The sequence below is a fragment of the Pimephales promelas genome, chromosome 10 (assembly GCF_988280905.1).
Source record: "Pimephales promelas chromosome 10, fPimPro1.hap1.1, whole genome shotgun sequence".
Taxonomy (NCBI): Eukaryota; Metazoa; Chordata; class Actinopteri; order Cypriniformes; family Leuciscidae; genus Pimephales; species Pimephales promelas.
In genome coordinates this window covers 20,542,744-20,614,832 of record NC_142778.1, presented here as the reverse complement: position 1 = coordinate 20,614,832, position 72,089 = coordinate 20,542,744, and the positions used below count along the sequence as shown (strand labels likewise).

The window sequence follows — 72,089 nt, the reverse complement described above, 5'->3', positions numbered from 1 at the left end:
GGGGATCGTTTTGACAATGATGTCGTCTGTAAATCATTGTAAATGAGTTATAAAAGAGCAACCCCTTGGATTAGTCGGTTGAATTTGACCTGAACTTTTAATCTAGATCTTTTTTTTTTTTTTTTTTTGTAAAGCTAATGACATGTCAGTATCTGGCTTATTCAATCTTTCACTGACTGATTTCATCTGCTGTGTCTCTCATTGCTCTTTCCCCCCTCTTTCTCTCGATCTCTTTTTTGTCATTCTTACACCCAGCCCTTCATCTTCTACAGATACTAGTCAACTGCTCATCTCGACACCTGTCTGTCAGGCCATCACTGAGGTTAATGAGAAGGGGAACCGAGCCGAAGCCTTACACACTCTTTTCCCCAGCTATCCGTCGTCTGCCCGGCACTTTCATCAACTTGACTTGAGGGAGAGGGCCATTAAGACAGTGACAGATGATTATGCCGACCAACCGCGATCTGAGATTGATAGATGTGTGTGTGTGCGTGTGTGCGTGCGCGCTCATGGGTTCATTCATAAGGAGCCACTGTTGCCGTCTTCAAGGTCATTGATTCATGGCTAACCGTCTTGTTATGTTCTTCATAAGTCAGATTCACACGTTTAACTATCAGCTGAGTTGAATTCACCCAACCAGATATTAATTAAATTATCTCTTCTTTTGTGTTCAATAGAAAAATATCAAGATATGAAGGTGAGTAAATGTCACAAATCTCATTTGCGTATGCACAAGTGTCATTTGTTAAAAATAATTATTTTATCTCAATAAAAGATTGAAAGACAGGTGCATTTACTGGTAAAGATAGTCTGATAGTGTGAAACCCATGTAATTTCAATGTACCTCTTCTGTGGTATGTTGTCCATTATCAGACCAAGAAAATAATTTTCGACTCATCACATCGAATGCACTTTAAAATATGCATTACACAGTGTTACCAAAATATAATGCAACAATTAAACACTACATGTGATAGAATGAGACTGGTAATCATAAAAGTGATATCAAAAATGGTTCTGCAAAGTTATGAGTAGTCCTATACAGAATCTGTACACTTTTCATCATACTCTCTGTGTTGATTGTAAGTGGGAAATTCAGTAGAATTTGAATATTAAAAAATGTGTTATGCAGAGCTGTGGGGAATTTATGCAAAACTCTTTGAAATGAAATTAAGCAAATAAAGGGGCTTGCTAGTTTTGGGGGATGTGTTGAATTGCGTGAATGAATATATCTTTCTACATACTTTGTAGTATTATCAGAAATGCTTTTCAACCATCGTGCCAACCTGTTCTGAGAAAAGTAGTTGCTTTTCCACTTGAGTATGACTCAGTGTGGAACATTCGCAAACTGTTCCCAGAAGGGCTAGCTAAAGGCAGAAAAGTCAAAGCCAGTCTGCAGTGTTTTGACAGTCAGGGTTGACAGATTTCGCCCAAATATCATGTGATTGATAGGCACAGGCTTGAGACTATTAATCCATGCAGTCAAAGAATATCAAACATGTTTGATAGAAAGCAAAAACCAATTTTAGAAAGCAATTTTTTTTCAACTTTTAAATCGTCTCCTCGCAATCAGTCTAAAGTTTCAGTTTGTTGGGTTCAGAATGACATGAAAGCCTAGTGTGTGTGATCCTCAGTCGTTTAGTGTATGATGCTTTAACCCTTTACAAAGTTGGCAAATGTATGATACTTACCCAGCAAACACAGAACGTTCCCCTAATGTTCCCGAATGGTCCCATGAGGTTATTTATTTTGGGAACCAAACAAAAACGTTATAGGAACGTTCCATGTAGGTTATTTTTAAGTTCCATTTTTATAACGTAAGGAGAACGTTCCGGGAACGTTCCAATAACCTTAAGAGAAAGTTCTAGGAACGTTCTGGGAACCAAAAACTAACGTTCCCAGAACCTGAATCTGTTCGCTGGGTAGTGTGTGTGTACACTGAATGAGTACACACATCTCCCTGAAACTGGCCTAGCCAAACAAGCAGAAGTTCCTCCAGGGTGTTACTTTGTACATGACAACCTTTTCACCTCACTAAGCCTCCTTCATGAAATGACAAAACAAGGTTATGGATGTCTTGGAACAGGTCTAATTGAAGAATTTGAATGAATTCTGACTATGGTGTTTCCACCCAGTCACTATTGTGACAGAGTATAAAATGTAATATTTCACTAATTTAACCAACATAAAATCAAAGAGGGTATAAAGTTTGTGTGTTAGGGTGGTTCAAGTGAAATGCATGTACTCAAATTGCAAGAAAAAAACTGGGGTTAAACGGGTTAAGGCAAACCTCTCGCCTTTTCTTTGCTTCCTGTTTTTCGTAACCGGCCATATAATTTTGGCTTTTTTATGTAGCTTCAGTCAAACAATCAGATCAAATTCATAAAAAAGTGAGTTGGCAAAAATCTTTTAGATTCATTTTTCTACATTGTAAAACAGCAAATATCTTTATAATTTAAATTAATAACAAACTTAAATAACAAATAATTTTAGAACGCAATGTAATGCATGAGTGCAGCATTCAAAAAAACATAAACATCCATATAGCGCAAATAGAAAATCAATGGCAAATCAGATTAGTTGAATATAAAAACTCATTGGGTCTCATTCATGAAACATTCGTAAATATACAAGTAAATATGAGAGTGATTTGCGCGTAAAGAGACCTTCCCGAAAACTCTTCTCCTGATTCACAAATACTTTGTAAACGTCAGATGTGATAGTGAAATGTGTGTGTGTGTTTTAATGAATTCCAATCAGTCGTAAATGGGATGCGCGTGCACGTTCATTCTCAATTACCATAAATCCCGCCCATTATATCCGACTGACGTCTATATACGCATATAATAACATGAATGCGAATGAAAAAGAAAGATTTCTCGGATGCAGAAATTGAAATTGAATTATCAGAAGTTCATTCAAAACGCCACATTTTATTGTCAAGCGTACTAGTGGCCTATAAGGTCCTAAAAAAGGAATCAGCATTACAGATGCAGTTAATGGAGTTTCATCTGTTATTCGAACAGTCCCAGAAGAAAATGGTTCGACATTAAGCTTGACAGCAAAAAACGAATTAGTTCACTTCGGAAAAATCGTATTCAAACTGGAGAAGGACCGCCATCGATCACCAGATCTGCTATTACTGGCTCTCATAATAAAAGTAAAAAGAAAAACCGTATGTAATTACTATATAAAATATTTTTTTCAAAATGCTGTTTAAATATGTACCAATTGGTGAATTAAAATGCAGCCTTATAAATGAGCAAAACGTTCGGATATTAAGCGCACCATTTACGGGTGGCTGGGAGCAGGTGTAGATTTCTTGCGTACCAACTAACATTTGGAATATACGAACAATTTAATGAATCCGAAAATTTACGCCAGAATCACTTTACACACGATTTACACACAAATTCGTTCTGCTCGTGTTTCATGAATGAGACCCATTATGTGAATAGCTATTCTGTTTTCACAGTGCCACAGTGACACAAAGAAACAGTAATCATGCAGGCTGGTCCAGCTCGACATGGAAAGCTTGCGACAAGTACCTTTCGCCACAATAGTGATTGGCTTGTGGGAGGATAGCTTACTATAAATTAGTCATCAGACTGACGGCAGAAGGTCTGAATGCCATTGCAGCTTTCATTGGCCAAGGACCACCCAAGAGGACAACTGACTGACATGTATAGCATCAAATCACAGTTTGTTTGTTCCGCGTCATGTTATGATAACAGGGCAGCGTTCATCTATAAATTATCCATTCAAGAAAGTTACACAAGTTTACTGCAACAATGGCACTGCAAACCACATTGTTCTGACATCGAAGTACAGTGAGACTGTAGATTTGAAAGCATACAGAGCTTTATTTACGTTAAATACCAGCAAATACTATATAGCGTGAACGCAACAATGTTTCCCATTTTGTGTGCCCATGCATCAGAAGTTGCCAACAGTCCGTGGGTGGGAACTCTGAGGCTCAGACTAAATATAAATGAATAAGAATGGGACATGATGAAACTCGCTGTAAAGAACCGTGAACATGAGTCACTTCATACATTTTAAAAACTAGTTTCATACCAAAAGGATGATGTAAACCACTTTACAGCTCAAATAACAAACAAAGATTTTATGTAAGTGCTATAACAGAAATACAAGCAGCACGTTTTGGCTTTTAAACCCTCCTTGCATTGTGCATTACTGTAAACATGCTTTCCATTAGTTTTTACAAACTGAGGGACAAGTCAAAATCATTTTTTATTTTATTTTTTTTGGGGGGGGGGGGTTGTAGATGCTGTCTGGTCACATTCAATTATAAACAATCCGAGACATTCCAATGAACTCTGCACTACAAGTTTTCTACGTTCAGAAGCAACATTAATGTATAATGCAGCCTGCTATGTATCTCTCACCAGTGGAGAGGATGTAGCAGACTACATTTTCCATTTAGACGACATGAGAGCGTTAAGGAGATGCATTAGCGCCTGGATATTACTCTCTGGGTGCTGTGTCATTTCAGTGCGTTAAATCATTCAGGAGAGCTATGGCTTTTACCTGCTCTGCCAGAAAAATACCCAGAATGCAGTGTGACAGTGCAGCCCCTCGGCCATGTCCACAGATATAACTTCAGCTCTAATATCACTCCTTGTCCAATTTCTGTGAGTACGGGGCAAAGGGGCACAGGAAGGGTTATGCATACAGAACATTTAAGTCTTTCTCCTCTGGTTCCCACCGTGATCGCAGTCCCTGGAGAGACACCCAGCCGCTCAGAGAGCTCCGAATAATAAACTCTCACGCAAATAGAATGCTGCCAGCAAGCACTCATTTTAAGTGAATGGTCTCGGGTGGGAATCAAAAACCGGATCCCAAAATACTGGAACCAAATTCATTTTAGAGCCTTCATTTCTACTGATATTTGCCATTAAAGGTGTAGTTCGCTTTAAAATGAAAATTAGGCCATTATTTACTCACCCTCAAGCCATCCTAGGTATATGACTTTCTTCTTTCAGACGAATACAATCAGAGTTATATTAATAAACACCCTGATGCTTCTGAACTTTTTAATGGATTACAACCTTTGCAATCATCAGTTTGAAACTCAATAAAGTGCATCCAACCATTATAAAAGAACTCCACATGGCCCCGGGGCCTTCTGAAGTGAAGCGATAAGTTTGTGTAAGAAAAATATTCATATTTAAACCTTTATGAAGTAAAAATAACTAACTTTATTAACTTTATTAACCCCCGTAGCCGTGGGGAGTTCTTATGCACTTTTTTTGTGCTTCAATCTGGTTGTAATCGAAAGCCATCATAAAGCTCAGACGTGTCAGGGTGTTTTATATATATATATATATATATATATATATATAACTCTGTATTTGTCTAAAAAAAGAAAGTAATCCACCTTGAATTACTTGAGACCATAATATCATTAGGACACTTTCCACTTGGGTTAGTAAGTAACCACTAAGCACACACTAGCAACACCTTAACAACCACTTAGACAACAAGTTAGAATGTCATTGGTGAAGGCATTTTGCAAACTCCTTCAACTCCCCCCAAATTCCAGGAAAAATCTTTGAAAGGAATCTGAATCAGAATCTGAATGGGACATTTGATTTCCCATCCTAGTCTTGTGTTCCATCTGTGCACATTGTAATTTTATTCAGCCTTTTATCTAACTTTCTTTTCTTCTTCTTCCTAATTTTTGATATAATAATGCTCCTTTATTGGTTAGATCAACACATATTTTGGTCTTTTAAACATTTACGCAGAGTTGTTGTTTATGGTAATTCACTTGATGATAAAGTTGACAGTTGAAAATACAGAGATGTTTTAAACTCAATGAGGCAAAAAAACAACTCAACACTTGGAAGGATATGGTTTTTAAACCAGAATGATAGAAAACTCCACAAGGCTCTGTGTGGAGCGGCGCTGTTGTTGAGCTGTCTAACGTGGCACTGTGGGTTTTGTTTATCTTATGGGGGGAGTTTAACTCGTGCCTACTCTGCTAATTAAATCTCATAACACATCAAAGCAGGGCTAAACTAATGTTTCCACAGGCTTACTCTTGAGGTAAGACTCTGCTCTAATTCATAATGAGGGAATTAAAAGATTATCCTAAGAAGATTACAATGATGCATTGTATCACCAAAGTTTTATTACATATTATAAATAATGCAAGCCATTTATTTGCCATAATAATCACTGCGCTTGGAGGCTAGAGGAAAGTATTCGTTGTGTCAGGTTTTTTCTTTGAGGGGCACTTCATCACTTTTCAAACCCTCCATTATGAAAAAAAAAATTACCTTATAGAAAAACAGCATCATTTAGAGGTCCATCAAAGGCTGTTGAGATGCAGGACACTGCAGGCCTGCGGCACTGATAGAGATGGTTGCATGCTTCCATTTCAAAACTTGCTAAACCAATTTTTTTTTTCTCTCGCTGAACATTTGATACTCATAATAACACTTTTTTTAATTAATGTGAGGTGCCAGGGGCAACTGAGACTTGCCTAAATAGTAATCGTGGCACACAATTGCTGCTCAACACTTGTAAATTCTGTATAGGTTGCAGTGCTGTACAAACAATATGATATTAAATCCATTCCAAAAGGTTTGCTAGAACATGCTACTTTGCTAGCAGGAAATTCACATGATGAAAATATACTATATAGATTTTGCATAGTAAAAATGTAATGTTACTATGAAGAAAACAACCATTGCTTGACAGTGAGTTAGTGCTGATATCATTTGAATGACAGTATATTTAGCTATCAATTATAGCTATTTATTTATTTAAATATTTAGAAATAGAATTTTTACAATTTTATTTAAATACATATTTCTGAGAATATTAGAAAGATCAATTTGTTTATTTCAAATAAAACATTCATATCAAATTATAGTATTTTATTTAAACGATAGTGTTTTGAGAATATCAGAAAGATTTTAGTTTTCTAGCAATGAAATTCATTCACTCACTCACCCACCCACCCATCCACCCACGACTCACTAATTCACCCACACACTCACTCTACCCACGACTCACTCACCCATGACTCACTCACAAACCCACCCACCCTCCAACTCACTCACTCAGTCAGCCACACAACCACTCACTCAGTCACCCAACCGCTCACTTACTCACCCATTCACCCACTGACTCACTAACTATCTCACTCACTCACCCACGAGTCACTCACTCACAAACCCACCTACCCAACCACCGAATCACTCACTCACAAACCCACCCACCTACCCACAGAATTACTCACTCACCGACCCACTCACTCACTCACTTGCTCAGGACTCACTCACAAATCCACCCACCCTCCTACTCCCTCACTCACTCACTCAGTCACTCACTCAGTCAGCCACACAACCACTACTCAGCCACCCACTCACTCACCAATTCACCCACCGATTCACCATCACTCACTCACCGAATGAACAACCAACTCATTCAATCACTCTCTCACTCACACACTCACCCACTCACTCACCCACCCACTCACTCACTCACCGACTCATTCACTCACTCAGCCACCCACCCACTCACTAACTCACTAACCCACTCACTAACACTCACTCACAAACCCACCCACCCACTGACTCACTTACTAACCCACTCACTCACCCATGACTGACTCACTCACCCCCTGACTCACTCACTGACTCACCCATGACTCACTCACAAACCCACCCACCCTCCAACTCACTCACTCACCCACCGACTCACCCACGACTGACTCACTCAGTAACCCACTCACTCACCCACGACTCACTCACTAACCCATTCACTCACCCATGATTCACTCACTCACTCACTCACAAAACACTCACGATTCACTCTCTACTCACTGACTTACTCACTCACTCACCCACCCACCCACCCACTCACTCACTCACTCACTTACCCACCCACCCACTCACTCACTCACTCACTCACCCATGACTGACTCACAAACCCAACCACCTTCCAACTCACTCACTCACTCAGCCACACAACCACTCACTCAGCCACCCACCAACTCACTCACCCACCAAGCCACCCTCTCACTCACTCACCGACTCACAAAACCACCCACCTACTCACTCAGTCTGCCTTTAAACCACTCACTCACTACCCCACCGACTTGCTCACCCACCGACTCACTCACTCAGCCACCCAACCACCCACTCACTAACTCACCAATTCACCCATGTCTCACTCACAAATCCACCCACCCACCCACTACTCATTCAGCCATTCAACCACTCACTCAGCCACCCACCCACTCACCCATTCACCCACAACCTAATCACAAACCCACCCAACCACTCACTCACTCACCCACCCACTCACTCACAAACTCACCCACCCACGACTCACTCGCACACCCACCGACTCACTCACCCACCCACTCACTCACTCACCCACCCACTGACTCACTAATTCACTCAGCCACCCACCCACTCACTAACTCACTCACTACTCACTCACTCACTCACTCACTAATTCACCCACAACCTACTCACAAATCCACCCACCCACGACTCACTCACTCACTTTTTTATTTGTTTGGTAAAATAAGGTCTGTGGCTAACATTACTTCCACAGTTGTTGAGCACAAATCTTCATCTGTGCACAAATATAGTCGCACCATTCTTAAAAGAAACCCAGCTTAGACTATCAGCATCTGGTGAATGGTATCACCTGTGTTGGATGCCCATGGCTGCTGGTCACATGTGGACATGTTTCTTATCTCCCTACAGCAGCCCTGACTGTGAAGAGGTCGTCACACTTATCTTCATGCTGTCTTTTTTTTTTTTTTTTTTTTACATGCTTAGATCAAACCTCAGTTGAGAAACCAGCCTGCTGGCCAAATGAATGAATAATAAAGGATCAAACACATGGTAATCTCCTTTGACGTATAAATGAAATGATGGGTTGATGTTTTTAATGAATTCTGGTTAGAAAAATGGCAAAATGGACATTAAAGATCCTTTGAAAAAGACATTCTGGTAAAATCTGGCCAAATTGTTCCAGTAGTGACCTCTAGATGGCAGTGTGGTTATTAAAACAGTTTAGCTGAGCAATTCAGTGACGTATGTTCAGTTGACTGTTTCCAAGTAATCGAATTGCTCTATATGTAACGCATTCAAAGCTCAGAAAACGTTCGTAAAGAGAAGGTTTTTTAAGGTCAAATCATGTTGTTTTCATTGATTATAATGAGCAGCATAAGAAAACATCCCAGAAGGAAAAAGCCATGCCGGAGTGCTTTTATGGAGGTCTGTGTGATGATTTACTTCCTCAGACACCGAGCAGCACCTGAAACTCGCCAGAGGTGAAGTAGAAACGTCATAAATTTTCATGAACATCATAACAAAGTCGTTTGGTCACGCCTTTAAAAGATTATGCGGGATGGAAATGGACGTTGTTGGGACTGCAGAAGTGTGTCCTCAAAGTCCTGGGTCTTCGGTGAAGAGATGTCTGACTGTTTGCCATACTGAAACACAGGATGAGACCTGACACATTTGGCAGGTCTCTGTGTCAGTGATTTATTTACAGACATGACACTTTCTTTACTCCAGTCCTCACTACCTAAAGAGAACTACTTTTTTGACCATTATTATTTTTCAGTTTGTTTCTGGACACATAAAACATATTATATTATATAATATAATATAACATAATATATTATATATTTTTCTTGACTCATCCACTGTCTTGATTTTTTGAATGACTTTCTAAAAAATGTAATTACAAAAAAAATAAAAACTTATTTTAAACAGTTTTTTAAATGTTTATTTTTTCTTGATTTTGTTTCTGTATCTAAACCTTTTCATAGTTTTTTTTGAATAACTCACTGACAAATCGCTCACAATATGACCAAGAATACGTATTCAGAAAGTAAATAGGATAAGTTTTGATTTCATAATGATTTTAATCATGCCCTTCTAACATGTCTTTTTCCAGATTTCAGGAGGACTGTCATGAAAGGACATTGTGTTAATGTTAGGAGTGAAAACACACCCCTCGATGTCAGTGGATATGAGCCGGTGACAGCATCATCAGAATGCTAGTCTGTCACAACCGGATGCTTTGGCTCAGGCCCGTAGCTTTGTGGACCCCAGCGGGCCACATGCTGCCAGGCCCTGATCAGAGGAACTTTCATGCCTGTCTGGTTTCCATCAGTTTCATATTTCTCAACATAATCTCTCACTCTGCCATAGTCAGTCTCTCATAGTATGCTTATCTCTTACCCTATACTATTCTATACTACTATTCTCTCTCTCTCTCTCTCTAACATTTTTATGTTTTGGAAATCCTGCTGTCAAAAAGAGTGTGCTTTGCAAGTGAAAAGGTCACTATTCCCCGCTTCTTCCCCAGAGCCACCAGCACTACATGCGCTTTTGCCCTTATATCACGTTAATCTCTTGCTACTCCAAGATTGACGCGTCTGACAATCTGACCCTCGGATTATTGCGACCTTGTGACCTCTCCTCACTGGCAGTATGCTGGAGGTCACTAATGGGCTGTTTACACATGGCCACTTCATGCGTTTTCTCAGATCTGATTTATCAAAACGATTCCATTTACACCTGGTCACATAAATGTGTTTTTGCAAAACGGATAAAAATCCCATCTTCAATTCACGTGCCATATGCAGATTTAATGGAGTGCACGCCATCACCGAAAGCAACAATTATGAGCTGCATTTTATTGATATCAGCTAATTTCAAAATTAAAGACGGCAATAAGAGAGAGTGGCAACAGCCCTTGTAAGATAATTTTGTTTCTTTAATTTTAATGAAGATGATTGTGTGTTAAGCGTCTGCGACTTGATGAATAGATGCTCCATCTGCGCTGATGCGTGTTGCAGTAGCGTCGTCATATCTGACTATAACAAGACATATAGCCTATAACACGCTCTCGCGCTTTTATTTTTTTAGCATTTTTGGGAGGAGTAAAGTTTACATATGTGGTTTCAACAACCAGATGCATTTACACTTGTCCGGTTTCGTCTGGAATGTGGCCCAGACCACCTCCCGATCTGGTTTGAGCGATCGGATTCAAATCCGTCTCGAATGCGTTTCGGAGGGCATTTACAACTAGTCTTTTCACGATCGGATAGCTATCTGTTCACAGAAAATGCATGAAGTGGCCAGGTGTAAAAAGCCCCTAAGTGGTGAGAAAAATCTGACCAAGATGAACTAGCTTGTCAGCTCATCTCTGTCTCGTGCCTCCATCCTCCATAGACATCTGTTTTCTAAGACAGCATACTAACTGAAATGGAACCTCAGAAGTAACTGATTTAGAAAGCTCTAGCCTACATAGGCAATTGACTGCACTTACAATGGATTCCCATATTAGCATGTTGCTTAGCTGATGATGAGACATTGTAATGTGATGTTTTGTCACTTTTTAATTGAATTATTTTAATTAGTTTTCAACATTCAATACATTTAATGAAACTTTTTTCAATTGACTAATGAAATAAATAGCATTCAAATACATTTAAATAATCGGTTAACCCCAACATCATCATAGCACACAGAAATATTGGTTAAAATAGGTAAAATTTCACTTTTTAATTAACTTTTTTTTTAAATATACAATTTTTTATGTTTTTTAGTTTACTATTTAGTTAACTATTTTGAATGATTTTTTTTTTCTAAATTAATAAATACAATGCAGAATATATATTTTTAAATAGTCATATTTTAGTGTTTTATCCCTACCATTTCTGTATTTTCTCACTTAACATTTTGGGTTATTTTTTCCCCAACAAGCTTCTAAATTTCTGAATAGTATATATATATATATATATATATATATATATATATTTGTAAATAAATAGTATGCTCAAATATTTGTTAGAAAAATATATTTTTATTTCATTTTATTGATAATTTTTCTGTCTTTTTAATATACTTTTCTGCATTTTTTTCTTGTATTGTCCACTATATTGAATGATTTTTTTTATTTCCTTTCAATGCATTCTGGGATTGCGTTCACTACAAAAGATACAAGTGACGCTGCCTTAGAATTTGGCAAAAAGACAATACCTTTATGACTGTTTTTAAAATATTTCATTTTTAATTTAATAACCCTTTATTTACCCAAATATAACTGTTTTTTTTTTTTTTGAAAACGTGTAACGTGTAGCACAATATGTGTGCAAACGCTGAGAAATGAAAAGTCTCATTAATAATAGTACATTTCCACCTAGTCAGACTAATGATTTTAAATTGTTAACCGCCCTCTGGTCATAGTTCAGCAGATTTCACAATATTTTAAAATCAGTCGTCCCGTATGAAAGCCAGAGTTAACAAATGACATTTGAATCAGCCGCTGTGATCGAGCACCATAATGGATTAAATAGCCCTGACATTTCAACACATGCACCACATTTTGCCTCTCATCTGTCACTGTTACACCACATGACCTCTGTGCTTTTAATCTCTCTCTCTCTCGGCTGTAATGTCCAGCTCATTTGTATGCTGTCCGAGTCTGAGTATCTTGCTGGTGGCTGGAGCCAAAGTTGTGGCATCAGATTGATTTGAATAGATATTAGAGTGAATCTCACAAAACTGTCCACATCTCTCGGTCGTATTGCATAAGAAATATTGCTCAGAGACATTATTACATCACAATTAATCATTACATCCACCCGTCCATTTAAAAAAAGGGTAAACATAGCCGTCATTTATTTTCTGCAAAACATTTATTTCATTCATTTTTGTCATACAATAAAACATTTTAAACCTCAGTCACGAAAATAATGGCACAATGCCAAAACTCTTAATCTCAGGCTATTACTTTATGCAAACTACATTCACCTAAAGGATTATTAGGAACATCTGTTCAATTTCTCATTAATGCAATTATCTAATAATCAACCAATCACATGGCAGTTGCTTCAATGCATTTAGGGGTGTGGTACTGGTCAAGACAATCTCCTGAACTCCAAATTGAATGTCAGAATGGGAAAGAAAGGTGATGTAAGCGATTGTTAGCGTGGCATTGTACCAGGCGGCTGGTATTGTAAGTATTTCACAATCTGCTCAGTTACTGGGATTTTCACGCACAAACATTTCTAGGGTTTACAAAGAATGGTGTGAAAAGGGAAAAACATCCAGTATGTGGCAGTCCTGTGGGCGAAAATGCCTTGTTGATGCTAGAGGTCAGAGGAGAATATGCTGACTGATTCAAGCTGATAGAAGAGCAACTTTGACTGAAATAACCACTCGTTACAACCGAGGTATGCAGCAAAGCATTTGTGAAGCCACAACACACACAACCTTGAGGCGAATGGGCTAAAACAGCAGAAGACTCCACCGGGTACCACTCATCTCCACTACAAATAGGAAAAAGAGGCTACAATTTGCAAGAGCTCACCAAAATTGGACAGTTGATGACTGAGATGAGTCACGATTTCTGTTGAGACATTCAGATGGTAGAGTCAGAAGTTGGCGTAAACAGAATGAGAACATGGATCCATTATACCTTGTTACCACTGTGCAGGCTGGTGATGGTGGTGTAATGGTGTGGGGGATGTTTTCTTGGCACACTTTAGGCCCCTTAGTGACAATTGTGCATCGTTTAAATGCCACAGCCTACCTGAGCATTGTTTCTGACCATGTCCATCCCTTTACGGCCACCATGTCCCCATCCTCTGATGGCTACTTCCAGCAGGATAAAGCACCATGTCACAAAGCTTGAATCATTTCAAACTGGTTTCTTGAACATGACAATGAGTTCACTGTACTAAAATTGCCCCCGCAGTCACCAGATCTCAACCCAATAGAGCATCTTTGGGATGTGGTGGAACGGGAGCTTTGTGCCCTGTATGTGCCTCCCCCAAATCTCCATCAACTGCAAGATGCTATCAATATGGGCCAACATTTCTAAAGAATGCTTTTAGCACCTTGTTGAATCAATGCCACATAGAATTAAGGCAGTTCTGAAGGCAAAAGGGGGTCATACAAACACAGTATGGTGTTCCTGATGATCCTTTAGGTATATATTGGGGTGCACACTGCAAAATGACTTGTTTTTGTGAGATTCATATTTCATACTGAATACTGTATATAGAATATATAGCTTTTTAAACTGTATAAGTATCACACTTAGTGCTGGATCTGTGGGTCACAAACTTTGGTGAGGGTCATGCAGATGGGGAAGGCAAAATCTACCATCAACCTTCATCTGTGTTGCCTTGATAAAAAGAGGGAGAGCAATGCCTGCCTTTCCCTCTCTCTCTCTCTCTCTCTCTCTTTCGTCTCAGTACAGAGAGAGGCACGGAAGCAGCAAGGAAAGAGGAATGGACAGGCAAGACCAGATCTGGAAGAATACCTTTGCAATAGCAGATCTGAAAGTTTGAACTCCAACTGAATACAAATGAGGATGGCCTGTGTTAAGGCAGGCACAGTTAGAGAAACTCTCACACACTTCACCCCAGGGTCCTGATCACCATGTTGGGGTTTAGTTTTCAATAACAAGTGATTATTACACAGCCGCAAATAAATAGACATGAAATATTGATTGGATTTTAAATGAGTTTATTAAGTGAGAAGAAAGAGTGTGCAGAGTGATACGAGAGACTTGAAACTAGAACCGCTGTGTTGGAAATAATTTTCCTGGACGATGCTCAATTATACTAGCCTGGTTAATGTCAGACCATGTATCATTGAGAATGAAACGCGGTCTGGATACCACATGTTCATTTTCTTGTATTTGAGGCGTGGTTTACGAATGCCCGGAGCCGTATTATTGGCTGCTATGAATGTCTATCAAATGCACCTGTACGTAGCTTATAGCCAATCGGGTCAATGATGGCAGATGACGTATGTAGAGTGACAGAAAATTAAACGAGGAAGAAGACGATGGGTCAGAGATTTAGGAGATTTAAAATAAAACTTAAAATAATAGCCGAGTCCCAAATAGACGCCTGTCTCTTTTACACTCCTGTGACTGCAGGTTTGGGTAAAGTTGCAGTTCGACGATTTGGGTAAATAAAAGCCTGGGCTATTATTTGAAGTTTTATGGTTTGTATACACAAAGGCTGTATCAAAAGGTAACTTCACGTCCACTGCCAAGATGGATCCATAGATATAAACAACTGCTTCGGTGTGACGCATAGACGTCGTCATCGTCTTGCCGCTCCCTCCCCATTCTGTGATTGGTTCCCTATCTCAGGGGAAAATTTGAATTATGATGTCCAGGCTGCCTAGCAGCGTGAATAAAATCGCGCTGCGGCAAGGCAGCATGAGGAAACCCAGGCTATACAATTATACAGTTTAACATGCAAAAATATTTTGGAAAGAAAATGATTTTTAATAAATATTCAGGTCCAAAATATCTGTATGTGGCTCTGAGCATCTTATTTGGTTTAATTACTGAGCATCTTATTTGGTTCAATTACTTTTATTTATGTCTTATACTGTACGTCTTACTTTTAACTGCGCTTACAGGTTTTGGTACGATTCTCTCTCAGCCAGACATGTTTAAAGTAAGAGCTACTTGCAAGTTCAAGCAGGCTATTTTGTGGTAGATTAAATATGATTTTTCAAAGATGAATACATTTTATTTGATGAATGAAAATAAATGTAGAACTGATAGCTTGCACAAAACTCTCGTGAAAACAAAACAGTACACTCATTTGTTTTTTGTAGACTAATTGAGACATACGGTGCTGACGCTTTAATGAGGGTTCTTATGACTGCAATCAAAACATCCACATGAAATTGGATTTTAGTGCTGAAATGATTTTAATTAGGGAAATCAAGCTGTCCATAATTACAGGATCAACAGAGGTCTCTCTCCTCTGTGTCAGAAAGCCACATGATGCATCAGGACTTCATTAGCAGAAATATTACAGTTGCTAAACACAAAGAAAACAGTAAAACTCTGCTATTTATGTTCCCTCCAAAAACTTTTTAATAACCCCTCACAAGCTCACATTCTTAGCCAACACCCGTCCTCAGCTCCAGCTATAGCCTAACTTTCACTGTCATTAGGGTTTTGAAGGTTATTTGCTTGCATGTATAATTATATTATTGTGCTGTGCAATAACAACTCAGCATTATACGAATGTAGGTTTTACTACATTTATTTTTAGGCTAATTACATTTTTCCAAGTAGCCTACTACATGTTGTTGTTTGCTATATTATTATTTTTGTCGTTGTTTCTAATGGTGTAATCATTAAATGGTTGTACTGTTGTAACAAAAAAGATTAAACTGTCTTCTCGTGCTATTTTAATTATCGTAAATAGTTTCCTTTGGACATGAACGCCCTCTCAAGTTGGATTTAACCTTCTGAACCTCTGGGGTACGAAACTTCAGGAGGACTTGACGCACAAAGTTTGATACACAAGTTCCCGAGTTGGGAGTGCCATACATTTGAAATTCTAGGATGGTAATTCAGCAAGCTATTTAGATTATTGACATTGAATTGGACGCTAAATATCATGTTGGCTTTAATAAAATTTTCCCCAAAATAGGCAAGAATAAACCTGGCGTCCTCCTGTTCTTTCCGACAACAAATTAATTGAATGCAACGAGCTCGTATCACGACTTCAGAAGTTGAAAGCAGAGCAAATGAAAGCTCTCCTGCTTTCTTAATGCGCATGCCCGGTTGGCCTGCCAACTCTCGCGAGACGCGTTTCTATAACGACAGATGTACACAGTTTCCACAAGAGGTATTTCGGGAGGACGATGTGTTTAGGTGAGTGCTTTAAAAACCTGCGAAATTTTGATTAAGTATCTTAAATGGCTAATAAGCAGGAGATTACAAAACGGGAAGGTACTGGTTATATGGGGTACATAGCTATCGTATTCTTTGACGTGTCTTTGAGTTCCATGATTGCAACACTATGTCAAAAGTTTACAAACTGGCTCTAACATGGTTATTTAGATAGATAACATAATATATGTGCATACAATACCTTTGAGTGGCAATTTATGTCAAACTTGGTTGTTTTAGCCTGTTATTCTTTTAAGTAATTACATTGGAGTTACGTACCATTTAAATACCTTTTTTAAATCAATCAATAAATAAATAAATAAATAAATAAATAAATAAATAAATAAATAAATCTTTCACCGCACAATGGTACCAAAGGTTTTTTAAAGGTTTGCTTCTGTTCATTTCATTGGCCTTTTGTGTAGGTTAATTCAGTGAAATTTGTCCTATACTGTGCTGTTTGTTTCTCACTCAAAACTCCTTTTTTCCTCAGAACACTTCAGTGGAAATTACAGCCTGTGTAAACCTTACAGTCTGATCAGAGAGCACCATGAATTTAAACAACTTTGTGGTACTTCCCAGCAAGCCCAAGTCAATGAAGTTAAATGTCAGGTTTGAACAGTCGGCTCCCTTGAGTTTCTTTTCACGCTTCAGATTTTTCACATTATTAGCACATAACACGTCGCTTTTGCAAATGGCGGCACTCCAAATATTTAGGGTAGTCAGTTCAAAATAACATGATTTTGTGTGTTCAGTTGAATGATTGTCTAAAGCAGCAGACTGACACAAATAAAACAATTCAGGGTCACATTGGTTTGTAAGTAAACATGTAAGTAAACAATATCCAATTGTATTTTTCTGTATGTGTATGTTTTTCCTAGGAATCTCCGGGAATTGCGTACGGAAACAGTGCAGCTGCATCAACATGCCAAGGAGATGGAGAGCAGACTGGAGGAGCTCAAACAGCGTATGAATCAGGAAAAAGAGGAGAGGGAGTGAGTAAAATAGGGAGGGGAGGGACAGCTTGTTGAATTAATGAATGAGTGAGTAGATGAATAAATTAACGAGCCAAACAATGGCTGTGACAGAGAGCGTTGAGATAAAAGAGAAAATGTAAACAATAAAACGGTGATGAATAAAATGAAAAACATAGGAAGAGATTGCAAGTGAAAGAGAGAATGAGAGATTGTGAGAGTAGGTGTGGAGACAAAGACAGAAACGAATAATTCACCCATAATTAATATTCTGTTCATGTTTTTTTCACCCTCTCAAAACTTGTATGCCGCTGTTTTTCTACCTTGAATTTTTTACCGTTTTTTTCCTCATTCAGTGACAGTTTACAGTGACCATGGCTGTCAAACTCCAAAGAATAAAAAAGAAAAAAAACAAAATCTCTATACAGTTGTCCATATGACATACTGTAAGTCTTTTGAAGCAATACATTTACATTTACTGTGTGCACTTGGCAGGCACTTTTATCCAAAAGCAACTTACCTTGCATAGACCTACATTTTTTTAAACAGTTGATGCTTTCCCTGGAAATTTTGAAAGCACCATGCTCTACTTTTCGAACTTTGTGTGATGAACAAATAGTTTTAAAGGTCCCGTTCTTCGTGATCCCATGTTTCAAACTTTAGTTAGTGTGTAATGTTGTTGTTAGAGTATAAATAATATCTGTAAAATTATAAAGCTTAAACTTCAATGCCAAGCGAGATATTTTATTTAACAGAAGTAGCCTACATCGAACGGCCGTTTGGACTACATCCCTATACTTCCTTCTTTAATGACCTCAGTAGAACAGTTTTTTGACTAACGTCCGCCCACAGGAATGCTCCCTCAACTCCCTCAATATAACTTACTGTGTTTACTCAGCTCTGATGCTTCATCTTTTGTGTGATGCACAATAAACTTTATTAAACTCATCAGTATATGTTTGATCATCATTCGGACCCGGTCCGAAACAGCAGTCTTGTCGGCTATTAATAAATAATGGATACATACAAGCAGATGACAAATACGTTATAATAACCGCAATTAAACTACTAAACTATACCTGTTCCATCTCTATACAGCACTCTGACTCTGTAGGCATTATTGTCCGACTCGAAATTAACACCGTTACTGAGAGTTTCTGATATTATAATCATTCCGTGAGATGAAATTGTCTTGAGAGACTGAGCGCAAGCTCATGAAGCTCCGCCTCCTGTGCCGGCAGCAGCAGCTCATTTGCATTTAAAGGGCACACACTAAAACAGCGCGTTTTTCTGAGCCCCAGTTTAAACATGCTGTAAAATATGATCTGTTGGGTATTTTGACCTGAAACTTCACAAACACATTCTGGAGACATCAGAGACTTATTTTACATCTTGTGAAAAGGGGCATAATACGGGACCTTTAAAAACATTTTACTATTAAAAATTTGAAATCCTCCTCAGTTACCAGTTACCATTACATATGACACATCAGAACCCAACATGATGTGCCAAATGCCACCATTTTTGAGTAGAAGAGAAATTAACATCTTAAATTTGGGTCTTTTACACAGCTATCATGTGACATCAGAAGACTTGAAATATAGGGCAGGAGTCGTATGGGCTATTATGTTTTTTTTTGTATGTTTAAGTTGACGTAGCTGGATTTACTTATCTAAACAAATACAAAAAAAAATACATAAACTAAAAAATGGATAATTAAGATGATATTTATTAAACAATTTTTATTCTTATTGCGTGTACCCTGGAAGTTTGCAGAGGCACCCTAGCGGGCCCTTGTTCTCTGTTTGAGAACCGCTGCTTTATTATACTGTATTTGATTCAGAATATTCCTATAATATAAGGGAAATTGTTCTAAAATACTGCATTCACATAGCAATTAAATCTGGCCCAAATCTGGTTTTCTTCCCTCGCATAAGACGCAGAAATAAAGCACATGCATATCAGTACAGTATTTTTTTGCAATGTGACTTTGTAAATATACATTAATCTAACTTGACATTTGTCATAAAATGTCAGTCCATTAAGCCCAGTGCATACAGTAAATGCTTTCTCAAGGGTATGGGTCACCTACTAAGTGCAGTGCCTTGAAGAAACACTCTGACATATACTTGTCATAAGGTTGTCAAAGACATCCTAAAGTTCTCAGAGAAGACATTATGGTCCCAGCATTTTTTTTTGTTCCAATTGTACATCCATACACTCCTTTTCTGACTATGTATGTGTGTGAGCAACATTTAAAAATTTGTGTAAACGACTGGCTACCTTTTGATACCTTTGAAACAGTACGTACATACAGGTACGTGAGTATATGTAGCCAAGATAGAGAAGAAGTGGAAATGGAGTGACAGAGATGACATTAGCTTTAAAATCTGATCGGCACATGGATTATGCAGCTCCTGCTCTGCAGGCAATCTCGGGTGATGGTTTGACTTCTTAGTGAACTGGTTTGATGGAATCAGCATAGCCATCGAGTGGAAGGAAATTGAGTCATCTCGGCTCCAGCAGCTCTGCTCTCGCTGCACATCCATGCTTGTCTTCCCATTTCTTCCAAACAAATTAAGATTAAGTAGGACCCTATGCCAAAACGAGGATGGCAGGAAATTAGTTTTCTGTCAAAATAAAAGAATAGGGAAAAAAAAATAACATCAGCAGTTATTAATTTGATGTCTCCCTCTCTCTTTCTCTTCTCAGCCCGGCCCCTTTCCTACAGCTCTTCATTAATAACGCTAAAATGTGACCTGTTGAGGTTCACCTCATGAATTTATAGTGGCGGCCGTTTTAGGTGTACGTATCAGCTCATAACTCAACAGGGGAGGGAAACACTACAGTAATGGGGTAGATGCAGTGAATACATCATATTCCCATTGTATACTACCAAACAAACGCAAACATACACATGAAGTCGGTCAAGAAGAATGATGTTGAGGTAGCGTGAGGAATGAATTTCAGGATGAATTATTTTGAGATAGCGTGAAGAATTAATATTATCTGTAATTTAACATATTTGTGCCTGGAAAGCGGATATATCAGCCGAGCGGAGATAATTGCATGAAGCTATATCCGCATGTTCTTCACAGACATGGGCGGCGCCAATTGCGCCTGTATCAATAACACAAGGCAGCACTTTCCTGAAAATCGGATGAAGAAATGCAGCATGAATGCAGTTATAGACTAGATGTCTGTGAGATCTGGGCTGCGTACCGGAACTGTCATATTAAGGAATGTAAGCGGTACCATATCTAAATTACGGCTAGCACCGCACGGATGTTTTAAAATAAAACTGTTGTAGATTAGCTCTTATCGGCAGCCATTAATCAAAGCAGAACTTCTGTTGCGGGTGCCATGCTGGGAATGGTTGATGTTATCTTCCTCCAGCTCAACCTGCTCGCTGTTTATTGCAGTGAAGGCAGAGGACTAAAGGGCTACAGGTGAATCCATAAGAGTAGATGAGAGCCGATAGGCACTGGCCTTGTGCTTGGTGTAAGCTGTGCCTTTAAAGTGAGCCTTTTTTTAATACTTTGTCTGTCTTGTCATCAGTAAACACTGTCATTTAGAAGTTTAGGGGCCATTACACATTTTAAATTTAAAAGAAATTAATACTTTTACAGTTTTTTACAATCACTTTGTTACTGTTTTCAGAACCTTGATGTCATTATTCACAACTCTAGACACAAAACTCACAACCAATGATCAAAATGCACATTTTTTAAAAAAAAACTTTAACCCATTTCTCAATTGCTTGGATACAATACAGATAAAACTTAGATCATTTGTTCATTCAACATAAATCACCTGTTCAATATGACACAACTTAACATCAAAGTACTACTATTTCAAAAGGCAATACACACATTACATTTCAAATGATTGTCTATTCATTTCCTTACAATGATCTAACTATCAATTGATACAACTGCTCAAAATGATAAGTAACTGTTGCATTACTCTTAATTCATAATTGTATGGAAACAGACACACAATCTTCCATGTTTACAGTAAATCATGAAAGTTTCAAGATAAGAGTTTCATTGTCACCAATTAGCGTGGAGCATGAACCAATTCGACTATAATATCAATGGATGTAGCAGCATCATATTATTATATTTTTGCTTTGATTCCAATAAACCTCTGTTGTGATTGTACTGTAGTGTTTTGTATCAATATATCACACGCGTTGTTCAATGATTCCACTATGTGTGTATTCTCTGTACTACTGCAGTACTTTTACAGAGATGCTTTTACTGTTCATGTAGTATCATAATGAAACTTGTATCACCTATTTTGTTCTACAATATTTAATGATTGTACGAATAATGACAGTGAAACTATCGGTAGCTTGTGTGTGGGTGATCTAGTTATGTTTCAATGGTATTTCACAGTAAATTTGTTTTTTGAACCAATGATTGTGCAAGTGCAAGATTTCTTTAAAGATGTGAATGCACAATGCAATGTTTTGAACATTAAACAGCCTGTGTTACAAGTGATAACTGTTTTGAGTTTTGTGTCTAGAGTTGTGAAAAATGACATCAAGTTTCTGAAAATAGTAGCAAAGTGATTGTAAAAAACTGTAATCACCAAAATCGACCAAAAAATTACATTTATAATTTTACAAAGGTTTCTATATCAATTAAATGCTGTTCTTATGAACTTTGTATTTATCAAAAATCTAGAAAAATGAAGCAGCACTACTGTTTTCAACATTGGCGATAATAAGAAATGCTTCTTGAGCAGCAAATCAGCATATTAGAATGATTTATGAAGGATCATGTGACACTGAAGACTGGAGAGATTTAAGCGTTGCCTTCACAAGAATAAATTACATTTTAGTTTGATTTAACACAAGGTTAAATGTGCAGTAGTTTAACCTCTCACCTTTCTCACTACCACCTCACAATGTACTCGAGTAGCAGAGGAGTTGGTTGTCTGTGAGCCTGACAGGAGGTAAGTGTTTGTCTTGTTGGTTGGCACTCAGTGTGTGCGCCCGATGGTAATCCGCCAGTTGTTAGCACAACTGCCACGTTGCTTGTGTGTTACCCTATAATGCTGACAGGCAGGCTTGAGCGCGGTTAATCCCTATCCCAAACGCCCGTCTCCATCAGACTGATAAAGGCCAGCACATAAACAGCCCTTAATGAGAGTGGACAGCACGCAGAGGAAGTGTCCTCTCTCCCTGCTGGCCTCGTCCAAAGTCTCTGACTTTCTCAGTCTTTAATAATATGAGATGGATTTAAGTGTAGCTGCTGCGCTGTGTATTTATAGCATGATCTATTCATGACTTTTCCTATTGCTCAAATTGCCTCCTATTGCCTCTATAGTTAGTGTGCTGTTAATCACTTTGACAAATTAGTAAATTAATGATTCGTAAAAACTCAAACACAATTAAGTGCCTAACCTACTTCCGCTGAACACATTGAGCTCAAGCATTTCTCTGGTAAAGTCACACGACCTGTCACCGAGTACACATTCCTCTGGGGTTTTGATATTTAAACAGTCTCTTTTTTTTTCTGAATTTTTCAGGAAGCCATCCAAACAGTTTCAAGACCTTGAAGTGGCACCAGCATGAGAGAAAGATACATTTCAAGAGCACAGTTTCCACTTTACTTGAAAAATTATATTGTACAAGCAGACACACATAGCATACATTTCCATCCTTTGAACACACTCAGGCTTGCGGCTCTATGCCAACATGACAACCCACCCTAAGCAAACGGCCTCCCCCGCAATCACGCCGTGAATTATTTAGACTGTTGATTTGATGTGGCAACCAAAACAACAAATCAGAAAACAAATGAAGTCGACCTCCGTCTGTGTATCTTTGTGAATTATGTAGGGCAAAAGCTTTAATGTAGTGTTTGTGTTTGTGTTTGTTTTTCATAATTTGATATGTTACAGGTCAGCAAGTGTGCTTGTTTTTTTTCTTTTTTTTATTTATAAATTGACATTCCAAAGAAAATATGGTGATTGTCTGTGTGAAAGTCACCCCCACAATGCTAGAATGGTGTGGATAGTTACCAGGGCGTTGCTTATGGTCAAAATGAGATATGGCAAACTATGATAAGTTTGATTTGCTGTCCGTAGCACATGTTGATGAGTTAAGAAACCTTCTGTGATATTTCCATGCAGGAAAATGGGAGCTTCTCGCTGGCATTCTGCACAGGCTCTTGCCCCTGCATTTCAAAGAGTCAAGACGAACAAGGAGAACGCACCTCGCAGAGTAAGTCTCATCTTTTCTCATCAGACATCATCTTTCATGCTAACACACAAATAATCTCTGTCAGCCTGTCCATCTCTTTAAGATATCCGGTCTCAATCAGGCCGACTTCACCTTCATTCACGCCAGAAATGGTCCAAATCCTTGGACGTGCTTTCTAGAATTAACTGCTTGAACGGTTCACTGGTGGATTTGGTGATAATGTGGTGTTTGAAATATGTTGTTTCGGGCAGCTCTCTCCAGGCAAGATGAAGATTAGAGTGCTGAAGAATGAGTCTGTGCCAGGTGGGTGGACTGGAATCTGAAATGTGTTTTGAACTCCTTTTTTCTCAAATAGATCACATGGACACTAGTATAGTAAAGTTTTAGCTTTATTTCATTTCATTTATTTGTTTATTTTACAGGGACAGTGCTCATTAATTAACAGTATGAGCCAGAGTTAGCTCAACAGGCTAATTTTCATCTGTTGTCCCTGGCCAGTTATTATGATGGCAACCTAAAATCAAGATATAAAGCAAGAAATGACTTTTACAGTCCACAAATAATAACAACATTAAAAAGTAATAATACGACATACAACAATAAGTAACGAATCAACATATACTCCCTTCTGTTTCTGTGCGAGAACTCATTTCAGAATAGTACGAGTCAAAATTGTCTTTAACTTTGTTCCAAAGTCTAGTTAGCTAACTATTTCATCACACAAAGCTTGTTCCAAACAATAGACAGCATATTAAGGTATCAGTGCACTGCATCTATCACAGAGATTGGACTTCAAAAAAGTAGTTTTCTTGATCTAGTCTTTCTTGAAGTAGTAATGTTTGATTTGTTTTCATTTCTAAAAACAAGAAAGAAAGAAATAAAGATAACAATAATGATCTTTTGCCAAGTCAAAAAAGTAATGCAAAGGAAATGTCGGTTATACATATACTTGTTTTTTTTATTTAAGACTGCAAAGTTTTGATAAAAATTGACTATTTTACCCAAAAGTTTTGTATTGTTAGAGTACTGACGTGTTCTGAAGTTCTGAATTGTGTGTGTGTGATTGTAGCAGTTCAGAAGCAGGTAATGGCGGAACCAGCCAGCAAGGCACATAGTGCTAACGGGAAGCTTAAACTGAGGGGAAAAGTCTGTGGACAGTGTGAAGTTCAACTGGCCGGACTGGTGAGTTTTCATCCATTCTGTTATGTGAACCATTTTTAATCCCAAGCTATTCAACCCTTTCATTCATCATGCATCATGTCTCAGAAGTCTCTTTTTCCTCACCAGGGTTACATTTATTTAATCTTTTTTTATTTAATTTTTTTTATATATATTTAAGTTTTATATATTTAAGCAGCCATTACTCCAGTTTTCAGCGTCACAATCTTTCAGAAATTATTATTCTTTGCTGATTTGCTTGATGTTTAGGTTCATGAAGATTCATCTTTAAAAGACATTCAATAGCCTAGTTCTAGTTGAGTCACTCTGCAGCAAGATATCCTTGAGCATCAGTTTGTCTATGAAACTAACATTATGTATTTCTGAAAGTACATTCATACAGGGAGTTCATGAGGACTTCAATGCCACTTCAGTTACTATTATCATTATTATTTTTTCCCCACTATTATTATTGTGGTATCATCAATTTGACCCCTAGTCAGACATATTGGTCAAACAGTCTTCTTAACCATAATAAGCTAAAGCTTGGACTTCATACCGATATTCGTGGCTCTGCAAAACTAAAGTGCATGAAACAAAGGTTTGTTCACATTTTCTACTCTGAGCCATGACTGGCAGCAGTAGATTGGACTGCTCCCAAATACAGTGCTGCAAATATATTCCTACTCATCCAACATGACTTCTTTGCTAGGAAGACATGAACTGCAGATTCTATAGTCCCAAAGCTCTCTTAAAAATCAGTTTGGGGAGAATGCCACTGCTGTCCTGCACTGTGCTACTGTAATTTATTTCAGCGGTGTTGTGCTGAAATGAAACCTTTTTTATGTGGCCATTAAAAGAGCTGGTAATGGGCACAGCTGTAGATTCACAGAGCAACACTGTATTTACCCTTTTCTTTATACACTGTGTGTGTGAGTGTGTGAGTGTGTGTCTGTGTGCTTGTGTGGCCGTATTAAAGGGGACCCAGTCACCCCTGGGAGATTTGGGACATTCATGCACTCCTTGACTGTGTGTGTGAAGGGGACTTGAGTGCTTTGAGACAGGTAGTCTCTAGGGGACATGTACCTGTGGATTTAGCACACAGGCATTTGGCTGTCAAAAGTGTTATAAAGAATGTTCAGGGTGTGTGTGTGTCTCAATATATGTATTTATGGATGTGTATGTGTGTAGAGCCAAAGCTTCCTAAGGGTTTCCTCGATGCTCGCTCACACAACCCTAGAGGAACACAGGAACTAAAGTTGAGCTGAAAGCTCTTGTTTTGTTCAGAATGAAATGTGCTATTTACTGCCAACTGCAAAGTAACAGAGACAATTTATTTAGAGACATGCCACTTCCTCAATCCTCAATACAACTATATAGGGAAAAATGGCAAAGATGGCGGTTGTATTCCCACTGGAAAGCCAATAGTCTGCTTTTAACAGAAACATGTAAGCCTATCGTCTGGTTCCACTGACCCATGCGCAACAGTGTAGTAAAGTGCACATGTGTAGTAAACGTATAACCTGTGGGGAAAAAAAGACCTTTTAAACCTTATTTTGGGGCAAAGTCATTACACCTCTTCAGCGATTTTTATCATATTTTACTGCTGTTTCTATACAAGCAGTTTTTATGTGCCAGTGACCAGTGAAAGTGCAGTTCTAACAGCTCTGCCCATTCATTTAGATAGGAGCCTGGTCTTGTGAAAAACAAAGTGATTTTTAATAGTTTTAGTTAAAAACAGGACATTTTATGCTGCATTCTTGTTGTTTAATGTTTCATTTTGTGTTAATTGATTAACTGGGAGGCTTCAAATGAATGTATTATGCTGGTTAACACTGCATTGTAGGATAGTATTTTGCACAAGGTGTTCTGCATATACTTCACATTTACATATTATGTCATAGGTTAAACATTTAATGCATACAGAATATTAACATATATGCCTACTTTGCACAGTGCTCATACACTACAGAAATATTATTCCAAACATATACGGAGTCTGTCCCAAAAAATTCGAACTCTTCCAAGCATTATGCATCTCTCAAGCTGAAGTGCTGCATCATCATACAGAGAGGGCATGTAGATGTTCAGAGTGAATTAATCAAGACGGCATTGCTGGGAAGATTCGTTTACAAGTGGCTCTTCAACTGTGGATTTGATCGACCTTCTTTTAAATTCATGTGCCGATATGCCGTCTGTCTCTTTACCCGTCTGTCCATCAAAAGGATTCTCTTATCGCCCTCCACACTCATTTACAATCGGTAACAAAATAATGAGCTCCCTTAAGATATGTGCAACTCCCTTCTTTCCATTTTAATATTTATCATGTTGAGCAAAAAGTGTAAGATATTTAAATATATATTGCTGATAATAAAGTTTTGGGGTTAAATATACCTTGCAGTACATACCCTAGGTTTATTGAACTGTTTTTGATCTGTTTCAGATGTGTCCTGAATGCGGAGAAGATTATTGTGTGGGCTGCTTCGTCAGATTCCACCAGAAGGGGGCACTGAAGCGCCATCGCATGGTTCCCATACAGGTGAGGAGGTGTTCTGGCAACCTTCATCCTTCCCACGCAAACACACACACACACACACACACACACCTACACACGCCCGCAGCAGCAGCGCCAGGCACAAACACCGCCACCGAGCAGATTCCATCTTCCTCCTCCATTCCGTTTCCCAAAAACGCAGAACGCTGATCACCATTAGTGGACAATCTGCACACTGTAACCCAAGTCTGATTACACACACCTGTTCCCGGGTTAGAGAGCAGCCACACAAATACACACAGCATGAAGGCCAGCTGATGTGTGTTCACACACACTCGCTCTCATCAGCTGGAGTTTGTTTTAGAGACTTGAGCGGCCCCGTGGTGAGGTGTTTGATTGAAGCTTTTATCAGGCAGTCAATACATCCATCATCGCACCGGATCGGACCAGCACTGCCAGAGGAGGGGGTGCTGTTGGGACCATTGCGGTCCTGTTAGCAAAAGACGCACAAACCTTACTTTTTCCTCAGTTTCTGCAGTCGCATTCCCTGCTGAAGAAACAACACAGATTCAAAGATATTAATTTTAACTCAAGTATGTGTTTTTATTAACAACAACAACAAAAAAAAATAGGTAAATTAGATACATTTCAGATTCATTTGGGACGAAAATGTTTGAATCTAGAAAGTTGTAATATGCCTTACCGACATACTGTACATATTGTAGATTTATGAATGATGGTGGAGTAATTATAATTTATTTGTTGAATTTTTGTTTAAATTGCAATTTAGAAAATTGCTCTTTCTGTCATTCCAGTTCAAACCCTTATTCAACTTCCTCTGTGGCCAATTCAATTCAAATTCACGATTCGTTAGTGTGAATTGGCCTATTACCCGTGTGCTTTTGAGTGGTTTTGAATGGATGGGTGAATTTAAAGCTGGTGGTCGAGCAAGGATGTCTCTCTGGAAAAGTTAGATAAGTGTCTAACTAAAATTTTTCTGAAGAAAATACAAGTAGCATTTGCATGTTGTGGAAGCCACTCAATCTTAGTTTCATTTTCATGGACTTTTAGTCATTTTCAGTCACATGTGTTCCTTTGTTCAGTTTTCCGGCCACTTACCAGTTGTCACAGTGATTCATTTGATCTGCACAGGTGTTTGTCTCCCTCATTTACATTGTATATAGGCTGCAATCTTTTCAGTCCTCAGCTGTCTGGTATTGTTTGTGTTTAGACCTTCTGTTACGCTGCCTTCTCACATTTGGATTACCTGAGTTTGTTTTATTAAAGAACCTTTTGTTTGTAGAGACCTGTTTGAACCTTTTTCATTATCTTCATCTTAACCAAACCGTATCAGATGTGCGAAAGTCATCACCATGATACTAAGGTGTTTGAGTGGTTGCCAGGAAATTGCTATGCAGTTGCTAAGGTGGTTAAAGTGGTTGTATGTGTTGCTATAGGGTTTTACTCGGTGAGTTAAGGACATCTGAGGTTGCTAGGGTGTTCTGTGCCTAAAAATCTATTCGATTTTTGCCCACTTTGCACTAGTTTAGCCACATCATTTGAGGTTTACTACTTTTTAATAATGGGTTTCAAAATAGCAATAGATGCTTGCCTTAGTAAACACTACTAATAAATAGCATTTAATAATACTTTCTATTTATCTTCATTTCTCTTTGTACCCATTAAATGAACTGTGTGGATGTAAAAATAACTGTGCTCATTAAATTACCTTTAAGCTTGATGTGATTTTAACATACTGTAATAGTATCACTCTGAACAACAGTTACTTAATTGGTTATGAATTGAAGGTTGACACTAATTACGCTAATTTCTGTATACAAAACTATGTATAACTAATTAGTACATTTCTTCCATGAAAAGAAGACCAACTATGCTGTTCAGAAGTTTGGAATCAATAAGATTTGTTTGAAATCTTTTTATAAGCAGTTTCTTATGCTCACCAATGCTGCATTTATTGGATAAAAATACAGTAAAATTGTGAAATATTATTACAGGATGAAATAGATATAAAGAATCGTAAAATACACATATTTTGTTACATTATAAATGTCTTTATAACAATGTTATATTAACATTATAAATTGATTTGATATACCAATTGATATACTCGTACCAATTGATATATAATTGTTTTGAATGTTTTATCAGGGTTTCCACAAAAATATTAAGCTGAAAATACTGTTTTTAATATTGATAATACTAATAATAAGAAATCTTGAACACTAAATAAGCATATTAGAAAAACATCTGAAGGATCGTGTGATACTGAAGACTGTAATGATGCTAAAAATTCAGCATTTCAATTTAGCATTTCCATCACAGGAATTAATTACATTTTAAAATATATTCAGATAGAAAACAGTTATTTTAAATTGTATTAATATTTCATAATATGAATTTTACTTCATTTTTAAAATTAGTGTTGCCTTGGTGAGCATAAGAGACTTGGTGAGCATAAAAAATTTTAAAATCTAACCGACCTCAAACCATTTGAACTACACTGTATACTTTCTCAAACCAAGCAGTCGAATAAACATTAGTAGGTTTGTTAGCTGTGCATTTATATAGAAATATCCATTATTAATCCTTCAAGGTGCAGTTTAACTTGAACCACTGAGTCATTCCGACTGGGTTGAGTTTACTGGGAGAAATCATCTCAGCCTCCATTTCCAAGTTAAGCACTAAAAGGAGATACATGAAACATATACAGTACCTCACAATGACCACATGACCAAAAGCACTCCACATATGCGTATACATATGTATAGACATCATTAAGCATGTGTCAGTGTTGTTTGGAGCATGTGAGTTGCACACAGCAGGTATGCTGGCAATGCGTGGTGATTGGCTCTTTCTGGAAGAGGATGACATTGAGTGACCCACATAAGCCCACATGGATGTTTACATCCAGCCATGCAGCATTAGGCAGCACATGTGGACCGCCAACCTTCCTTCTTCCCTGCTTGAAGCTCACTCTGCACTGCCGCATGCTATAAGACGTTAAATCTGCAGTTCGTAGCTTTTTTGGGGGTTGAAAATTATTCAAAATACATATTTGAGAAAATACATAAGCAAGCCAGTGTTCAAAACTATCTGCTTGCCTTAGCTCGAATCAAACCAGTAAGCTTGTAGTAATGTTTTGAATCCCAGTGGTACTGGTGGATTTTCACAGGAGATTCGAGCATGTCTTTGCGTCACATCTGTACACATAAAGAAGGAGTCTCGACTAGTAGGTTATATTGCATGTGAGGATGTTGGAGGTGGAGAATTCTCAAAGAAAACTTGATATAATTAAACTGATCAATTTGATGGCGGATCCAGAAAGGTTCGAACCAGTGACAACTGGAGACTCACCCATTGTAAAATGCAAAAGAGACTGCAACTGGACCCATGCGAAAACAAGGATACATATCGGAAGGACATCACATGTAGTCACACAATGCTGACATTGTTAACATTAACAATTTGAGAACTAAAATTATAATTGGCATGGTTTTACTTGATATGATAAGTGATTGTTAGATTTAATCAGCGCCATTTACTGCAATGTCAGAACCAGAACAAAAGTGAAAATTACTGTTGGTCATACTTCAAAAAAGAATAATCTGTGATTGTGAATGACAGTATCCACACCGGTGCGGTGACTGACAGCTGCACAGTCTCCTCAAACATTGTGTTCATCCCCGCTGTGCCGTGTCGAAGTACAACTCACGTTTAGTTGAAAATTCCGCGAATAACTGCAATTGCAGATTTCGAACAATTTAGATGGCGACAAAGAGGAACAAAACTGCGGACTGCAGCTTTAAAGTAGTTACACAAACACAGGCAAACAAGTTCAGATGGAGTAGAAACTGAAGAACCCATAGGTTCTATTCATAAACCAAGTGAGTTGACTGTTATTTATATAGATTTACATTATCCAAAGCGACTTACATTTCATTGAAGGCTTACTTTATTAGTTCGTGCTTTCCCTTTGAATCCAACCCATGACCTTGGTGACGCTCTACTGTTTGAGTTACAGGGATATACAGTGCTCTTAAAGAAGGTTAACTGAGCGAAGGAGAGAGAAAATCAGAGAAAGCGAGAGCTGTCACAACTTTGTGATCTCTTGGCATAAAACCGAGAATTGTATTTACAGTAACTACACATCGGCTGTAATGCAGCTTAATGCATCCTAATCCTGTTTAATTTGCTTCCATAGGGAGAAAATGCAAACAAATATTAATGTTTTCATCCTCGGGTTTGTTCTTTGCCATCTTGGTTCGTCTTCATCTGTCTTTGACATAGGCGTTTCCCCATCTGCTTTTGATTCATTCTCTTTTATCTCTGTTTTCAAGTTCCACGCACTTCTTCCCCCATTAATAGTTTCTTATTGCTTGCTGTTGTCTGCAAACGTGAAGTATCGATATGCAGAGATAATCTAATTAATATGCTGATGTTTACTCAAGTGCTTAATATAAATGTATTCACAAGACAGTCACTTATCTGATGTGGTAAGAGAAAGCTTTATTTAGCAGCCCTGACCGCCATAATGGCCACTAACAATGTTATCTTAAGGACATGGAGTCATAAAGAGGAATTAGTCGACTGGCTGGTGGTTATTGGTTTAATTACGAGATTTAGTCAAGCTTTTTTCTGTGCTATTATTCATTTGCACATTTTACTGAGATATTTGATCATGTTTGCAATAATGAGTGCTTATAAAAAGTGCTAAAACCTGGTGTGAATGTGATAAACTTCCAACCAAGATACCTGCTAGGTTTTCTGGTTGAAAGCATGAATATCAATGTGAATTTCTTTTTGGAACTCATTTTACTTCTGTAATATGACTTATTTCAATACTTCCATTGTAAGTGCATTTTCGATAGCATGATTGTTGGTTGTTTCTTCGAACTGATGATTTACATTGGAACCGACAGCATGCCACAGTCTATAAAGCTTGTTTTAAGCGCAGGATATCCATTTAATGATTTGGATGAATGCTTTACCTATAGAGAGTGCGCATTCATTCGGTTGCATCAGTACATTAGCCGACTAATTAACAGGATGCATTTGTGCGCTTTGAATTAAAGCTCTATTTGAAATCTATGTTTCATCCTCCAGGCAGAGCTCCAGACCCCCGTCAGCACTCGGGATGTGTTGGGTCGCCTCCAGCAGCAGGTGAGTCAATTTGAGGAGAGTCAAATTGAACGGGGTGCATCCACTGATGAAAGAGAAGACACTTCTAGGAGCCTTCGGCCCTTGTCTGATAACCAAATACACCACACACAGGTGAGTCACTGATTGTTTTGGATAGAAGATCAAATTTAAACACAATTATAAATGTAGCTTCTTTTGGTCAAATATGGTTAAAAATGAATAATGGTTTAAATAGGCCTTCATAAAGTGCATTGTAACTCTGGGTTTCATGACTACTGATTTCTGCTAGTCCATTTCTTGTCAAAACAATACTCAAATTACTCGACTACTCCTGGTTCATGTTTCTGTAAATGAAGTAGTTTTTATCAATAAATGTTTATTAATTCATAGCCTAGTACAACAATTACATAAGTAAACTCTCAAAACATTATAATTATGACATATTTTAATTTTCATGTAACGGAGTAAAGCCAAATAATAAGAGGTTCTTGCCTTTCATTACTGACACAATGTCCGCGTTTAGGGGCCATTCACATATCGCTTCTTTTGCGCGCTCAAGTTTGTTATTTCAAATGTAGGTACGCGGCAAGTACACTCGTAAGGGAAGTGGTACGCCTATATGCTGATTTCATGCAGCCGCCATTTTGAAATGGCTCCGGTGGGAAGAAAATCGGAAGTGTCGCTTTTAATCATAGTAGAGTCGCAAATGCGATGGCGTATTGTTGTGTTTAATGTAGAAATTAGTTATTCTAAAAATGTACATACATTTCTTTCATACTTTAGACTATATACAGTGAAATTCATATATAAATATTTTTTTATATATATATATATATATATAATTCAGAATGTAAAAAAAAAAACAAGCAGGAATGAACTATATACATATCCTACATCCTATATCCTATATCCTAAATTAACATCCAATAGTGTAAATCGCGGCAGCAGCTTCAGGTTGGTAGTCCAAGGCATTGTTGTCTGTACTTCCGGGGTTCTTCCCACTGGAGCCTCGCTTGTGATTTCAAAATGGAGGCTGCGTGAAATCAGCGTATACCTCGGCGAGATGAAAATGTCTCATCTTCTCAGAATGCCGCAAGCGTACCGTGTCATGATAACCTTGAATTTCTGTAATAACATCGAAAGCTCGTCGAACAGCTGATCATAGCTGTTCACTGATAATGTTTTTCCCTCATCTCCATACATATATCTAGTAGTAAAGCTAATGCAAGGGCTAGATATCATTAATCATTTGCTGATACTTCCTCGTCATCACAGAGAGAGCAAAATTCATGGTTGCATAGCAACAACAGACGTCATGGGAACGGGAGCGCTTGTGGAAATAAGGAGAGCATTTTTAGCTTTTTTTTAAAAAAAAACATTTTTATGGTTTTTAGGTGCGAAATGTGAACAGCCTCTTACAGAGTTGGCAAATTACGATATTTTTGTCACAGTTGATTCTGCGACACATCTGATGGGTGGTGTCTATTGGTGACGTTCGCCATTTTTAATTCATTTATGGTTAATGGACTAACGTTACTCGACTAGTCTGTGCAAGCCATAATTGTAACCAATATATCTTTTCATGTTTGGCATGTGTTTTAATTCACCATACTTTCTAAAATGAATTAGAAAGTACTTTTCTATAATGAATTTGAACTGTGGTGGTTACAATTATTGGTAACACTTCGTCCCCTTGGAATTATAAGGTTCTATCTGCGTTCTGAGCAGTTTTGAGACATTGAGCTTCAAAGTTTTTGCATTACATATAGGAAAATTTATATGGGGAACAAGTTTCATTCAAACATGAAAATAACAGGGACCCTAAATGTGTTCTAAACATACAATATCAAAATCCTCTCAAATTTGTAAATGGGGATTTTTGGAATGGGTTAAATGCAGATTTCTAAAAAAAAAAAAAACACTTTTGACGATGTTCTATCTGCCAAAACGTAATTTAAACATTAAATAAAAAAAAAATAATGTTGTAACTATGTCTCAACATGTGTTAGAAAGTAAAATTGTATCCTTTCTATGACATTTACTTCACATTTTTTTAGCACTTCCATGTATTTAGGACATTTCAAATGAAGCAAGGTTGGTCTAAATATTTTGTCCAGTGCAGACTCTTCATTTTTGGCACCAATTTGGTGGGTAATTAAACACATTATTGCAGAAATTGTTACTTTAATCTTTCTTTTGTTTAGACAGAAAGCAGCCACTGTAATACATCTGAGCAGGACTACACACTCGCACACGTACACACTCGCACACACACACACTTGCATGTTGAATGGTTTTCTAAAATATTCAATTTACTCAATGCATATTTGTATAATTCAGATAATAATAACTATAATAATAATAGTTATTAATAATAATCTCATTAATAATTAATAATAACCAATACAATATAAAGAAAATGACTAAATATAAAGTTAAGCCACTTCATAACACTACACAATTTAGAGAATATTTAATTTACTGTAAATGTATAGCATTATGCCTTTATGTGGTTTCTTCCTGTCTTCAAGGAAAAAGCCGGCGACCCGACATATAAAGTTGATTCTGATTGGTCCTATTCTGTGCATTCGAAGTGCTGATTGACTCATGCAGATAGAACCTTATAGAGCCATGTTAGAGTTCGACTTCGTAGATGGAACCTTTTTGTTTTTTCTATAAAAAGTCAATGTACACAACTTAAAAAACACATCACATAACGTAAATAAGTTGTCACAGAATAAGAATATGTGAATAACTCGATTTTGACAAAAATGTCGGATAGAACATAATTCCAAGGGGACGACTTTACAATAAGGTTCATTAGTTAACATTAGTTAACTACCTTAGTTAACATAACCTAAGAATGATCAATAATTCTGCATCATTTATTAATATTAGTTAATATTCATTTAAACATTGACTAATACATTATTAAAATCAGAGTTTGTATTTGTTAACATTAACAAATATTAATAAATACTGTAACAAATGTATTGTTCATTGTTAGTTAATGCATGAACTAACGTTAACAAATGAACCTTATTGTAAAGTGTTACCCAATTATTCATTAAAGCTTTATTGATACGTTTTTGTTGGGTGGAAGGAAGTGGACGTTTGAACAAGAACCTGCTCTCAACTTTCTGTACAGTGTTGAAACTTGGCCATGTTCTCCATTTAATTTAGCTTCCTTCTCTCACTCTCACTCTCTCTGTCACTCTCATTGTGTTCTCTGTCTCGCCTCAGGTGTTGTTTGTGAATGACGGTGTTGACCTGGACGATGAGGAGGCTGGTGAGGAAGAGGACGGCTCTCTGCTGAGAGGATGCTTTGATGAAGAAAAGTCAGCCAGGTCCTTCCAGGAGGCTCTGAAAGAGTGGAGAGAGAAAGGGCAGAGACCAGGTATCGCACACACACACACACACACACACTCGCACACACCTAAGTCTGCACAGAAAAGCTACAGTGAAACCACAGTAATATAGTGACATGCTGTCAGTCTTGTGTGAGCTGCCACGTATATTTTGTGGCAGGCTGTCAGAACACACACAAACAGTCTCTCATAAAGCATACTCATATGTGGCATTGACTGAAATAACGCACGCAACGAGTGTGACAGGGCCACTGATTGGTTGCCAGGTAACTACACAGTTTATTCATGACAAACATGTGCTCTGTGACGGTGTGTGTGTGCTTCCAGATGCTGTGTATGGTTGATTTGACAAGGATATGATGCAATGAGTTTGAGAAATTATTAGCAGAAACTTCAATGACGATGCCAGGTCACAGGAATTTAGTATGTTAGCAATATTAGTCAAGAACCATTGGTTGGAGAGAAGGTTTTTGTAGCTAAATGAAGGCAGACGTGAAATTTCCATGCACTTGACTCCTCTGATGTTTTCAGCTCTGTATGAATTCAAATATTATCCTATATATACTGCTTACTGCCTGCTATGATTTAACAATATATAAATCGGTGCCCTTTGCACACTTAATAAATCGCACAACCTCACCACTTTGCATATTTACCCTTACAAAATAACTTGCATTTAATTACTGGCAAAATAAACTTTTTTGTTCAAAACTATTCAAAACTATTGATTCTATTATATATATACTGTATATATACTGCCGATTCTGCAGGTTTTCCCACTTACAAAGCATGTAGAAGTCTGCAATTTTTATCATAGGTACTCTTCAACTGTGAGTGACGGAATCTAAAACAAAAATCCAGAAAATCACATTGTATGATTTTTAAGTAATTAATTTGCATTTAATGTATGACATAAGTATTTGATCACCTACCAACCAGTAAGAATTCCAGCTCTCACAGACGCCCTCCTGTTCTCCACTCATTACCTGTATTAACTGCACCTCTTTGAACCCGTTACCTGTATAAAAGACACACACTCAATCAAACAGACTCCAACCTCTCCACAATGGCCAAGACCCGAGAGCTGTGTAAGGACATCAGATAAAATTGTAGACCTGCACAAGGCTGGGATGGGCTACTGGACAATAAGCTAGAAGCTTGGTGAGAAGGCAACAACAGTTGGCGCAATCATTAGAAAATGGAAGAAGTGCAAGATGATGGTCAGTCTCCCTCGGTCTGGGGCTCCATGCAAGATATCAACTTGTGGGGCATCAATGATCATGAGGAAGGTGAGAGATCAGCCCAGAACTACACGGCAGGACCTGGTCAATGACCTGAAGAGAGCTGGGACCACAGTCTCAAAGAAAACCATTAGTAACACACTACGCCATCATGTATTAAAATCCTGCAGCGCACGCTCAAGGTCCCCCTGCTCAAGCCAGCGCATGTCCAGGCCTGTCTGAAGTTTACCAATGACCATCTGGATGATCCAGAGGAGGAATGGGAGAAGATCATGTGTTCTGATGAGACAAAAACAGAGCATTTTGGTCTAAACTCCACTCGCCGTGTTTGGAGGAAGAAGGATGAATACAACCCTAAGAACACCATCCCAACCGTGGCACCATCCCAAGCTTGGAGGTGGATACATCCTTCTTTGGGAATGCTTTTCTGCAAAGGGGACAGGACGACTGCACCGTGTTGAGGGGAGGATAATTTCAAACAAAGGTTTCTGTACCAAATATTAAGGTCTGCTTTTCTGATGTATCAAATACTTATGTCATGCAATACAATGCAAATTAATTACTTAATAATCATACAATGTGATTTTCAGAATTTTTGTTTTAGATTCCGTCACTCACAGTTGAAGAGTATGATACAAATTACAGACTTCTACATGCTTTGTAAGTGGGAAAACCTGAAAAATCGGCAGTGTATCAAATACGTGTTCTCCCCACTGTGTATATATTTACATTTATTCATTTACCTGACACTTTTATCCAAAGCGACTTACAATTGCTATATACACTCACCGGCCACTTTATTAGGTACACCTGTCCAACTGCTCGTTAACACTTAATTTCTAAGCAGCCAATCACATGGCGGCAACTCAGTGCATTTAGGCATGTAGACATGGTCAAGACAATCTCCTGCAGTTCAAACCGAGCATCAGTATGGGGAAGAAAGGTGATTTGAGTGACTTTGAACGTGGCATGATTGTTGGTGCCAGAAGGGCTGGTCTGAGTATTTCAGAAACTGCTAATCTACTGGGATTTTCACGCACAACCATCTCTAGGGTTTACAGAGAATGGTCCGAAAAAGAAAAAACATCCAGTGAGCGGCAGTTCTGTGGGCGGAAATGCCTTGTTGATGCCAGAGGTCAGAGGAGAATGGCCAGACTGGTTCGAGCTGATAGAAGGGCAACAGTGACTCAAATAATCACCCGTTACAACCAAGGTGGGCAGAAGAGCATCTCTGAACGCACAGTACGTCGAACTTTGAGGCAGATGGGCTACAGCAGCAGAAGACCACACCGGGTGCCACTCCTTTCAGCTAAGAACAGGAAACTGAGGCTACAATTTGCACAAGCTCATCGAAATTGGACAATAGAAGATTGGAAAAACGTTGCCTGGTCTGATGAGTCTCGATTTCTGCTGCGACATTCGGATGGTAGGGTCAGAATTTGGCGTCTACAACATGAAAGCATGGATCCATCCTGCCTTGTATCAATGGTTCAGGCTGGTGGTGGTGTCATGGTGTGGGGAATATTTTCTTGGCACTCTTTGGGACCCTTGGTACCAATTGAGCATCGTTGCAACGCCACAGCCTACCTGAGTATTGTTGCTGACCATGTCCATCCCTTTATGACCACAATGTACCCAACTTCTGATGGCTACTTTCAGCAGGATAATGCGCCATGTCATAAAGCTGGAATCATCTCAGACTGGTTTCTTGAACATGACAATGAGTTCCCTGTACTCAAATGGCCTCCACAGTCTCCAGATCTCAATCCAATAGAGCATCTTTGGGATGTGGTGGAACGGGAGATTCGCATCATGGATGTGCAGCCGACAAATCTACGGCAACTGTGTGATGCCATCATGTCAATATGGACCAAACTCCCTGAGGAATGCTTCCAGCACCTTGTTGAATCTATGCCACGAAGAATTGAGGCAGTTCTGAAGGCAAAAGGGGGTCCAACCCGTTACTAGCATGGGGTACCTAATAAAGTGGCCGGTGAGTGTATGTCAGAGGTCGCACGCCTCTGGAGCAACTAAGTGTCTTGCTCAGGGAGACATTGGTGTCTCAGAGTGGATTCCAACCTGGGTCTCTCACACCAAAGGCATGTGTCTTATCCACTGCGCCATCCCCACCCCTTATTCCATGTATAGCAACTGCACATTCATATGATTAGTAGCAAATTATTATTTAAAATGGTAAACCAGAGAACTGAAACTGTTACAGAGGGGTGTAGCAGACATATGAAGAGGCAGATGAATAAAGTTCCAATGCAAAGTTTAATAAAAATTCAAACGGGTAGCAATTCAAATGGGTAGGAACGCAGCGTAAGCATAAATGCAAACGTGACCAGACAAACTCAAAGAGAAACCACAGGAACTATATAGACCTTATGCACCAGAGAAACGTGGGCGGCGTCATCTTTAGAATATTGTCTTCGAACTTCCGTTTTCGCGGTCGCTCTGTATATTTCTATGGCATCGATGTCGAGGAGTAATTAGCTGGTGAAGTGGATTTACTTATTGTAGAGTTAACAAAAGTTATCATGAGCATTGTAATGTTTATCATTAGCATTGTAAAGCAGATATCTTAACAAATGTACGAGCAGTTCATTCATACCTATGCAAGATTGCTGTGAAAATACAGACCGGAAGTCAAAAGACAACGAGCGCCACGCTGAAAAGGGGCGGGGCTACATAAGGTCTATACCAAAGATAATAAGGTGCACACAGCTGAACTGAATAACTCAATAATGGTGACAACAAAATACTGATGGAAACTTAGAACAAAGGATAACAGAAACGAATGAATACAAATTAAAAGTCAGTTTAACTAAAACTGAACATAACTGTGACAGAAACTTGATGAGATGGCTTTAATGTAATATGTGTGATATTACACTAATGTGTCTCTGCAGCATCTGTTAAATGAATGTGCCCCTAACAAATATTTTATAAACTGAATTGGACAACTGTTCTTACACTCCATTAAACTTATTAGTCAGATCATACTGCAGCAAACTAAAGTTACTCCTTATCTTGTGTCAGACTCTTTGCGCTTATTCTTCTCTCTCACTTTTCTTTTCTGTACTTGGCTAGAAGGAATCTCACCCACTGCAGTGCTGCTTGGCTTGTGCTCACAGTGATAATGACTGCTGTGTTAAGGGGGTTTCAAATGCACTGAAGTCTAACCCGCCTTTATATCCTCACAATACAGCAAAAGAACTCTCAAAACAAAGACTGAATTATGTCAATAGTACTTCTTGAATTGTGCACCAGACCGCTTTTTTTTTCTCATTTAGTCTCATGTGTCTGTGTTTAATATAAATTCTTTAGTGGTTTGCTTTAAGCTCTGGATGGTAGTATGTAATTGGGTTATACAGTATGTACTGCGTTATTATCTTGTATGCACACTGATTGGTGTCTTTTTCCTTCTAGTGTCTGTGATGGAAACACAAACAGAGAAAGGATCCCATCAGTCAATTCATGTAGAGTTCAAGGAGGACACTCTGAGCTACATGGAGAAACTCCTCCTGAAAAAACACCGCAGGTTAGCACCTGACACTTCACACTTTATAACCAAACAGACACAAATTGAATAAGAGCATTACAAGCTTCATTTACCTTCCCAGGCCCCAATTAAGGTCCATTTAAGATCAGTTAATGACTTATGGCTGCTAATTACACAGCCTCGTCTTTAAGTTGCTCCACCACAGAGTCGCTGGATTTTAGTGAGCTAATCGGCCCCAAAGCCGTTTCGTGGTATTGTTTAACTTTGTAAAATGATCCTTAAATACACCATCACTGTTCCAAAATCTGCACACTGTTTACATGAACACTCTTTCAAATGCCTTCTAAGACAGCTTATTTTGGGATTCTAAGGCAGCATTCATAGAGAATGCAATCCCAGAATGCATTCCGACTAGCTCAATTAAATAATAATTCAAAAGAGCGAAGTGAGAGAGAAATGTCATTTTAGTGTAATTGAAACAGCAGAAATAAAATATAAATATTAGATGAAATGCAACATTGCAAGAACAAAATATACATCCAACGTAAATTGCATGTAGAACATTTTCTCAAGAATACCGATTGAACTTGGACAAAGGCCACGGGTAATTAACGTCAGTTGTTTCTCCATCCTCCAAATCTGCCGTCACGTCTTGTGTAATCATAATAAGGATGTGTCAACCTACTTCTGTACGTCAGTGAACCGTTATGCGTGATTAAACAACAGGTGGCGGTAATGGCAAAAAATGAGTTTGTAATCTAACAAGAAGAATATCCTCGCATCACGCTGATTCGCGCAGGCTCGACAAACGCAATGTAGCTTTTGCTCGTGCTACACCGCTACTTGCTGCAAAAAGTAGTTAGCTACTGGAAAAGCTACACTGTCCAAAAAGCAACCGAGCTACTGCCAAGCTACTGAAAAATGTAGTTAAGTTAGTAGCGTCGCTACTTGTAGTTAACTACTCCCCAACACTGGTAATAATAAGAAATGTAATTTCTGGACAATTGGTGTAATTGCTGCTGAAACTTCAGCTTTGCCATCACAGAAACAAATTACTAAAAAATATTAAATTACAAAACATTTTTTTTTTAAATTGTTATAATATTTCACAATATTACTGTTTTGACTGAATTTTTGATAAAATAAAAGCAGCCTTTGTGAGCATAAGAGACATTTAAAAATCTTACTGACCCCCAACTTTTGAATGGTAGTGTACTGTGCAGTATATTGTTTAATTGTGGTTTCAATCCTTAAAACAATGTGTTCATGTTAAATTTATAGTAATTTTACTGGTATGATTGTTATTATTCAAATTATTAGTAGTAAAAGTTCAGTCCTCATATCTTATCAAAAAAATATTTAATTTCAAGGATGTTTATTTATACTGGAATCAAGAAAATGTTAAGACAATTATTTAATACTTTTCATATTCATAAATCATAGTACGTCATAAGTTACTCTATTGAAGGGTGTTTAGTGTCAATAAATTACTAACAAACTCTATTTGGAGAAGATGATCCAAAACTAGCCTAATTTTACAGACTGTCTTAACACTGACAAGGTGACTACCAGAGAGCTTCCCAACTAGCTGTTTTTTTTCAGAATGTGTAGTTATATATGCAGTTTCAAAAACTAATTTAGGGCATCAGGAATGGATTTGATCATGGAAATTGAAAAGAAGTGAAACAGGCTATTGCATTATTGGGTATTGGAATATTTTTCCCTATCGGCGACTTTTTATTTTCAGAGCTGCGTAAGCTATTAATAAAGTGCTGTGCTGCGCTGAAATGTTGTTTATTTATAGTTGGACCGTTGAGGAAATGGAGACTGATTAATTATCTTAAAATTTCTGAGTGTGATTTACTGGGAACAGCATTATTTTCTTTCCCTCAGAGGACAAATCGAAGAGTCTCAGCTCCAGCCTGTCGTCCAATTCCAGCCAGAGCCACCCTCACCTTTACCTGCCGAGACGGATGAACTGAGCCGACAACTGACAGGTGCGACCCGTTTCATCACACACACACACACACTCATTTTTTTTCTTTTTTTTTCTGGCAAGCACTTCATAATGATTAATTATGCAATTGTGTTAGTTTAAAAACTAAATATGCAATTTGTCGCTGGAAACACATCGTATCATATCTGGTTTGGATGAAGAGTGATGAGTAGTGGGTTATTGGTCATGCACATGCCAGCAGGTTCGATTCACAAAGACCCATATAACTGCACTCTCTCCAAAAAGTTGGAGAAATGAGAGTCAGTGCAGAGGGCAGCTCTCTTCTCACAGCCGGCAGCTCGGATCCATCACTGTGTCCCTGAAGGGTAATCACACAGCTCTTATTACACTGGAGGGAGGGCGATCATCTGACAGAGCACTCCGACAGCTGATTGAGAGAAGTTTCTAGGTGCTGCTTGGAGGCCAGTTGATCACAGCTGTCAAAGATCTGACCACCTTCAGCTTTTCCCAAACAGCCCCCGTGATGAGCGCCGTCTCTCTTCATCTGCACCAGCCTGAGCCTGGCGCATCTTTTCTAAAGCCCACATCCCTGATGCTCACGGCCCAAAACACTTGTCAGTCACTTTTCGCTTTTTTAAATGCAAAGGCGTTATTATGGGCGTTCGTCTGATTTGTGTTTGAATAGCTGGTCACCTGTTTAGTCTGCTGACAGCTTGTCTTGACGCACCCTACATTTAAAGAAATAAAATGACATTTGCAAAGCATTTCACTTCTGTAATGTGACATTTTTCTGACTGCAGCATAATATGCAGTTTATGGCAAGAATTTTGAGAAGATCATTAATGAATTGGTTTTTAATATTGTTCCCCCTCTTGCTACCTTGTTTTACACAAGCAGAAAAAAAATATTTTCAAAGGTGGACAGTTGATTATATGTTTAAAATCAGTACGATTTAATGAGTCTGTTATGCTTACCAAGGCTGCATAACAGTTGTTACTCAATTTTTTGAGAGTAAAAATGAGTAATATTGTGAAAATATTATTACAGTTTAAAATATTTTTTTAAAGTCATCTCACTGATTCCAAACCTTTGAATGGTAGTGTATTTTGAAGAAATATTATGAAAACAATTATTTTTTCTTCTTTTCGTACAGATTGAGTATTTATTCAGAAAAGATGTAGTGAAATGTTTCACAGGACATAGACGCAAATAATACTCAAAAGTTTTCTGCAGTAATAGTAAATAATGACAGATATTCTGATATGAAATGCCTATTTTACTCCAATCAAGTCCTGCCCTTCTCCCCCATTGAAAACTGGTCCATGAATCTTCACAACGTCATGTGTTCTTAGCTGTCACTCTGTATTATGAATAAATACACACATTTACAACAATAATTGAACTGATTTCATTTATTTGAACATAGATCTGTTTTACTGCTTCTGATTTGCAGCAGAACGGATGGAATTGCACAAATACTTGAACTCTCTCTTCGCAATTGGTCTCGCTGAGGATGCTAAAGTGGACAGCCCTGCAGAATCCTGTTTGAGCATCGTAGAGTTAGATGAGGTAATTATGAGCTCCACCACCCCAGTCTTTGTAATGGACTGCTAGACGATGGCCAGCGAATGACTCCTCAATGCTGTTTCCATACACTTGATTCTGTATTTTCCATTTCTCCAGTGTCTTTTTTTGTTGTTGTTGTTGCTTTAATTTTTCCAGATGGATGGAGACTCTGAAACATACAAGTCCTTTGAAGTCAAGCAGGAAAATAAGAGCAAAATGTAAGAAACAAAAATCAAGGTGAAAAACTGTGACTTTTTGAAAGGAAATGACAGGAAATGGAAAGGCATATGATTGAAGAAGTTGTTTTTTCTTAAATCGGTCATGTTGACATTTGTATCAGCCACAACTAGACCTAAAATAAGGCTGCTAACTGTGGCAGTAGGTTTCAGACTAGTTAGATGCTATATGTCTGTTTTTCTTCCAAAAGGTTTGCGGCTGTTGAAAATGAAGATTTATCTGGAGGAGGAGACTGTTCTGTTTTGACTTCCACACCATCCTTTTCCACGATGACCAAAGGATTGTTCTGGGAAGGTAATTCTGAGATTAATATGAATTCTTCTCATGAGATGTGGCAATCATCACAAGAGACTGAAAAATTGATGACATCATTGCAAAGATCAGAAAGCTGTTCTCCACTTCAAATGAGGCTTCAGAGATCACAGCACCTTTCGACTACCTCAGAACTATTTCTGTCAATTTCACGAAGAGGAGGCCAGAAAGTAAAAATGAGTGACTCTCCAAAACCAAGTCCACAGACAATGTTTTCTACAGCAAAACAGGACAAACCCTTCGAGCTACTGCCAACGTCACCTCCTTCACTTCCAAATACTAAATTGAATCAAACCTTTTCAAACTTTGAGGACCATATTTCCATTGTCAGCCCCTCTCCTCCTGGTGTACCATTTGCCAGGCCTTCTCAATGTCATTCTCCTGCATTTATTCTCATCCCTAAACAAAGTCCAAAACCTCCAGACTCTCCTTCCCCAAGGCCTAAACCTGTATCCTCTCCAGTCAACCCAATCCAATCTAGACCTGCTCATTCAACACCAGATTCTGAAACGAAATTAAGTCAACTGTCTCCAGAAAGTGCCATCACTTCCCCAATTACTGCAATTCCTTCATTAAGGCAGTTAATTCGAGAATCATCACAGTTTTCTTTAGTTTCAGATAGTCTAGATAGTGGTACACCTACTAAGTGTGTCCATGAGTCCTCTGCACCAGGTGTTGAATCCTCTCATACGGATGGACACCATTCAACCCTGCCCTCCAAATGGTTAAAGAGCTCACGAAGGTCACCCAAAACTACAGTGCTCTCCCTACAGCTGAGCATGTCAGGTTAGTATAACTTCTACTGGTAGATTTTTATTAAAGTTGACATTGACATTGAAAATAGCAGTGTCTAATTGCAGTTTAGTTTTTCTTGTGCTTTAGCCACTGTTTATAACTATCCTGCAAATGTGTTTGTTTGCAATGAAGAATGTTTTCCTATGTAATTATTAGTGATTTAACTACTTTTAAAGAGCCCCTATCATGGATTTTTGAAAATGACTGTTCATGTAGTGTGTAATATAGCTCTAAGGGAATGAAAACATCCTGCAAAGAATTATATCTGAAAGTGCACCGTATATAAAGTCTTTCAAAAGTGAGAGTCGACTCTGAGTCTATGAAATGAATGGGCTCTATGCACGGCGTTATTTCCGGTGAAGGATTAAGGATGCTCGATAACTTCCGCCGATCATAGAGTCCAATGCAATACCGAGAATTTATATTGAATTTTATACTCCATGGTTATACTAATGAAACGTTAGTCACAAAAACAGATAAAACAGACACCCCTCGTTGTGTTTATGTTTCTTTTTAAAATTATATTAAATAAACATAACTATATATAAAATTACATCTAAACGTATGTACGTTTCGTTTCAAAGACGGGAGGACAGTAAATATTGAAGACTCTGCCATAATCCCGTTTTCTCCGGTTTTCCTCCGCTTTAATCTACACAACCGGAAATGGACGAGCATCCTTACGTCAAATGCGGAACTTATGCGTGCATATTGCCCATTGTTTTTGAAACAAGTCATTAGCTGGTTCGTCGTGACGTAGAGACATATTGGCCGCGCCCAGTTACTGCACGCGCAGACGGAAGTGTAAACTTGAAGTCTACACATTCATATACTTCATCATCATAGCATCATGTCGAGAAGACGCTGTGTTCTACAATGCAAAGATAGTTCAGCCACTTTGTTTTCATTTACCAGGGACGAGCATGTGAAGAATCGGTGGTTAGAGTTCATATTTGCAACGATACCACAACAGTATAGCCTCATTGTGTTCTCATCATTTTAATTACGAATCGTTCAAAAACATAAACGAATTCAAATGTGGATTCGCAAGCGGTTGTTCCTGAAGGAGGGCTCAGTAACTTACTTACCCAGTGTATATGGATCAGCTTCCTCCTATGAATCACAACCTGTAAGTATTATTGATAATTAGTGGTGTAACGATTCACTCGTTTTCTCGATGCATCGATTATAAATCCTGGCGATGCATATGCATCGATCCTGAAACATGTATTTTGAATCGTGAATCGTTTATTTACGTGAATAATCGATTTAAAAGGCTAAGAATCGAATTAATCACGATTTTATAGCGATTCAGTGGTTTAAAATATATAAACACAACCTTAAAGTGTTCCTGGTACAAGCTGCCTCACGCATTGGCCGTCATACGACATCCGCATTTGATTGGTTTCAGGCGCTCACACACCCCTGATTTCTCACGCTGAAGCCCGGTCGGTCAAATGCCTGAAAGATGAGTTTATCTTTCTACCTGTTGAGCTACTCATGTCGTGATCAGCTTGTATTACCGCGAATTAGTTAAAATCTCCCGGAATCTAGAGCGAGCGTGCATACGAGACAGAGGTTGTGCTCCAAACCGCGTATCGCACGTTCACACACGGCTGCACGCACTCGGCAGAGAGGGAAAGCGAGCGAGAGACCACCTTGCGTGTACGGAGAGTCCATGTAATAAATGAATGAAAGCGTTTTATTTCATAGTGCCCACGCAATGGCATGGCAGCTTTATCAATGGCTTGAGCGGTTTGCCTCAAAACTATTGCTTTCTTGACAGAAAGCTCAGCTGGAGAGCTCAAACATGGACTGCTCAAAAATCTGTAGTTAACATTATGAAAGCATGAGAGCTATGGGACCGAGCGCGAGCAAAATCCAATGAAAAGATGATAAGGAGTGCACTGAGAGGACGTAAAATGAAACTAATGAAAACGTCTCCATTAATGTGTGCATGTAGTCATTTAATGCAATACTTTAAAAGCCTTTTTCAAAATATTTGCTACTTGCAAATGCTAATTTGTAGGCCATTGAATTTTTTTTTATAATAATATATTCATTAAAATTAAAAACAAACATGAACTAACATTAACAATGGACAAAATCCCCACTATCTGATCCCCGAAGGCCGCTGTAGGCTAATTCAAACCCAGACAAAGATGGGTGAAGCATTGAAATAATACTATAATGCATATAAAAAATTATGAATCGAATCGAATTAATCGAATCGCATCGAATTTGAATGTGAATCGCATCGAATCGAATCGTTCTGAATTTGCACAAATCGTTCATGAATCGAATCGAAAACCTATGAATCGTGAATCGAATCGATTCGCTGTCTACCCAAAGATTCACAGCCCTATTGATAATTGTTGCTTTTATGGGTTTTGAACGGTTTTGTAGCGTCGGGCGCGAGGAGGGAAGGCGCAATAACTATGTGTGTGTGTGTGTGTAAGTTACGCTCAGCGCAGCTTCTAGGTCTCCAATGTAATTTTTTTTTTAAATATGTGAAATGTTTGTCGCTGTTATTGGAGTTGTCATAAAGAATAGAGCTTCTTGTAGTACTGCAGTGCTTTATCAATATGTTTATGTGCGTTATGCTAGCAAACAATAACTGACTGGGTCTGTCACCTGACCAATCACCGCCGATTAGCGTCACGCAAAGGAGTGGTTTGGAAAAATGAGTCTTTGTACGAATCATCTGGGAGTCGGTGAGCAAATCAGTTAGAAATAAATGCATATTGCAAGACAAATAAAGTGTTTTTCATCCTAAAACAAAAATAGGAACATTTCAAATGCTATGATAGGGGCTCTTTAAAAACAATAAGCTTGTGAATCTGCATGCTCCAATGATTTTTAGACAGAATGTAAAGGCCTTTACTATTTAACGATTGCAAAATCACTGTAACAAACATTGGTTTTATAAAATGCTGGCTGCAACAATATGATAAAATGACGCCATTGTATAATAAATAATTTGATAAATAATTTCAAATAATTAATTTTAGTAACTAGATCAAAAATGTTAATCAAGAAAATGTTTTAAACTAGTTGAAAGTAGTAAACTAGTTGAGAGTTTTAAAGTAGTTTTGAAAGCTTGAGTTTAGTTGCTAAGAATAAGGAGAGCGTGGCATGAGAAGAGAGACATGAAACTAGCACGGCTTTGAAGGAAATCAGATGTTATTGTATAAAATGTTTTAAAGTTAAATCCATGATTGACCAAGCTGAATCAAATATGCAATAAACATTGAAAAAATTCTTTATAAATGACAAGAACCTGATTTCCAGCATCCCTTGGGGTCCAGTACATCTGCATCAGAGAGTAATGATTATGAGAAAACACCAGTGTAGACATCACCCTTCATTCACACAGCGGTTGTTTCTGCAGTATTTGCTGACTAGCAGAGTGATGGAAACTTCAAGCTGTGTAGGATAAACATTATTAATGCAGGAGGCAGGAGACGGAAAGCAGGGAAGAGAAACACACAAGCTCTGCTAGACCATGTCCAGGCGGCTCGCTGCGAGCATTAGATAAGGGCACATGTTTGCATCCTCACTGCCGGCCTCCTGCTGGAACGTCTCTTCTCTGTCTCCTCCTGTCCTCATGGTTTCTCCTCTCTCACTATTTGTCACTGATCAGATTCAGAAGAGGAAATGACTGGTGAAGATGATTGCCTGGTGCCCAGTGAGGAGGACTCATCTGATGAAGAACTGAAACAAATCATAGTTTCAGAAGAACAAAAGAATGTTTCCAATCCGTGTTCCACCACTACCCCTCCAACAGACCCTCATTTCTCTTTCCCAAGCCTCTCAAAGTCAGAGCACGGCAGCACAGAGCCAGTTCTGGTTACAGGATATTCACAGGTGAACCTGAGTTACATTCAAAACTATTTAAAACAGTTAAAAGACTACAGTTCAAAAGGTTGTGGCTGGTAAGATATATGTAATTTTTGGTTGAAAGAAGTCTCTTATGAAATCTCATGTACATCTATCGGATTCAGTGTGAATTGGCCTTTAGAGAGAGAGAGTATGAGAACTATACAAATAATTCTGTTGTTCATATCGAATAGTTTTGCTGGAAACTATCGGATACCAAAGACTCAATCAATTAGATATTACTTCTGTGTATTTTAATTGCAAGCTGTGTGAGAGATAATAGCAATAAAAAGCACCAACTACTCTCATAGCCACTCAGCTGATGAGGGACGAGAGGAAACAGAGCCATCAAGTCTACTGCAAATGGACTATCAGAGTTTAATGGTGTAAACGAAAGAGAGAGCAAAGAAAAATGTATTATAGTAAACACCTAAAATTAAATGTCTGATCAGAAAGTGTTTTTATCACTGCTCTTTTGTCTGAAGACCAGAAAATTTGTTCTTAAATACCACCCGCTGATTCTTTTCTCCACTACCTAATTTTCCGTTTAAAGGACGCTGACTGGGACTCAAAAACCAAAAAAATAGTTTCTCATTTTCTTTCAGTTTTCAGTTTGTGTGTGCGTATATATATACACACACACACACACACAAACTGAAAACTGAAAACCAACAATGCGCAAGTGTACCTAGGACAAAGGCTGTTTTATACGCAAAGGGTGGTCTCAACAAATATTGATTTGATTTATTTAAAGGAGCTGTATGTAAGAAATTTATTTCAAATAATCATAAAATGACCCTGATTTGTCACTAGACATTAAGAAATCATGTTTATTTCAAATACTTATATCTCTGACAACAGTAGTCCAGCCAGGATATTGTCTTTTAAAAAGTGAAATTGCAACCCTCAACTGATGTTTATGTTGTCATGTTGTGTTTTTGGTCTGATGCTCCACCCTCCACCTATCTACCAATCACAAAGTCAATAGTGTTGTAGCATCCGGGTTGCCAGCTCTGCTCTAGTTACCTCAGCTGCAGATACAAACGTGTGGGATAAAAAAAAAACATTTGGATCCTGCAGCCTATCTGGCAACCCCGAGTCAGGGGGAAGGGGGGAGGGGATACACCGCTCTAAAGTGATTGCAGTACCAGTTTTGGCCACAAGAAGTAAATAATAAATTTGTTCCTGGTATTATTATTGAAAGCATCATCACTTTGCAGCATTTTTACACAAGTGCCTAAAACATTTCATAGTACTGCAGCTTTGGAGGTATGTTTCTTTTACGTGTCTTGGAGACGTTGCCACAATTTCTTCATACAATCTTCATGAAAGTCCCTACGGAAGCCCTGAACCGCAACCTAAAAAAAAAAAATGGCTAATGGCTTCGCCAAGGTAGCCCATTAACTCTGCGAAACTAAAGGATATTCCAGGAAATAATGAATGTATAAAAAAGAGGCATATTTTATACTCGTCTTTTATAATCTGTACGTCGTCTGTATGCAGAAACATTTAAAGGAAAAAACGTCTCCGTTTGTATTGTTAAGCATATTGTTGTCGTGTAAACGTACCCTTAGTTACACTCAAAGTAGATCGGCCTCTCTTGCAAGATTCCTATTTGTCGGTCATCCGACGTGATGTCTCCGTTACCTCCTTCAGGGAACAAGGATAACATATGTAACCTAACGTTACATTAGGAATATAGCTGGTGAATTATGTATATGATGTATATTATGATGTTATGATGAACTAAATGGCTTTCTCCACTGACGTTCTATGCTGTTTGATAACGTAGTCAAGCAAAAGGCTTTTCATGTTAATTACCATTATGTGTGCGACATTGTAAAGAGTGATATCATTGTGATCTCTGAGCTGGTGTGGTTGGAGGTGGGACTAATTTGCATATTCATAGATCCACATATACTAAATAAAGCAAGGGTGTGGAGTTACATTCAAGCTATTTTAAGGCATTGAGGTTTTACAGTGATTACCATCCAGATTCTTTTATGTATTTTAAGCCTCAGAAATATTAAATTAATTTTAATACAGAAATTGAAAACATTTAAAGTATTCGAGTCATTTTCGGTAGCAATTGCATTTTTATACATAGCTGAATACATTAATAGATAAATAAGTAACACCATTAACCCATTTATGAGTAATGACTTTCTGACTAGTTTTCTTCCTTCCATTCTGTATTCCAGCGACAGCAAATCCAGTCAGGGCAATACCAAGATCTTGAAGGTTTCCTCACGCTGGGGCTGTACCCTGGAACCCAACAACACAGTCCAGCTCCAGCTCAACTCCCTAGAGAAGAGCAGAACTACATGGAGACTTCTCTCCGTATGTACAGAAAAAAACAAAAGCTCTGTTCTGGCAAAACAAAGCAAAGTATTGCTGATGATTTGAATGCAAGATACAGCCCTTTTAAAATGTGAAATTTTATAAAGTCAATCAGCTTGGAGCTTCTCATTTTATGGAAGCTCTTGACATTTTTGTGCGCAGTACACATGAGACGGTTGGGTCAAGATGCCTCTACTCTTTATAGCATTCGTAGAGACACAAAACATTCGACCTTCGATAAGGTTCAGTATAGTCAAGTTTTACTGTGCAAACAGCACAAAATTCTGTATAAAGAAGAGCTGAACTCACATTAGATTAGCTCCTTTTTCACAGGAGCACAAGAGTACATTGAATATGAATTTTCATAATGACAGCGCTCTCTCGAGTTAAGATGCCCCATGATCTGACCCAGACCAGTGATTAACAACTTCACACAGAAGTCTGAATCTTAAAAATATGCACTGATGTTCAAAAGTTTGGGGCCGGTACGGTGAGTCTCTTGAAAAAATGCAACATCATTAATTACACGCCTTCTTGCTGAATAATATTATTTATTAAAATGATTTGAACAGTAGTGTAGACACTCCAAATCATGCTTCTAAAACAATACTTACTGCAGAATACTAGGGGTCCTATCATACACCCGACGCAGTGCAGCGCCAAGCACAACGCAAGTGTTGCTTGCTAATTTCAGTCCAGCGCAGTTTTCATTTTCACGTCCTGTGCCATGTTGTTTAAATAGCAAATGCATTTGCACCTATTTATGGGCTGCTGGTCTCAAAACGAGGTGTGTAAATGCGCATTGTTGGCGTGTTGCTATTTTGAGGCAACTGAAATAGACTGTGCCATTGACCAACAAAACAATCTGGCCTAAAGTTACTATTTTTTTTTTTTGTTATAGAGCCCATTAGTAATGTGGGCCTATCTGCTTATTACACAAACTAGCAAAATATAAAAAATTAAAGGATAACAATGTGTAAGATTATTATTGTGCACATAAAGATATAGTGGAAAATTCCATCATGTAAATAGCAATCCGCCAAGGTGCGAGCGCAACTGGCTTTTAATAGGAATGGAAGATGAGACTCTGATTGGTTTATTTCATGCTAAGCCCAAAACACACCCATTACTCATTAACAGAATCGGGACAACCCTTTTAGACCATGCGCCGACCATTTTTCTCATCGTTAAATTAGCAAAAGTGGATTCGGACACAGTGCAATTGTGCCCTGCACTTTTAATACGCTTAGATCGTTAAAATAGGGCCCTGGGTGTTAGTTAAAATCCTCCTGTGGTGAAAATCAAGTTTTTAATGTTGTTTATATATGTCTATGTGGTGTTTTTAACATGCTTTAAGACTAACCATGCACAAATTCATAAATCAACACCATTGCTGAATATTTTCTCTTTAAAACTGAAGTGATCCATAGACAGTCTAAAAAATGCGGTTTGAAATCGTTGTTTTTTTTTTTTACTTTAAGTTGTAACCAATCACGTCATCGTGGCGGCGGGCTTTATCATATCATTAACTACTACGAAGTAGGTGAGTTTCAAAAGATGCCAGGTTATTCCGGTATGTTTTTCTAGTGATCTGAAAAAATCTGGTAAATTTGGCAATATGGCGAGTGTATGGTGTATATTACGATGATATGATGAACTACTGTATATGCCTTTCTCCACTGACGTTCTCAGTTGTTCAAAGCGTTTTTGATGATTGTTAGAAGGCGGCTGTCTGACTCTAAGAGGGCGAATGGGAACATTGTTTGTGTAACGTTAGCAACACATTATTAGCTGTTTGAAAACATAGTCAAGCAAAAGGCTAATCATATTAATTACTGTTATGTGTCCGACATTGTGCAGCATGTATCGAAAGTTGGCCCAAGTGAATCTGTCAGCTGGCATGAGTGAGTGGAGGTGGGGCTAATTAGCATATTAATAACGGCTTTAAATTAAGCTGTTTAGGGAGAAATATTAGTGTTTACAGTCAGGCTAATGGCTTCGCCAAGGTAACCCATTAACTCTGCGGAGCTAAAGGATATTCCAGGAAATAATGAATGTATAAAAAAGAGGCATATTTTATACTCGTCTTTTAACTAGCAGCTCTCTTCAATGGCCAATCCATCTAAGTATGGAATAATTGGGTATTTAAATAACACTCTCTGCACAGAATGCACTGTTAAGAGAGATGGCTGTGGTTTGTATATATTATTGTTGGAACAATGTAAGAGCCACATTCCAAATGTCTTATCTCAATTATTAGAAAACAAATGATGTGTTCGTATTGGGTTGGCAAAAATGAAGCATATATTTGGTTCATTGAGCTTCAAGGTTAATGAAAGTCCCTGTTTCAATTCTGTCTCTGTCATCTCTGTTTTCATTGGCTGATAAGTGTCTTCATCATTTCCCAGCAAAGTCTTTTCCTTTTCTCATCTTTTTTTCTTCTTCTCTGTCACAGTCGAGTTGTTTTTATCGGCCTGTCTGTGCATCTGTAATCCCTGACGTGCACTGACAGGAGCACTGGCCAGTCAGTTGGAAAAAGCCTTAATTACAGTGGGCGTTTAAGATGGCAATAGAAGGCAAACATGTTTAACCTTCAAACAGTCACCGTCTACAGTCATGCTGTTGGGTGTGTGCTGGGCTAAACTCAAGGTGGTAACCAATAGGTTAAGGGTTAAAAGCTCACAAGGAGTGTCCTATTGTGTCCTTGAATCTCAAGTTAGATTAGTCCCTCTAAAAAGGAAGTGCCCCAAAAACATCAAAAGCTTACAATGACTTCAGTCCTTACTAGGGAGTTATCATGCTTTTCGCTTTAGAACACATTTCTAAATAATTAGCAATTTACTATTGGTATTTATTTATATTTGATTACTACTAGTGGGTTTCCTTTACTTTTGAATCAATTATACATTGTACATTACTATTATTATTTATGAACATGTCGTTCTAAGTAGTCCAAATTGGGAGGTATGGAAAAATAGTAGTTACTGATTTCACAATAGCTTATAGTGAACTACCTCATTCAACTGAGCACTATTTCTACTAATTCAAAAATCAGAGATTAGTTAATAGTAGTTAGTAGTTAGACCTAAATAGTTTCTTCTTCTTTCGACATTATTGGCTATATTTCTTTTTATCTTCTTCTTTAGGATCCAAAGTTCCAAGAAAATAAGGCAGAGTATTTTCAATTAGCTGGTATTATGAAAGTTAATTATGTATTATCAGATTAAATATTACGCATAATATTTGCTAACAGTTGATTTCGATACTCCACAATCTACTTTGCAACTATATTCAACTACCAATCATTAGAGTAGTAGATCCTATAATTTACTTTGTAAGTGCTTGTCGATTTATTCTACTAACCCTAACGGAGTAGTTCACTTAAAAAAAAAAACAACTTTTGCTGATAATTTACTCACCTCCATGTCATCCAAGATGTCCATGTCATTCTTTCTTCAGTCGAAAAGGAATTAAAGTTTTTGATGAAAACATTCCAGGATTTTTCTCCATATAATGCACTTTACTGGTAACCAAATGGTTCAAGGTACAAAAGACAGTTTCAGTGCAAACTGCAAATTGTTCAAAGGGCTTTAAACGATTCCAGGCGATGAATAAGGGTCTTATCAAGCGAATCGATTGCTTATTTAAAAAAAAAAACAGTGTTTAAGTTTTATAAGCTCAAATGGTTGCCTTGCTCTGTTTTGTGATGCGCTTTCGTGACTCTCCTGTTTGAACTCGTTCATCAAAATGCATAAATATTTTTCTGAGTCAATTCGTTCATTTCGTTCATTGAATGAACCAAATTACACGAAAAAAGATTCGTTCATTTTGATAAACGAGTTTGAACAGGAGAGTCATGAACGCACATCACAGAACAGAGCAAGACTACCATTTTTTTTTCTTCTTTTTTTTAAATGAGCGATCGTTTTGCTTGATTCTTTCGCCTATTCAACATCTGGAATCATTTAAAGCCCTTTGAACAGTTTGCACTGAATCTGTCTTTTGGACCTTGAACCATTTGGTTACCAGTAAAGTGCATTATATGGAGAACAAATATTTTCATCAAAAACCTTAATTTCTTTTCGACTGAAGAAAGAATGTCATGGATTTCTTGGATGACATGGGGGTTGAGTAAATTATCAGCAAAAGTGAACTATTCATTTAACAGTCTACTAATACTGTAATCAGAGTTATGAGTTTTTGCAAATTAATAAGAGTTAGTTGACATGTAGTTGCAAAGTTCTTAACAGTTATGTCTAAAATAGACTATCGTAAATAAAGTGTAACCTAATATTTACCTTTTAAGCTTAGTTGGTGACGAAGAGAAGTGAATGCAGAGGTGTGTGAGAGAGAGAGTTTTGCAAAAGAAGGGCCAACTTATATTTGCTGGCACAAACATCCTTTCCATCTATTTGTGTTTGTGTTAATGTGGTACTCTTTGCCTTCTGAAGTTTGAAGGTTACTCATTCAGGGTGAACATTTAGAGTTGTAATGCAGAGTAACACATTTGCCTTCTAGTAAACTCTTATGTTCTGATCGTTGTTCACCCTGCAGTACATGATGAATGTTGTCTTGCTGTTTGTTTTCGTGAATCATTTTCTTGGTACTGTAGTTGCAGGGCAGGGGTTCTGGAGATCCAGCAGCAGTCTCCAGCATCACGCAGATGAGGGGCTAGTCACTGCGCTGGTGAACGGTGGACCCATTAGTAGCACGTCTCGTGCATTCACACCATGCCACGGCAGAATGTCATCACAGAGGCTGTGCTTCTCAGGTAAATAGTCTTCATTACTTGAACAACAATAGACGTGTGTAGAGATTTAATTTGATGTGAATGAAAAGGGGGCTGCAAAGAACAACTTTATTCTGTAACTTTTTTTGGACACCATGATACATTTTTTTCAGGTTTCTTTGATGAATAGAACATTCAAAAGAACAGCGTTAATTTGAAATAGAAATCTGAAGAAAAAAAAAAAATATATATATATATATATATACACACATATATATTCCGTCACGTTTGATAAATTTAATTCATCCTTGCTAAATTAATTTCTTTAAAAATAAATAAATAAAAATTACTTACTTCTGACCCCAAAGTTTGAAGATGCAGAATTCCAAATGAGATTTCAGTGCAAGATTTTCAATGAATTTCTTATAATGCAATGCACAAACTACTTTTATGGTGCTTTTTCAATCCTGTTTCAAGTTTGAAAGCGCTGGTCACTGTCTGCTTCTATTGAATGGACAAGAACATTTCTTTTTTGTGTGCTCCGAACTCAAACTGGTTTGGAATAGATGACGAAAAGACAGATTTTTTACTTTATTTGGCAAACTATCTCTTCAAGGGAAGGTATCAATCATATTAATCGCTTCCTAAGGTCTATTTAGCACATCTAGGCCCTTGTCATACACTAGGAAACAGTCTGAGTACAATAAAACCTTCAGCTCTACTCTTTCTTTTTCTTCTGTGTGCAGACTTAGTCCAGTTTATAAAATGTTGAGCCTGTCTGATGTTGTATCTTTGCTGTGACTAAACGATTATTTACAGAGAGCGTCTTCCAACCCTTCGGACACGGCGTTATGGCCAACGGGACATCAATGACATGGCTGTAGAATAGTCGCGCTAACCCTCAGCAATGGCATGATTTATTGGCTCCCGCCCGTAATTAAAGCCGAGCTGATTCCTGAGCTTTCTGTGCCTGCACACACGGCTGAGGTTTCATAAAGAGATTACCGTGGGTTGCCGCATACGGGAGTGCAGGGAATGCGTCCAACGGTGCTCTCCCCAATCTCTCAGCTCAGCTCAGATCAGCTCAGCTAGCTAGCTCAGTTTATCAGTCTTGCTTTAGACCTACCTCTACCTCTAGACAAATCTTCCTCTCTGCCTCTCAGCTCATCACTCGCAGGTCTGCAGAGGAGGGAAAAATAATCTGTTTAACAGCATGACAGCTGTGATTTCAGCTGGTGCAAATCAAAGCGTCAGATATCCGTCCATGCTCTCTTGTCTGCCTTTCTCTTTCTCTCTCTCCCGTTCATTCTCTTTTTGTCTCGTATACTTGTGTCAGGTTAGACACGCTAGAATGAGCCTTGTGCATCGGGGGACACTCAAAGCCGTTGGCTCCCGAGTCCAAATCGTGGGAAGCGATATCAGCTAATACACAATCACCCCTGCAACAGTATGTCACCTGGGCATTTTAGTTGTGAACTACTGTTTTTTTAAATAAATATTTTCAGTTGAATGAATAATTCTTGTTCACTTCTACATTACCATCCAAATGTTTTGGATCAGTAACATTCTTAAATAAAAATACTTTTATTCAGCAAGAACGCATTAAATTGATCAAAAGTGACAGCAAAGATATTAAGGCCTGCCCAATCGGTCCAATGACAGTTTACGGTTTACTGCATGTAACTGCCTTTTCATCATAGCAAAGTAAAAGGGGTCGTGATGGCACAGTGGATAAGACACATGCCTTTAGTGTGAGAGACCCGGGTTCGAATCCACTGAGAGACACCAATGTGTCCCTGAGCAAGACACTTAACCCCAGAGGCGTGCAACCTCTGACATATATAGCAATTGTAAATCGCTTTGGATAAAAGCGTCAGCTAAATGTAAAATGTAAATTCCATTTAAACTTTTATCTGACTCCATTTTATCAAGACCTCAAATTTAGATTAGAATGCCAGCTAGTTAGTGATCATTTATTCAATTAGTTTAGCAACACATTTAATTATTCTATTTAACTCTTTACTCTTATTATCCTCGTTCATTCGGGTGCCAAAGTCTCACATGGCCGTTAATATTAAAATAACCGTTTTTGGTCACTAAACACTCACTAAATTTCAGCCCGTTCTCATCCCAAGGCATCATATACTGACGCTTTTGACGTTTCGTCAATATGAGACATAGATATATATGGGCCAGAAGGTGCCTTCTAGTGGTCTAACCCTAACCCTACCCCAGAACAAAACCTACCCATAACCAAACAAAGCTCTGTGCGTGTTATATTGACGCTAAAGTGTGCCATGTGCGTTGGATTTAGACGAAATTTCAAAAGCGACACTATATGACGCCCTAGGATGAGAACGGGTTGTTAAATTTATGGATAGCCCCCCATGGATATGTATACTCTTCAATTAAAGTAACGTTCACTTCAATCAGAGGTCAAGGCCATTAGCCTAACTACAGATACAAGCCGACATATTACTTCTCTGATAGTAGCTTTGGTTTGGTCATGCCATGGTTTCCCACTAGAGTAACATTACATTAAACAGAAGTAAGACTCACCATATTTAGGTTGGTCGAGCAACATTTTGCTGTCCTAAACGGAAATTCCCTTTTTGTCTTTACATCCAAAGTACACTTGAATTAATATTAGCTGGTACTCTAAATTTGAAGTTGGTGTGCCCTATGCTCCACTCAAAACTGGACATTAGTCCGTTACTAATCTGACGCAGCTTTGCGGTAACAATGGATACAACGCAATCTATAAAGTTAATCATTTCAGAGTAGGTCAGAATAAATCCAAATGTAATGATTTATTATTAGTCAGGTAAATGTATCATGCCAATTACATAATCAGATAATCAATACAATAACATCAAATGCTGTGAGATATATAAGCTACCTGACATGAGAAAAATCCATGATGCTTAGTGTCTTGAGGACATTCAGCTTCACTGGCTGATCTGAGCTACAAATCGCCCCGAGCCTCTTGAGACATTTCTTTAGATACTCAAGACCAAGAAAGAAACCTAAACGTATACTAAATCAAGTGTAGCGTCAGTTCTGGCAGGTCACGTTAGTCAAGCTCGCATCAGCTGACTCTCAGCTGATCCACCTCTACTTATAGGAATACAAGCTTTGAAGATGGGATGGGAATTTGCATTAATCGCTGTCTCCAGAGTTTACACATTTTGGGGGAAGTAGAGCTGTGTGTCGTCTGCATAGCTGTGTTAAGCAATTTGGTTCTTTGGCTCATTGGGAGCCTATACAGTACATGTTGAATAGGAGTGGTGAAAGAATTGAGCTTTGAGGGACTCCGCATGTCATGGATGTCCGCTCAGACTTATGGTCTCCTATGGTCTCCTATACTCACATAATAACCTCTCCCTTCTACTAAGTATGACCTGAGCCATTTTAAGACTATCCCAGAAAACTCCACCCAGTTTTCCAACTTGTCAAGAAGTATGTCGCGATCGAAAGGTGTCAAATGCCTCACTGAGGTCGAGTAGTACCAGTACTGATCATTTGCCTGTATCAGTATTTAAGCGAATATCGTTTATTATATTTATGAGCGCTGTCTCTGTGCTGTAACTGAGTAAAATGAGAATCAGCCCTCAGATGCCATGTCCCTAATTTATAGCGAAACATCTAGCATTAATAAGATCTCCAATGGATCCATTAAAAGTAGTTATTACTCCAACACCAGCGTTACACTATTAACCAAAGTGGTTGAATGTCAAATTTGCGACCAAATGGTTTCGGGAAACTAGCTAGTTGATTTCTTCAATGATGCATCGTACTATGGTAGTTAAGCAGCAAGTCATTGTACTGGAAAATCTCCCCTGGTTGGGCCACAGACATGAATGATTCATCATGGTGTGTTTGCAGCCATTTTCTTATTGTTTCTCTTAAATGTCATGCATTTGTATTCTCATCAATGTCTTATTATTCATTTTAGACACCAAAAGCAGACGTTCTCCCATATCTTTTCGGCCCCCGAGCATCGATCCTCGTCGGCCTGGCTCATCAAACCGCCCACTGTCTCGTGTCGCGCAGGAGATCAGGGAGGTCCAGACTGTGGAGCACCTTGATCTCCAGGACTCTAATGAGGATGAGGATGATTGCCTGGCTCTGGCTTGCCTTGAAGAAGAGTTCAGAAATATGAGCAATACACCATTAGATCAGGGTGAGGAGACTTACTGACTAAGAATTGTCTGGACTGCAGTTACTCACATTAAGGATTTTGATTATTTAAAAAAAAAATGTATTAAAAAAAAGTGAGTGTAATACCATATAAATAAAGGACAAGAAGATATAAAAATTAGATCTGTAGCTATAGTTAGTCTATAAAATGGCATTTTTAGTCATTATTTGGTGCAGATTATTAGAATAACAAGTCCAGACATATTAGTTCAAATATAAGATTTTTTTCTTTTTTGTGTGTGTTATATAGGAAACTGTCACTAATTGTTAAGGGCTTTCAAATGCTTCATTGTGCAAAAATAAAAGGTTTAAAAATGTCCAAATGAATTCTGAAACTTACTGCTGCTTGTTACTGAGTAAAAAACAAATTTATTTCTGATATGTACTCATACACTTATCAAATATCCTTTTCATAAGAACAGCAGTAAAACATGGTACAATATGGTAACACTTTATAATAACAACTATATCGTTTTAAATATTATATACTGTAAATGAAGAGTTCAGATGCAAAAGCCTCTAAATGCCATTTGAAATTTTCTTCTAAAATGACCATTTTTATCAAGCTTGTAAATTTCAGTTCAGTAATTTCACTTAAATGACAATTAATAGGTAAACTTCATTGCCATTTAAGTGAAATTACTGAACTTAAATATACAGGCTTGATAAAAATGATCATTCTAGAAGAAAATTTCAAATGGCACTTAGAGGCTTTTGCATCTGAACTCTTCAAATACATAATACAATACATTTTATAGTATATACTATTAGATTTGTTTAATGTTTTTAAAGCTCACCAATGTTTTAAAGCTTATGCTTATGCACAATATTATGAGTAATATTGTGAAATATTGCAGTGTTTTTTAATTTGAATGTATTTTAAAGTGCCCCTATTATGGGTTTTTTGAAAATTCCCTTTCATGCTGTGTGTTATATATCTGTTTGTGAATGTTGTGCAAAGTTGTAACGTCGAAAGTGCACGATAAATAGTTATTGTCTCCCAAAAGAAAAAAAAAATGACTCTGAACCGCCCGTACGAGCCGTTTTTTTTTTTAAATTCGAATCCTACTCCCCGCGAACAACTTGGCCAGCCCACAACAGGTTTTTTTACTGCCAACTGCTTCTCAAAACTCGGAGTTCAATGCAGGATTCGCAAAACGCTTGCTCTAGAAAGATGGGTCAGTGCTTAGTTTATTTGGACTAGCTTGCTAATTTTCCGGCTAACCGGCTAACTCGCGTTATAACTGTGAGTGTCTTACTGAAATACTTCTGCTAAGCAGCTGTGGGCCGCTATTACCTAAAACTGTGTCTATTAATGCAGAATGTCTGTCATTCTTACCACTTTGATTTGTTTTACAAACGTTTGTTACATCAGTCATTCACATTAGTGCTCCACCCTCAAATGCACCGTTATTTTTATAGTTCCTGCATGTACACTGCAATAAATTAGAAATATAAACATCAATTTGTTGATGGACATACTCTTGTTGATGGGAGGAATTACAGTTGAGAAATTTCATAATGGACCTCAAACTGAGTAGTGTATCACTGAGAAATGTCCTGCTGAAGTCGTCCTTGCGATGGAGGTTCTGGTTGAATAACTAGTTCTTCCAATGTTTCATCTTCATCATCGGACTCGCATTCTGATTGATATTGTGAAATTGGCGTCATTGTTACTGTCTTTACAGTTCAATCACTGAGCTTTAGGAAGTGTCCACACAGAGCTGACTACCAGTTATGGTAATGGCGTGTAGCTTCCGATAGGGTCTGTATGGTTTAGACGAATGACAACAGACTGAGCCATCTGGCCAATCAGAGCATAGCTCTCAGAAAGGAGGGATTTAGAGAGATTGATTCATCCATCAATTTGTTTGAGAATCACTGAAAAACGTGGTGATGTACAAAAATTTAGCAGAGAATGCAGTAAAGATATGTTTATTTTGGAAAGGGCCATTTTCCATTTGCTTTTGGCTGTTTGTAATGTAACTGGTTGTTACTGCTGGTTGCCAAGGTAACAGAGTTAGACTTGTCTAACACTATAGACCGATCTAAAATAGCTTTGTGAAACCGACCCCAGACAAGTGAAACCCTGTCTTAATGATAGGCTGAATAAAAATATCGACCTCCTCAAAGCCGGATCATTCTGTACCCCGGTCTTGTAATCTACGCTGCCTCGACAATGCGAGATAAGAGTCATTTATAATCGGCTTTCTTCCCTCGAGAAGAAAGTCAAAAGGCGTGAGGCTGAAACACCCGAAAGCGCACGTCTTTTTCTTTCGCTGTACGCTTCAAGATATTTCTCAATGAACACACCCAGTACCCTCAAGAGCTGACTATGTATACCTTGCATCCAAACAGTATGTCACCTCCCGAAGTTTAACTTGGGCAGGAAGACACACGCTTTCAGCTGTGCTTATGGTAACAGTTCAAGTTCCCACAGGACAGACAACATAAAATATGACAGACAGTTGTGCTGAAGTCCCTTTTTAGCTTCTGTGTATACCATCATATGTTACGTCATGATGCAGCACCAATCAGGATTGGATTAGTTTCGTTAATACTTCAGACGTGATACGCTGGGGGCATTCCCCAAAGTGTCGTATCGACTCAGTGCGAGTTTCCCCGAAAGGCAACAGTTGTGCTGCTTCATTTTTGTGGAAACTATTTTTTTTTTTAGGATTCTTTCATGAATATTAAATTCAAATGAACAGCATTTATTTCAAGTAGAATTATAATAGTAACATTACTAATTACTTTACTGTCACTTTTGATTCATTTTCTGCAAATATTGAATGCACATGCATCAGTAAGAATGTTTGTTAATAACTTTAATGAATGATTTATGAAAGGCCTTTTAATGTGTTACCAAGAACATTAATATGTTTAGATTTTCCCCTAGCACACACTTATGTGCCTAAATTATGTGCACGTGCCCCACAAAACAGCACACACCATGCGCTGGGTACCTGCTACTGTGGCATCTCACTCATTAGATCCCCTTATTAGAGTCAGCTCATTAGTGTTCAGTCTGCACACTCATTAAAAAACCCTCTCTAGCCCAGCACATGCATTCAGCCTTGATTAATTTGCTTATTTCAGCATTCATTCACATCCCGTAGGTGAACAGACACACTTATACGCTTACACTAACACAACTGCTGAGACCCACCGCAGAGGTGCACCACTCATGCACACACATGGAAATCATTCATCTTCTCTTCAAAGATTACTGCTGATATTTTTATGGGTTTTTTTTTTCTCATTCGCTTTTAAAAGAGATTTAGCATTTTAGTAATGACATACAGATGCCTTGAGTGGACATCTTTGTGTATTTTCATAATGTTTTTTATAACCATATTTCTTTTGGAAAGTTGTATTTTCTAAGTTGTTTCAGTTGGATGGCTGGCAGCCAAATAAAAACATAAAATGTAATGGTAAAGCATAATGACATGCACTACAATTAAGAAGTTTGGGGTCAGTAGGATTTTTAAATGTTTTTGAAAGAAGTTTCTTCTGTTCACCAAGGCTGCATTTACTTAATCAAAAATACAGTGAAAACAGTAATATTATGAAATACTAATACAGTTTAAACAAACATTTTCTATGTGAATATGTTTTGAAATGTAATTTTATTCCAGTGAAAAGGGTGGAAGCTGAAAATCATTCAGAAATCCCTCTAATGTGCTGATTTGCTGATGTTGAAAATAGTTGCACTGCCTAATGTTTGTGGAAACATACTTTTCTTTCAGAGTTGGCTTTAGGCACAGCTGCACTACTTCCTGAACTTAAGCTACCTCCTTATTTCCTGTCTGCCATTATTGGCCAAACTTGATTAATTCGGGTATGTCTGATTTTTGTTACCGTGACTACTATTTTGTTGCCGTGAGGTCAGGCACACCCGAATTAATTAATTTGGTCAATAATGGCAGACAGCAAACAAGGAGCTGGCTTAAGTTCAGGAAGTAGTGCAGCTGTGCATAAAGCCAATTCTTTGATGAACAGAAAGCAAAAAAAAAGTGTTAAAGGGACACTTCACCCATTTGCATTAAGCTTTGTATCTTTAGAAACCCAGTCATATTTTTAAATGGTCATGGTTTATTCCCTTATTTTCCCCTGAGATGGGAGAAATAGTATTTAAGTGTTCCACATCCTGCTTTTTATGACGTAAAAATCATCATTTTGCATCATAAAAAGCAGGAAGTCACATTTCTTTGTATAAGAGTTGAGACTACAAACACTAGCTCATCATTATTCCAGGGGATGCGACCCACTCACACTACAGACCTATAACAGATCAGTGGGTGGGACTTCACTTGCAGATACTGAAATCAATGTCAACTTGATTATCTTGTTTGGAAGCTAAGCTAACAAGCGCTGTGGAGATAGGAAGTTATGATAATAACGGAAGAAACTAAACATGATATGGAAGAAGAGGATTTTGAAATTCTTCTGCTCGAATCCGATGTTCGTGGCTGTCTTTACGAGCCGCAATATAATTAAGAGCAGCCGAGGCAGATAAAACCGTTGTTTTTCGAAGGAAGAGGCAAGAACCGACGAGCATTTAAACATTTTAATAGTAAAATAAACAAATACAAAACAAAAGTATAAGCCAGCATCCCCTTACACACAACAGAAACAAAACACAACATAAAATCAGGCCTGTTCCTCTCTCAATCTGCACTGTCGTCGCTCCTCCGTGAGAGATGCAAGACCGGTGCGTCTCACAGGTGTCGTTTATTATCACTCACGTCACGCCACCGGCCTCGCGCCGCTCTCATGTCGCCCTCGTCCTGCTCGCCAAAGCCAACTAACTAGAAATTTTGTGTGAAATGAATTTCAAACTCGGGTGGCAGCTAACATTAGCCTTGTTGACGGAAGAGTGATTACTCTGATGTGTGGCCTGTTCTGAATTAGTGGGAGTGGCTTGCGGAGCTGTGCAATGTGGTGCATTGTGGGAGTTGTTGTCTTGCATTCAAATGCGCCCTAAAGTTATTTTCTGCCTTTTCTTGGTCAAGAGGGCACCAAATTCAAAATTTATTTTACATTTTAACTACATATATGACCCACTTTCAATAAAGATTAATGTTGAAATGGGTGAACTGCTCCTTTAAGTGTATGTATGTATGTATGTATGTTTAACAAGTGTATGCTAAAAGGCAGTCTACAATAAAATACCCTAAAATGTTTTCTTGGTAGGAATCTATGTGCAAGATTTACCAAATACCTCCCCCTCTATTGCCAACATCATCCATGTTCTTAAATATCAAGATTGCTACAAGCATTTTTTAAGCATTAGTTATAAACCATGACAGCTTGCTCTGAGCAATATTTTAAGATTTATTTGTGTGTTTGTTGCTGTAATGATGGTATAGATGCTACACATTGGTCCTCCAGCAGTGTTGCTTTACCTTTCCTGTTAACATTATGCTTGTAATGTAATATTAGCATGTCTAAAGGCTGTGGCATATTTTTGGAAAGTGTTTTGTATTTCCGCCATGGCTCAAGAATTGCCTGTAAAACGTCCTTATCTGTGAGCCTCGGTTGTGGATGTGTATTTGTGTACTTTTTTTGTGCACGATTAGACAGACAAATCTCTGCTGGAGGCTGACTGCTGCTTTGCTTTTGTTGCGTAGTGTGCTGTACGGTGCTGTAACGGGATTATAAGGCCTACTGAACACAGAGTATTTATGTGTATGTGTGAGTGTACAGGGGTATAAACATCCCTTACATCAACGCACTTTCAGACTGGCCAGAGCTCTGTGCTCGACATACACACTGCCACACAAAATACACCTTTACTCTTACCTCTTATGTTTTCTCTACTACTTTCTGTTAAAATTTGCACAAACAAGAACTAAACATGAATATCTGTCACTCTTTCACTCATGTTTTTCTCAGGGCAGCAAGAGCATGTGTGTGTGTGTGTGTGTGAATCTCTTGAAATCTAAAAATAAATGTCCTGGTTGTTTAACTCCAAAATTCAAAAATAAATGATATTTTGCATAAAGAAAAAAAAAAACTAGGATGCATTTGTTTTGCTTTAATGACAGCAACACTGGAGCTGACTTGAACAAAACCTGCTGATGACCATATTCTTCTCCAGCATGATTCGAGATGATCCAAAGAGAATTTTGTGTTTCAATGAAGATCTGGTGTGTTTTTCCCGAAAGCATCGTTAGCCAACTATGGTCGCATTTTGGTTACAATTTCCTTTTTTTTAATTTTTTTTTTTTATTGCAGGTTAACAAAACAGTAACACATACCAGGTAAGATTCAGTGAGACACATCTACAATACAGAAGGAGGAAAGGGGAAACAAAAACAAAAACAAAAAAACAACAACAACAACAAAAAAAACACAGAACAGAAAAATACACAACAGCCCCACATAGTCGTCGACAAAGTGGTATATGTAGGCACACGAGATCCTGGTCGCAATTTCCATTGAACTCTATTGGTAACGACGGAACAGTTGGCTAACAATGCTTTCGGGAAACGCAACCCTGACCGTCAGTGCAGTGTCACATGATCAATGCCAGTAATTATTTAATTAGGAAGAGTGCAGAGACTAAATTATTTCTTTACCCTTTCACATAAAGACCTGCTAGCCTACGCCTTGCCTCGTCGTCATCATCATCATGTGTAAAAAAACACATTTGTAGGTATCAGTGATATTTTAGTATTACGTATAAACAATTATAGTGTTTATTAATATTTTGAGCTTATATTTTTATATTTTCCCTTTCGGACGGTCACTTTTGACTTTGTGTCAAAATAACAATTCTAGGGATCGCTCTTGAGAGCTCCGAACACCTACTAGTTCAGAAAAGGCAAACAGAATTGGCCACGCCCAAGGACATATGGGTATATAAGGCAATCCGGCTGCACACACACTTAAGGTTTGTTTTTCGCAGACTTGTTACTATAAATAGCCATTTCCATTCACCACTATGAAAGAAGTGCTTGTTTCTGGAGTGGTATCTATGAGTATCTATGAGGCCCTGCCTCCTCAATCGTCACCAGTCACCGCCACAGCGGACCCAAGTATATTCACTTAAACCCATGTATTTTCAACACCTCGCTCACCATGAGTAGAAAGGGATCCCTCCGTGGCTTCCCTTGCTCCCCTCACCTCAATCTAAAAGATGGTGGCCCACACAGTCACAGCGGCTTCGTCCTCCTATTTGGTGCTTTTTGTTTGTGTTTTTTGCCACAAATAATGATAAAAGAGATGTGGCTAAACTCGCTCATACCCAACAACGCCACTGGGACAGAATCAAAGATTCCGGTGAGACCAAACGCAGTGGGCTTTGCACCTACGTACATGACAACTGGTTAACCAATGTCAATATTGTAGACAGTCACTGTTCTCCCGACCTAGAGTACTTGACTGTTAAATGCAGGCCCTTCTTCCTGCTTCACGAGTTTGCCGCTGTTATGGTTACAGTTGTTTACATCACACTGAATGCTAACTTTAACACAGGTCAAGGCTATATACTACATGCCATAAACTCTAACCAGACTACTCCAACTGATACTGTTCAAACCATTGCAGGGAATTTTTATCATGCAGACTTAAAAACTCTCTTATAAGCCTGCAATGCTCCAGAGACAAAGCCCTCTATAGTGCAGCCAGAGCTAGAGTCAGATCCATCAAGGTTGCGAAAACAGAGTACAAAAGAGGAAATAAGGTCCACTTCACACAAAACAACTCTGGCAGAATATCTAGCATCTCATAAACTACAAAAGCAGTATTCACAAGACATCTGATGCTAATGCTTTGTTAGTAAAAGAACTCAATTGCTTTTTTCACCTGCTTCGAGGTGAGAGTGACAGAGACAGTCACACCACTCACTCACACCCACCCCCAAAGGCGCCCCATCATTTACTAGACTGGTGGCCAAAATACTGGACTTGGGTCTCTCCTCATCTATCTGGCATTGGATCAAGGACTTCCTGACCAACTGCCCCCAGATGGTTAGGTTAGGTTCCTATTCTTCTTCCACCGCAATGCTGATTGTACCCCAACCCATCCTACCAACAACATCATCAAATTCGCAGATGATATGACTGTTGTTGGGCTCATCTCAGGAGAAGATGAAATCGCTTACAGAGATGAGTCGCTTAAGAGACTGACATAATGGTGTGGGTTAAACAACCATGCCCTGAATACTTCTAAAACCAAAGAGCCGAAAGCACAAAATGGAACACACATCACTGTACATCAGCGGGGTCTGCGTGGAGAGGGTTCCAGTCTTTAGATTTCAGAACATCGTTGAGAATTTCTCCTGGACCGCAAACACCTCAGCGGCAGGCAAAAAGGCACAACAGCGACTCTACTTCTTGAGGATGCTTTGGAAGAACCACCTGCAAGAGCAGCTGCTAGTGTCCTTCTATCGTTGCTCCATTGAGTGTGTGACAACTTACTGCATCTCAACGTGGTACGCAAGCAGCTCAGTGGCTGACAAGAAAGTCTTCCAGGGGGTGATCAACTCAGCACAGAAAATCATTTAGCTGTCCTCTGCTTTCTTTAAAAGAACTTTACATAGCACACAGCTTTAAAAGAGCAGCAAACATCATAAATGACCTTTTCCACCCTGCACATCACTTGTTTGTACTGCTTCCCTCTGGTATGTGATTCAGGTCAAACAGAGTCAAGAACAGCTTCTACCCCAGCACCATATGGGAGTTGAACACTCCTAGGCACACACACACACACACTCACATACAAACTGAAAGAATGTGCCAATCTGATCTGGCATTTCATACCTAAATTCCACAGGTAAACTTCCTTGCAAAACCTCAATATACCTCTACTCCGTATGTTTACATTTTATATTACTTTGCTTATTTTGCACTTCGCCTTGACCAAACTGTCTAGGTAACTTTACTGACTATATATATTTATTTCAATCGGACGTTTTGTTTGCACTAGTTATGTGATTGCACTGTAAAGATTGCTCTAATTTCACTGTACTTGTAGAATGACAATAAAGAATCTTGAATCTTGAGCCCCCTACCTCGGGTACACTGGAGATTGTTCCACTAGTGCCACTCGTATGGAGTCTGGACTAGCGGGGCCCAGTTCATTGCACTGGTTCATCAGAACCATCTACCGCCCAGGTACAGTGGATTGCTTTTCACCTCTGTACAAGGAGACAACGCTCCTATCTTTCGGGCGGAGATCACTGTCCTTCTAGAAACTTTCCCTTCCAGCCGAGATGAAGAAGGAGTTTTACAGCCCTTGCTTCTGTAGCGTGGCCACATAAGAGGAAAGTTTAGATATGGTTAGTGACTATTATTTAATGTTTAGTCACGGGAATTTCCTAACTTTTTCTACTTTACTCTTTACTCTGAATGCCTTGCTATTGTACTGTATTTGCATCCCAAGTTCTGTGCGCGCTTGAACATGTGATGACGTTTTGTCACGTGGGCGTTGGTCACAGGTAAACAGGAAAAGACTTTTAGTTTGCCATAAAAGGAACCGGAAAACTAATGTTCAGGAGAAGCGTCTTCTCATTCACAAAACCGGCCGGTGTTTATGTGGATTTTCCCGGGTTCGATTGTCTTAGAAGCGCCGACTCGCCGTTCCTCAGTGGAGAACTTCTATTGGCTCGTTGCCAGGATTACTTTTCGAGGACTTAAGCCTGTCATCCCCGCTTTTGATCACGCTCACGGTGTTGACATTCCTTCTGGTGAGGCTGATCTTAACACACACTCACACACACACACACGCGGGACTATAGACATTGCCTTTGGACTTATGCACACACACTTACTCTCATACAACGGGCTTTACATTGTTGTGGTGTATTATTGTTTGTGTGTATGTTTCGTGTGAAATACACGGAAGGAGATTTTGAACTTGCAGTATGTTCCATGAACTCTGTTTTCAACCATCTTAAAAAAATGAAATTAGAATAGACGTTCTTATTTAATTTGTAACTCGGCTGTACAACGATCAGTTTGTTACATAGTGGTGGCCCGTACGGGGACGTTCTGTTCTTTTTTTTTTTTTTTTTGTAAAATTGTTTCTTTGTTGTTCCTGGTTATGGATGAAGAGATAAATGTAAATGATGGAATGAAATCTCCGAATGGAAATGCTAATGAAAATATACAAGTTGTAAATACCAATAACTCTGATGCTGGTGCTCCAGACTCAAGAATGAGTTTGGGTGTAACATCAGCTGCAGATTTCACTGCTGGTCCGTTTGTAACTAGACGTAATCCTACCGGTGAAATAACATCTATGCTTAGCTCATTGTATATTTCTGATGATGAGGAAAAATCTGATGATGAGGATGATGATGATGAGGAAAGCAGTGTATTGAATGTGAATGTGTTACAAACAATGCAAACTGAAGTTGATAAACTTAAAGGGGATTTATTGGCTCTTAGTGCTAGAGTACAAACAAATGAAAATGATTGTAAGCAGTCAGTGGACAGTTCGATTAATAGAGAAACTAGTTTTCGTGAGGCAGTGGACGCTGGCTTGGCAGATTTGGAAGAATTTTTCCGCAAATCACAGGAAAAGTTGGAGAGAGCGGTGTTTGATTGTTTTCTCAGAAGAGATGCAAAATGGGAGAATCAATTGAAAAAGCTGCGAATTTCCAGTACACCTTCTTATCTGTCTAGATTACAGCCCTATTCACCAACTACTCCCATATCTTCGATTCATGATTATAGAAAGACCACGTTTACATCTAGTGTTAACTTTCCCACTGCCCAGACAGGCAATGCTACTTATGATGTAACCTCTGTAAATAATCCTGTATCTAATGTGCCTACCCCTCCAGTGGTGCCCAGTGTCTCATCTTTCAGCGGCCGGCCCCCAATTCGGTTGGAGTTTCCGACGTTTGGAGAGTCTTCTGAGACTTCGGACGTGCTCAACTTTATTGAACAGTGTGAGAACTATCTCAACATCAGACCCCTTCCAAGTGTGGAGCTGGTCGGCACCCTGAGCACGGTTCTTAAAGGACCTGCCCTGAGTTGGTGGAAGGCTGAGAGGAACAAGGTGACTGATTGGCAATCGTTCAAAGAGGCATTTATGGATGCGTTTCTTCCAGATGATTACCTCGCTGAGGTGGAGGATAAGCTGCGGTCTCTGGTGCAGCTGCCGCGTCAACGCCTAAGAGATTTCGCTTATGATTACAGAGCCCTCTGTCTTAAGTGGAAACCTGATATGGCTGAAGAAGAGATGGTGAGCCGCATCCTTAACAACACGAATCCC

The 72,089-nt window shown here is 38.4% G+C and overlaps 1 protein-coding gene and 1 pseudogene across 1 annotated transcript; both read left to right on the top strand.

Annotated features, from left to right (window-relative positions):
- Positions 1 to 16,659: 16,659 nt before the first annotated feature.
- zbbx (zinc finger, B-box domain containing) lies at positions 16,660 to 61,183 on the top strand. The gene is made up of 18 exons (XM_039674241.2): positions 16,660 to 16,713; positions 17,225 to 17,343; positions 17,613 to 17,726; positions 23,850 to 23,940; positions 24,171 to 24,222; positions 24,989 to 25,101; positions 27,521 to 27,616; positions 32,696 to 32,863; positions 35,975 to 36,128; positions 40,773 to 40,884; positions 42,739 to 42,842; positions 44,256 to 44,371; positions 44,525 to 44,586; positions 44,796 to 45,703; positions 49,356 to 49,579; positions 51,793 to 51,931; positions 56,544 to 56,702; positions 60,616 to 61,183. Exons 2-18 carry the CDS (start codon positions 17,282 to 17,284, stop codon positions 60,858 to 60,860), a joined length of 2,919 nt encoding a protein of 972 aa, XP_039530175.2. The 5' UTR covers positions 16,660 to 16,713; positions 17,225 to 17,281; the 3' UTR covers positions 60,861 to 61,183.
- LOC148977403 (uncharacterized) lies at positions 37,166 to 37,801 on the top strand (annotated as a pseudogene).
- Positions 61,184 to 72,089: the final 10,906 nt, after the last annotated feature.

Coding starts and splice junctions, on each gene's coding strand:
- zbbx (XM_039674241.2), top strand. CDS start 17,282: ATGAATTTAAACAACTTTGTGGTACTTCCCAGCAAGCCCAAGTCAATG. Junction 25,102..27,520: donor AAGTTCAACTGGCCGGACTG/GTGAGTTTTCAT, acceptor GATCTGTTTCAG/ATGTGTCCTGAATGCGGAGA. Junction 49,580..51,792: donor TGGTTACAGGATATTCACAG/GTGAACCTGAGT, acceptor TCTGTATTCCAG/CGACAGCAAATCCAGTCAGG.